The 60,948-nt window shown below is 38.8% G+C and overlaps 7 protein-coding genes across 18 annotated transcripts; 4 read left to right on the top strand and 3 right to left on the bottom strand.

The window, feature by feature from the left end:
- Positions 1-681: 681 nt before the first annotated feature.
- Positions 682-4,437, bottom strand: LOC113135806 (5-hydroxytryptamine receptor 3A-like). The gene is made up of 10 exons (XM_026316099.1): positions 4,398-4,437; positions 3,676-3,836; positions 3,397-3,441; positions 3,170-3,279; positions 2,517-2,686; positions 2,138-2,295; positions 1,521-1,731; positions 1,236-1,415; positions 1,018-1,103; positions 682-912 (listed from the first exon to the last, which is right to left on the bottom strand). The coding sequence occupies exons 1-10, from the start codon at positions 4,435-4,437 to the stop codon at positions 682-684; spliced, it is 1,392 nt and encodes a 463-aa protein (XP_026171884.1).
- A 993-nt stretch (positions 4,438-5,430) lies between these two features.
- On the bottom strand, positions 5,431-9,232 carry LOC113135829 (5-hydroxytryptamine receptor 3A-like). Its single transcript, XM_026316121.1, has 10 exons — positions 9,193-9,232; positions 8,811-8,971; positions 8,675-8,719; positions 8,386-8,495; positions 7,880-8,049; positions 7,609-7,769; positions 7,047-7,257; positions 6,773-6,937; positions 6,259-6,344; positions 5,431-5,649 (listed from the first exon to the last, which is right to left on the bottom strand). The coding sequence occupies exons 1-10, from the start codon at positions 9,230-9,232 to the stop codon at positions 5,431-5,433; spliced, it is 1,368 nt and encodes a 455-aa protein (XP_026171906.1).
- An 880-nt stretch (positions 9,233-10,112) lies between these two features.
- Positions 10,113-29,181, bottom strand: rnf157 (ring finger protein 157). Of its 6 annotated transcripts, none has more exons than XM_026314991.2 (19): positions 28,196-29,181; positions 26,016-26,134; positions 23,700-23,788; positions 23,039-23,188; positions 22,329-22,446; positions 22,133-22,199; positions 22,004-22,047; positions 21,362-21,409; positions 21,125-21,196; positions 20,816-20,975; positions 19,906-20,018; positions 19,569-19,801; positions 19,251-19,266; positions 18,956-19,025; positions 18,125-18,342; positions 17,972-18,037; positions 17,842-17,890; positions 15,034-15,144; positions 10,113-12,848 (listed from the first exon to the last, which is right to left on the bottom strand). In XM_026314991.2, exons 1-19 carry the CDS (start codon positions 28,281-28,283, stop codon positions 12,700-12,702), a joined length of 1,980 nt encoding a protein of 659 aa, XP_026170776.1. In that variant the 5' UTR covers positions 28,284-29,181; the 3' UTR covers positions 10,113-12,699. The 6 variants fall into 6 exon arrangements, 4 of the variants coding, with proteins under 4 accessions (XP_026170776.1, XP_026170775.1, XP_026170777.1 ...); XM_026314990.2 differs by having other exon boundaries at positions 10,115-12,848; positions 18,956-19,064; positions 19,164-19,266; XM_026314992.2 differs by lacking the exon at positions 15,034-15,144 and adding an exon at positions 13,663-13,697 and having other exon boundaries at positions 12,716-12,848; positions 18,956-19,064; positions 19,164-19,266.
- A 100-nt stretch (positions 29,182-29,281) lies between these two features.
- srsf2a (serine and arginine rich splicing factor 2a) lies at positions 29,282-32,635 on the top strand. Of its 5 annotated transcripts, XR_003296147.2 has the most exons (5): positions 29,282-29,829; positions 30,320-30,680; positions 31,020-31,232; positions 31,594-31,683; positions 32,182-32,635. XR_003296147.2 is itself a non-coding variant. In XM_026314994.2 (3 exons), exons 1-2 carry the CDS (start codon positions 29,474-29,476, stop codon positions 30,654-30,656), a joined length of 693 nt encoding a protein of 230 aa, XP_026170779.1. In that variant the 5' UTR covers positions 29,282-29,473; the 3' UTR covers positions 30,657-30,680; positions 31,020-32,635. The 5 variants fall into 5 exon arrangements, 1 of the variants encoding a protein (XP_026170779.1); XR_003296145.2 differs by lacking the exon at positions 31,020-31,232; XR_003296146.2 differs by having other exon boundaries at positions 31,594-32,635.
- Positions 32,636-32,957: 322 nt separating this feature from the next.
- Positions 32,958-38,522, top strand: mxra7 (matrix-remodelling associated 7). 3 transcript variants are annotated; one of them, XM_026316250.1, is made up of 5 exons: positions 32,958-33,650; positions 34,697-34,810; positions 34,910-34,943; positions 35,030-35,138; positions 38,044-38,522. In XM_026316250.1, exons 1-5 carry the CDS (start codon positions 33,375-33,377, stop codon positions 38,156-38,158), a joined length of 648 nt encoding a protein of 215 aa, XP_026172035.1. In that variant the 5' UTR covers positions 32,958-33,374; the 3' UTR covers positions 38,159-38,522. The 3 variants fall into 3 exon arrangements, with proteins under 3 accessions (XP_026172035.1, XP_026172037.1, XP_026172034.1); XM_026316252.1 differs by lacking the exon at positions 34,697-34,810; XM_026316249.1 differs by having other exon boundaries at positions 34,697-34,943.
- A 103-nt stretch (positions 38,523-38,625) lies between these two features.
- On the top strand, positions 38,626-58,479 carry LOC113135904 (alpha-N-acetylgalactosaminide alpha-2,6-sialyltransferase 1-like). Its single transcript, XM_026316248.1, has 10 exons — positions 38,626-39,069; positions 39,273-39,567; positions 40,008-40,170; positions 42,195-42,357; positions 44,010-44,148; positions 44,242-44,345; positions 45,374-45,457; positions 48,923-49,022; positions 49,376-49,617; positions 57,599-58,479. Exons 1-9 carry the CDS (start codon positions 38,921-38,923, stop codon positions 49,550-49,552), a joined length of 1,374 nt encoding a protein of 457 aa, XP_026172033.1. The 5' UTR covers positions 38,626-38,920; the 3' UTR covers positions 49,553-49,617; positions 57,599-58,479.
- LOC113135805 (alpha-N-acetylgalactosaminide alpha-2,6-sialyltransferase 1-like) lies at positions 52,310-58,479 on the top strand. The gene is made up of 9 exons (XM_026316098.1): positions 52,310-52,336; positions 53,705-53,977; positions 54,086-54,248; positions 54,624-54,786; positions 55,780-55,918; positions 56,012-56,115; positions 56,518-56,601; positions 56,908-57,007; positions 57,356-58,479. The coding sequence occupies exons 1-9, from the start codon at positions 52,310-52,312 to the stop codon at positions 57,557-57,559; spliced, it is 1,257 nt and encodes a 418-aa protein (XP_026171883.1). The 3' UTR covers positions 57,560-58,479.
- Positions 58,480-60,948: the final 2,469 nt, after the last annotated feature.

Genomic DNA, 60,948 nt, shown 5'->3' with positions numbered 1-60,948 from the left:
GACCCAGGATTTTGCACTGTTTACTATTAGCAAGGCTAATGCAGCTTATTATACACTCTCATTTCATCTTCAGGGCATGAAATACTAAACAAATTATACAGGGTTTGCAGCGTAATGAGTGAGGATTTGATGGCACCACTATGTGAACATGATGTCTCCTTTGCAACTCATCTAAGCTATAGACAGGTACAAAGTATCCTAGGCTTCAGCTTTACTTTACCTGTGTAATACGTTTTTCTCTGAACAAAATGGTGCACGATGGTGAACAGATGTCAGGAGGAGTACGCAAAACCCTGGAGCATAACAGTGAAATATCAGAGAGCTATTGTGCCTGACCATTTACAGCCAAATCGTCTGCAAAGATGGGCTAAATAATTACATGGGATTATGTGAACAGGCCATAAAGTCAGTTTGCTGTCGCCAGCAATCAATACATGCATTACTCACCAGGGAACAGCAGGATTTGTAGCTGAAATACTACAAGAACTTTAAAGTGAGCTCTACTTCAACGATTTTTAGGACACAGTTTAAGTTTTTAATACTCAGTAATACAGAATAGCTGAGATGGTGGTGGAAGTGAGTGGTGTTAAACAGGTAAAGAGAGGAAAGAAGGAAATTAAATTATAATTAGCGGTGAGTCAGGAAACTCAATCATCTTTTCATTATGTAGCACGATCATCCCTATGCCATGTGCCAATTTAAAAAGATAAAAACTAAAAACAGACTGACCACGTTGACGTACAAAATAAAGAAGACTCTGTTGAGCGTTTTTGCCACTCTGGTCCAGTAGCCTGGTTTATTCTCGTCCTTCCTGCTGTTGAGGAGCAAAGACAGTGTTTTCTCCATCTCCCTCAGCCCTTCAGAAAGCTTCTCCAGGGTGTCGTACTCCTCCATCAGGTTGGTGCTGTTGCCCTGCAAAAATATTTTAACAAACTTGTTTTTACAGTGATGGTTGTAATGTTCTCAGCTTCCATCATGTTGTCTTCATTGTATTTAAAAGTGCAGCCCAGCTCTAACCTCTTTAGGCACAGGCAGCAGTTCAGTCGGAGTTTCAACAGCAGGCACATTGTAGAAACAGGCACACTGAGCCCAGTTGTGCTCCTCTGAAAGGAGAAATAACTACTGTTCCTCTCATCACTAATATCAAACTAACATGAGATGACAAGTTAAGTTGCATTTAGCTACTTTCTCATTACATTATATGTAATTTTTGGTGCATCTGCTCCTGGTCTCACCTCTGTGACAGCTGCAGCATTTGGCTTCTCCCTGTTTCCTGCAGTCCTCGCTCAGGATTCGGTCTTCGTCTGCCATGGTGGCTTGTGATGCTGCAGAGTCTTTCTCCATCAAATACATCACAAAGATTGTCTCCAAAAGGCTGAGCATCATCAGAGCAAAATTCCCAATGCAGTAGAGCGCTGTGAGGAGAAGATATCCTTACATATATGTGGACACGTAACCGCTTGTTAAGTTAGTATGTGTTGTTCTTGCTCAAAGGAAGAAAAGACTCAGAGCTTCTTTACCTATTAGTGGGATCTTGTCTGATGAGGAAGGCAGGATTTCATTCAGAATAAGCTGCAGTACAGTGACAGCGAGCAGCACAGTGACTTTAAAGCTGAGCTTCTCGCCTCCACTGTCTGAGATCAAGAAGGAGGCCAAGTCCAGACACAGGAAGAAGAGGACAGGCAGCAAGAAGTTGACAATGTAGAGGACAGGCCTCCTCTTCATGTTGATCTGTAAAGTGATGGTTAAGGTTCAGTTGGATGACATACCTACTGCTGCACATCTGAGAAACACAACTGAGAGAAATGTAGAGCAACAAGGTTATCTACACTAATCTGCTCATGACTGCAGGTTACCATGCTACAGCGGAAAAGTCTCAGTGCTTTTACATTTTCAGGACAGGACGGGGGAAAGAAGGACAGAGAGGTTAGAAGGTAAGGAGGTAAAAGGTAAGAAAGATTGAAAGAGTAGTCAAAAAACAAGAAAATAAGGGACAAATAAGGGACAAAGGGAGCAAAAAGAAGAAATTTCAAAAATTTCAAAATAGAAGTACTCAAGCACAGCTACCTAAATCTATACTTAAGTTAAATGCTTAGTTACTTTCTACCTCTCTGCATCAGTATCTGAGTATACATACAGTGAAAATAACAATGTCTTGGCCAGAGGGATCAGTGGCGTTGTTGGTAGAGACTGTCATGTTGATGAACAGCCATTCGTACTGGGTCCGCATCACCTCACGGGACCACTCTGTGGCCTCTGAAGAGTTGTCACTTGGCTGGAGCCGAATTTCCTTGGCTGAGGTGGGAGATGAAAGAACCTTGAGGTGGTTTTCGGATGACAGGTGAAGTGGGTCTGGCTCCTGTTACTGTCTATGCTGTGGTGAATTTAATAGGTTAACTCTACTGTATGAGGGGGCAGACTGACTCTGTCCACTGATCTGAGCTCAGTTTGTGTTTGTAGATATAGTGATGTGACAGTGAAAAGCTATTTAGAAACACAGCTGGTCGTGCTCTCACCCGTGTGTATCACAGACTTGAAGGAGAGGTTGCAGCTCTGGATGTCGAAGGGGAAACTGTAAGTGTGCATCCGGCAGGAGCTGACCAACACCTGGTCGTTCTGGACTTCCACATCACCTTTGCTGTTGATGGTGAGATAAGGACTTGGAGGAGCTTTGTCCCTCTCTGTCCTGCACAAAAACACACAGAGACACACATGACGGCACCTGATTTATTTTCCCATAATTTAAAAAGTAATAATTTAAAATGTATTGTAGAAGACATTTTATGCCAAGTAACATGAGACAAACAGCTTTGGTTTGATGCTCACAGTGTGGAAGACTATTGTCAAGGTTCATTTCTTAATGAAGAATTGATTAATCAGATAAAAATGTTTTAAACACTTTTAAATAAAACAAAATTTAAATGAATTCTATACAAATATCAATAAAATGTGATATGAAATAATGGTGGTATATAACTATTGTACATATCAATTATTTCAGAACATTTCAGAAGAGGATACCATAAAAATGCATAATTAAGAGAAATGACTTGTCACATTAAAATCTGAGACACTGTCTGTGTAGATTTCAGAATAAAGTGCTTTTAATTACAGACAATAAACCAGCAAGTGTGTGAATGTGATCACTTGCAGATATATTCACACTTACATTTCTTCAATAGTGAGATCTGGTTTCCAAAATATCTCGTTGGGAAGCGAAATATTATCAATTCCACAAAAATTATCTGGATCCCAGGAAATGTATTCATTGGTCCACCTCTACAGGAGAAAACAAGAGGTAAAAAAAAAACCACACTAGCAGCAAATTAAAGAGAGTTAGAAAGAGGCATAACACTTAAAAATACTAAGACATTCAGTCTTTTATTTTCTACTGACCGTGACTGTCCAAACATAAGGAATGAACTTTTGGTCTTTCTCCACCTATTAACAAAAAAAGTGTGTAAATCTTTCAAGCCAGAAAATATGACAGCTCAAATAACACAGCTCTGAAAAGATCCATCTCAACTGAAAAATCCTAATAATGATGAACTCAAAATGTTATAAAGGCAATAACAGCTTTATGGTTATTTCAGTTTGCCTGGGCAGCTAGATGTGATTTGTTTCTGTGCTGTTATTGCCGTGGTCTTTACGACAACTAAAGCGTTAACCACTTACCACATCTAGAATGGCATACAGCAGTACTTCCAGGGTGACATGTGTGGGGTGTTTGTAGTTCTTAACAGGCCGAGTCATGTAGTACATCTCATTGTTTCTGGTCAGGTTCAGGTAGTTTAAAACATCCTGATAGCTGCAGTTATCCTGACAGTCACCCCCATCTAAAGTGAAAATCACCTGCACACATTAGCTAGGAGGCAGATTATGCTCAAAAGTAAAGAAACAAGGAAACATGCTAATTTCTGTGTTTGTTCTTTTTCTTTACTAATAGATGTTCAGATCTATTATGTTTATCTGGACATATGGCATGTGCTCCTAATAGTTGATTAATAATTTGAGAGAATATCAAGCGTCTCTGAGTATCCACACACTGGAAATCACCACCTCACAAAGGTTGTTGTCAATGAGAAATCATTAAGAGATGGGTATTGGCAGAACTGTGCAGGGTTCATCTCATTATTTACGTTTTTAAATGTGAAGATTTTTGCATTGATTTAAGCCTAAATGGGGCTTTATCTGAGATCCATGTCTAAATGCATGTGTTCAAATTAAAGCCCCCATTGCAATCTTCTCTTAATGATGTTAGTTAGATTTAGATTTTTTAGTCTGATATTTCTCCTCCCCTATTGCTAAAAGAAACTAGCTTTTAAAAAATGGCATTGCTTTAAGTATTTTTTAGATTTGTTAATTCCTTCCCTATAGACACATGAAGCCACACTTACCTGTAAGAAAGAGGAGAAAGAGGAAACCAGCGAGCATCATGGCCACAGAACTTGTGGGAACCTGAAAAGACAGTTGGTGTGTGTCCCTGTTCTTTCTTTGACTGGAAATGTCACCACTAATACTGTCTCATACTGGAAGAGGGCTGGGCAAACTGAGTGACCAAATTTTTGTTGCGTTTTTTTAAATAAATTCATTAGTCTGGCAGCCATCCGGAGAGAGTAGTCACTCCCACAGCAGTCATCACATCCCTGTGGTCTTTTGGGGGAGGACGGTGACTGCTGGAGACAAAAGTGGCCTATAATGGCTATTTAATGGTAAATCATTTACTGCAGCTCATTTTGTTCAAAAATCCTGCATTTCCAGGCAGAAAAACAATGAACAACAGAGTCAGTGACACCAGAGACTCTCTTCTCAGTATGTGTTCATTAATGCAAAAGTTAGTTTCATGCATTTTTAATATATAGTTAAAGTTAGTTATAGTTATAGTCAAAGTACCTGATCACTGGTATAAACCAGTTCGCTCCACCTTGTGGCAGCACACAGACACTGTTAGAAAGCTGCTGGGATCAAATTCAAGTTTGACACATTAAATTTAATCATTTTGCTGTAAATGCTTCGTTAGGAACAACATATTTATAATACACTTAGGAACACAATTAGGCCAGTGAGGACGACTTGGTGCAAAGTCAGAGTGACAGATGAGCTGTGAGGTGCAAGTAGACTGAGACAGGAGAATAAAGAGATAACAGGAGAAATAACAGTGTAAAAAGTGACTTAAGTGAGGCCAGTGAGTCTGTGTGCTTGTGTTGTCAAAGTGAAGGATTTTAACTGGTAACAGAACATTTTCCTCTTTAATCTTTTGCAGTCCTGACTAGCTCACATTAGATGGACTTGCCATATGTCATATTAAGTTAGCAAGTGCATGGCGTGCTTTTAACTTTAAGGTTTGTTGTGTTCATATTTTGATACATTAATGCATTAGCAAATCATAGTAGACAAACAGCACAATATTTGGGGTAATACTGTATGCTTCTAACTGATCCATTCATTGTAGAGGACAGATAGAAACAATGACACAGTGATGATGTAGAAAATGAAGAAGGCTCTGTTGATCCTTGTAACCCACTGGACAGATGCTCCTCCCTCCATTATGCAGCTGACATGCAGATGCAGAGTTTTCTGCAGCTCCTTCAGCTCCTCCAGAATCAGCAGCAACACACGAGACTCCTCAGACTGAATGCTGTTGTTGACCTGCACACACATGGAGTCAGAGCCATGTTAGAGCCGCTTATCCTCTTGCTGAGACTGGTCACAACACCCACCCACACTGTCACTGAGGTTGGTGTCATATCTTTTACGAGCTATTATAGAGAATCTTTACATTTATAAAAGAATATACAAGTCATTGCTTCCCAACAGGCTTAAATTGTTTTAAGATGCTAAATGTTCCCAACTATAGACATGGAATAGACTAATGCATTCAAAGGTTCAGCTGGTAAACACTGTACAGCACTTTGTAATAATTTGATTCTACTGTCACAGTCACAACAATTTTATCTTCCATCAAGATAAACAGCAGATGCATCCCATTTACCCTACAAAGTAATGCATTAGGAATGTGGACTTGTATGAACTAACTGGTCCAAACAGGATAACATCACACTGCAATGTGGAGCCTGATTCAGCTTTGTTGTCAGATCAGTTTGCTTCAGTGTGTGGCCATGCTTTGGACAACATTTTATTTTTGGAGGGTAGTAAAATTCTGCATTAATACCCTCCTACATTACATGTCTAGAGACAACACAACAGCATCTAAAAGCTTCATGTACATGTACAATCTTTTTTTTTTTTTTTTTTTACCTTGAGAGGAGAAGGCAGCAGCTCATGCAGCTTCTCACCATCGGACATTTTGCAGATGCATGAACAGCCAGTCCATTTTTTCGCCTCTGAAAACAATCAGCACATACAACACAAGAATGACTGCAGAGGCAATATTAGTCACAGTTTCTACATAGTACATTACAAGTGCAACAACTTGGTTTCAAATACTTATGTATAGTACATAGGTTGTCTGTCTTTGTGTGTCTATATGTGGCCCTGCGACAGACTGGTGACCTGTCCAGGGTGTACCCCTGCCTTCCACCCGAGAGAGAGCTGGGATAGGCTCCAGCAGATCCCCGTGACCCTGAACCAGGAAAAGCGGGTATAGAAGATGGATGGATGGATGGATGTATAGTACATATTATGAAAGAATCAAGACCCAGGCAGTAAGAACATTGCTAGGTCCTAATGTGTTTGGCTAAAACTACAAACAGCAATAATAACATTTCCATTCATGAGGCATCTTGAAAAAATTATGTAATGTGGGTCTGACCGGCACTACAGTCATCGATTTTGACTTTTCCCTCTTTGTCCTCCAGGTCTTCCTTCAGCCTGAGCTTCTCCTGACGAGCAGAGTCAGTTTCCATCAGATATGTAACCAAGATGGTCTCCAGCAGACTGAGCAGCATCAGAGCAAAAATCACAATACAGTAGGTAGCTGAGAGGAACAAAAAGGCCATAAATACTTTTTGTTCTGGTGTGTAGTGTTCCTATCCATATTTGTGGTAATTCTGTTAAAATAGGCCCTTTAAGCTGGAGGGTAATACCTATGAGTGGAGTCTTGTTGGACATTGAGGGCAGGATTTCGTTCAGGATGAGCAGCAGGACAGAGATGGCGAGCAGTACGGTGACCTTGAAGCCCAGTTTCTCGCCTCGATGGTCTGAGATGAAGAAGGAGGCAAGATCCAGACTGAGGAAGAACAGGATGGGCAACAGGAAGTTGATGACATGGAGGAGGGGCCTTCGCTTCATGGTGAACTGGGAAAATATGTTCAAGGTTCAGACTAGACAGAAATTAGGACATATTCAGATTTTAGCTACTTTATCTGTGCTCTTCTATTACTTCATTCATGATATAAATGATTGTTATTATGTTAATTTCCATCTCCAATTTAGTGCGAGCATGAATTAAGTCATTTAAGAGCATGGATTTGACTTATCGGTCTTTGCTGTCTGAACACAACACACTAAAATCTCCTACAGAAGTTTAAACGTGATTCACAGTTATTCTAATCAAACCATTCTGTGCTGCCTTTGACTCATTCTCTACACATTTATTCATTTTTTTCTTTAGTTTGTCACCTGTGTTTGTCTCTCTGTGCTACCTACAGTGTATATAAGCACATCCCACTGTCTGTTGCTGAAGGTGAAGTTGCTGCTGGCGACAGACAGCTGGAGGAACTCCCACTCTCCCTGAGTCTTCATCACCTCCCTGGAAAACTGCGTGGCCCGAGATGAGTTGGAGGAAGGAAAGAGGCGAATTTCATTAACTGAGGTGAGAGAAGAGAGAGATTTGAGGCAAGGAGGGAAAAACATATGACATTCACACCTACTGCAGTACAGACTGACAGAAGCGCACACACACACACTCATCTCTCACCACAATGGACTGCAGAGCCAATGGAGATGCTGCATTGCTGCGTGTCGAAGGGGAACTTGTGGACATCCATTTTACAGGTGCTGACCACATTAATGACCGCTTCAGAAAAGATTTTCCCATCATAGGACATGTAGATGTAGGGATTCTGAGGGGAGTTATCTTTCTGTACCCTGAGACAACACACACAGTCTTTTTTTGCAGAGCATTAGACCATACACACATTTCACCAGATTTTCCTGTTCTCAAAAAAACATGCATTTTTACAAAGCATTATATATTGAATTGGAATTATGTAGATTCAACAAGATATAAATGTAAATTGGTGAATTCACAGAGTCCGGCCAGCTGTTACTCCCCGTTTCCAGTGTTTATGCTAAGCTAAGCTAGCCAATTGCTTCATATTTAATTCATAAGAGCAAATAAGCATAAAAGTGTCTCCTGTATTCATTTAAAGTGACTGTATCTACTGATAAGCTAAACTTTGTGTGTCTGTGCTGCAGGCTCACATCTCGTAGATAAAAAGATCTGGTTTCCAGAGTAAGTCTCTAGGAAGTGAAATCTGAGTGATTCCACAAAATTGCACAGGGTCCCATGAGATGCGTTCATCAGTCCACATCTGCAGCGAATTAAAGGTGAATTTACAGAAAAAACAAGAAACATTGTTACAGACAAATTTGGAATAAAATACAGAACAGGCTGTCAACCAGAGCCTGAGATGAAAAGAAGTGTCCACTGAGGTTTTTACATTTAAACAAGCAGAACAAAAAGCCATAATGATTGAGTCAGTCAACTCACCATTGATGCCCAGATGAAAGGAATGAAAGTCTGTGTTTTCTCAATCTGTAAATGAACACGTATACACAAGTCAGAACTAATCACCTGCTTGACAGCTTTTAGCAGATTATTCATTCCCCAGCACAGCAGTACTTACCACAGCCAGGATGGCATATAGGATGATATCTAACTCTACTATGGTGACCTGTGTGTGGTCCAGAACCGGCCGGGTCAGTTTAAACATACTGTTACCGTAGGTCAGGTTCAGGTGGTCCAGAACGTCCTGGTAACTACATACTTTCTTACCGGATGAACCATCTGCATTAAGACAGAAGTATTCTATTTAAACTTTAACATGCTAATGGTCCTAACAGCTCAATTTGTGCATCTACAGTTCTTGTCAAAAATTATAACTTTTCCATTAAAAATATATTTTATACTAATAAACTGCATTTCACTATTATTGTCATTCCTTATTTGTTTATAGAACAGCCTCTACTTCCTCTTCCAAGGATCAAACATATAAAAAATTGTCTTACCTGTGAGGATGACCAGGACAATGAAAGCAACAGGTATCATATCTGCATCTGTGTGTGTGTGTGTGTATGTGTTAGAGCAGCTTCCAGCCAAGTGTGTGTCCAGCTGAGCAGGGCTGGGCAGTGTGAACGTCTCTGCCTGAAATAAAAAACCTCTCTCTCAGTGGAGAGCTCGACACTGTAATTGGTTTACAGAGGAGGAGGGGGACATGGAGTATATACCAAGCCTGGGTTTGACTCTCAAAGAAGGGTGAGATTAAAGTAGTAATTTTTAAGAGTAACAATAATAAAGTCAAAGGAAAGTAAGGTGGAGAAAATGTATCGGTTAGGAATGGGATGAATGTGAAAAAAACATATCTAACAGCACAGGGTGTTAAGTTTGTACATGAGTGAACAGAGGTATAAAACAGACATTTATTGTGACACATGCAGATCGGCACACAACAAAGGAGAAGGGAAATTCAATTAGTGTGGAACTTGATCACCAAAATGACGTGGTAATGACATTATGAACACTGTCCACATTTATACCCACTGTCAGCCCCTGCCAGGCTTACAGCAGGCAGCCAAGAATTAAAGCTGATTTATTATTAATGTAAAAAGTAAGTCACTTCACTGATGGAGTTTTAATTCAAAGTGTTTTTAATGGATTTGGTGCAATTATACTGCACTTTACAAACAAATAGGCTTTGGGCAGAATGTTACTAATTAATATTTGCTCATTAATAAATACTCAGACTATTTTTCACATCATTTGGTCTATAAACTGCCAGAAAAAGTTTGGAAACACCAAGGAGATTGAGATGTTGACAACTCTCTTGTTTTGACTGGTCAATGTCCAGAAACTGAAGATATTCAATGTTCAACCAATACACAATAATCGAATTTTCAGCATTTGATTAATACAATAACAAGAAATAATAACTATGCATTGAAATAGTTCTTTTCTGTCCAGTAATACTTTCCACACTAGAACCAGGCTACTCTTTAGCTTGTTGAGCCAAATCTACAATAAGCTACTATACTCTATGTACTATAGCTTATCCATCATGTTTAAAATTGCAGTATTTCCTTGTTTCCTTGTCCGGCCACATGAGGGCAGTGAAGCACCATTTAAACTGACAATATAAAGTAACATATAGTTAATGTGGTTAACATGCCAGCAAATAATTGCATATTTACAGGGATTATACATGAAGCAACATTACAAAAGAAATATTTCAATGAAAGATTATTTTTACTGTTACAAATACAAAATTAGCACTGGTGGGAAAATGCTGCATAACTTAGTTTGAACTAGAAATACCGCATTGTGGTTGTATTTTGCCACCAACCAGCCAAGTTATGCTTCACAAGCATGCTAAACTGTAGAAAATCACTGAGACCCCCAGATGTCACGTCGTGTTCACAAGAGTGGGATGAACGTAAGGTCACTGTGACCTTGACTTTTGACCTTTGACCACCAAAACTGAATCAGTTTGTCACTGAAACCAAGTGGACACAATAGGAACAACAGATGGACAACCTGAAAACATCACCAGTGCAAGGGCATAACAATGACTATAACCACTGCAGATTGTTACATTTTGCCCATTTAAGTCAAAAGAGAACCACTTGTTGAGTTGCAAAAACTTTATTGTCCGTTTGATATTTTCTTTGACATTTTTACTCATAATTCTAGAAAAGTGGGGTCTTTTAGATTTGGGACCCATGCCTTTGATATCATACTGTGACTGGTGTCAGAGAACAGCTTCATGTACACATTTGGAAAGTGATCAAGACTGTTTGCAGCTTGGATATAGTAGTGCAGTAGTTTTTACCTCAACAGTTCAGCCAAGGGAATAGGGTACCAGCAACCGATTATAACACACTACAGAAGGATATGGTACTGCTTTATACGTGTGCAGTAATCCATCATCAAGTATTCTACAGGAGGGTGCAGGCTGACCTAGACTAACATGCTTACTTTACTATTGCCTCATGCACCAAGTGTGTTGTCTAGGAAACAGCTAGTAGTGCATTAAATGTTGATATTGTCCCTTTTCAGTTATTTGTTATCTGAGCACACGTATGTGCAAGAATGTAAACCTTCACAAATTGTTCACATATTTTCATCCACATTCTAATAAACAACATAGAGTTTTGCAACAAATTAGAACACAGAAACAGAGAACATCAACAACAGGTGAGCTGCACATTAAAGTTATACAAAACCAAAACAACTAAAAGCTTTACAAATAAAGAGAAAAGGGCTCGGGATGATAATAATTGGGAATATGAGGATGAACCAGCTAACCTAAATATCATGTTTAGGCTTTCAAACTTACTGCATACTGGTATCACAATAAACCTGGCTACAGTGGCAACATTAAAATATAAATTAACGAATACACCAAAATGTCTGAATATGAATACAACAGGCCAGTGCAAACACAGTTTTGTCATGAAATAGCATCCTCCTGCAGCAGAAAAGGCGGAGATGCTGCTTTGGCATCTTTATTGCTTGGTGGTACTTGCTGAATTCCACTTGCACTATGATAATACTGACATGCTAAAATGGAGCTGCAGAAGGATGGGATGGCATACCATATGTGTGTATGTGTGTGTTTAAAGACACAGTTTACGATTCATATTTTCAGTTTAGGTAATGATTTAGAAGTCATGTACATTCTCCTTAGAGATCCACATCATACATTCTGTGTGACATCTCTTTTTGCCCCCAATCCATTGCTGTTCAGTTTAACCACCATCATCATACAAGTTGGAGCGTTTCTAGTTTCACATTCAGAAGAGCTTGTGATTTTTGGAAATCATTGTTGGAATGAGATGAAAACACCAGCGAGGGGTCAAAAGCTGCATGCGAAGCCGAGACAGGAGCTCCCTGATGCGAGGAGAGGAGTCAGCACATTTTAGTTTGGTAAGGTAAAGCTGTCCGGGTTCAGCTTACTTTTATGTAGTGCCTGGTCATTTATTCAACAAACAGTTTAAAACAGAGAAGAACTACAGTAGTAATAAATCCGATTGCCGATCACAGTAGGCCCTGACTGTTTGGCTGGTAATATAGGAGAGAAGATGAAAGGAAAGGATAGAAAGGAAAGGAGCAGCATGTATTTTTGTAAAGATATTGTCACAATACACAGCTCTCATTAGTTAGACCTACAGTTAATAAATAATGACGCAGCAGTAGGCTAATCATTCCCACAACAAATTAGGTCACAAAAAACAAAAAAAAAAACAAAAACAAAGGAAACTCCTGTGATAATAAAAAGTGCACAGACAACAGAGGAGATGCTGTTCATTCCTCTTTCGTTTGCTTTCCGCTCGAGGAGAGTTTCAGCGCCAGCAATGACAATCAATCCAGGAAATGTTTAGAAAAGTGAGGGTGGGTTTCCCTGTTCAATGAGGACAGCATCCAGCAATTCAGCACTATGGCAGGGTAAGAAGAGCTGACTCTGGATAGATAATGTGAAGATTGTGTATACTGTGTGTGTGTGTGTGTGTGTGAAGGTGTTACACAATGAGTTGTCCATGGCGGGGATGTTTAGGACTCTGGCTGTCCCTATTCTCTGCCCCCTGCTCCTCCAGGTTGATATTGCTGGTGGAGGTGTTGTGGGGGAGGGGCTCCAAAACAGGCCTATAGCCCCCAAGGTACATCAGACCTGAAGGACAGAAAACAACACAGGAGAAGACAATAGGTGTGTTGCACAACTCGCAAGGTGAGGAAACTGCTTTTTGAACACAGCTGCATCTCTCAGTGTAAATTCATATCCATGTTGTCTAATCCTGACTTTACTCTAACCCTGACACATGTGTACCCTATTGGGACATATTCACTCATGTGCTGATCTTTAGGAAAAAGAACAGATACTGCTTTTTAATTTGCACCTACTGCTACCAGATGACTCTTATTATCTTGTGTCCTGGCACCTGTCTATTGATATATGTCCAATGTTTGTCAAAAACAGACATTTTGAGTGTTTTTACATCAAAATCTGCCTCTCTCTTTGCCTTGCAAAACAATAAAATAGTTTGTAGTTTGATTTAGACCTGTGGACTAGAGACAGGCAAGAACAGGGCAGAACAATGGCCGCTACATACGCACTATCTTGATAAAAACACGATGTAATACCTTACTACATTTATAACTTGGGCTACTACTCTACTTTTTGTACAATACTTCCTTAGGATATGTACATACTCTTTTGAACTATTCAAATATTTTATATTGTTGTAATCTTGACCAAGTCAATTCTACTTTGTACATGCCTCCAATGCATATTAACTGTATACTTAACTATGCAGTACTATATTTTTAGAGGAAGACATGCAATCTAAACTGAATCATGATAAGCAGCAAAAACAAAAAGTAGTTAACAAAAGATAGATGACTGTAATGAGACAAAGTTAAAGGACGAAGCAAACTACAACTTGTGCCCCTAGTGTCTGATCTACCATCTGGACGTAACTCCATACCTAGTCCTCAATGTGTACTGGGCACGACTCCTCGACTGTCCATCCGAAAGAAGGCGAAAGAAGGAAAAGAGACAGGGGATATCAAGAGGAAAAAAAAAAAAAAAAAGAGAGAAACGGAAATAGAAGAAGGAAAACGTCCACGAAAAGACAACAGAATATGTACAGAATGACAGGAGGAAAAGTGAGAGAAACTGAGAGATAACAGAACACTTTTACGACAAAGAGAAAACATGTCACAATATCCACTATAAAATACTAAAAGGTTGATGTGAGGAATAAAAACAGGGCTTTTAGAGGGCTGAAGGCTTTGAGAAAGACAAAGAGCTAAAGGATGTCAAGCAAATTTGAATCCAAAATTATCAGCTGTAGATAAGTTACATTAACCCTCTGGAGTCTACCCATTCATCTTTAAATACATTAAAGTCTTACGCACACACAACATAAACAGTAAAGGCAATAATAATCTGAGTGACTATGAAAAAAATGAGTGAATGTTATATTTCTCTCTATGTACTATGGCTTCCTGGCTGATTGACACTTTGTTAAATTGGCAAAATAAGAAGTCAGACTTAAAGCTGAGTTTGTGCTGAAGACGAATAGCATATATGTGAGGTATGTGGAGTTTTAAAAGACGTTAAACACCAAAACAAAAGTATAGGAAGTCTACAAAAATAAACTCCAGACGATTAAATAACCTACATTTCAAAAATGCATTTATTTAAAAACAAAACTGGCATCTTTAGCTCTCACCACACTAACAGACCAAGTGTTGAAAAGCAGAGATGAGGAGTAGGATGGCTGAGGGGGGTGGGTGAAAAAAATGAGTTGCAGATGTTTGGCAAAGCGGCTCGGAGCTGGCAGACGAACATGAACTTTAACTCTGGGATGAACCAGACTTTTTCTTTCTTTCACGCTCTCACAAAACAGAAAACTGAACATGCACACAGCACTCATCAAGACACACAATAAAATGCACTCACACACAGACTCACACCAGGGCTTCAGTTAAAGGGGAGAGGAGGGAGAGAGTGCACAGTTAACTGGTACTGAGAAGCAATGAAGCACCACAACACCAAAGGGGAGGGATGAAGAGAAGAAGGAAAGCTTCAGATCTTCATGCTGGGCAAAGATGCTACAAATCCCCACTCAAGTCACTAGCTGCTACTAAATCTGCCCAAATAGAAACTGATGTTTCTTGCTTCCTACATTCACATGTTAGCATAGCAGTCTAATTTGTCAGAAATCCTTAACTCTACTGAATCTGGGTTCTGATAACCCATGCACTCCTCATCTTTTCTTCTCCTCCTGTATGTCCCCTCACCCCCCAGTCCTCAGCTCTCATTGGTCCATGTTCGAGAGGTTGCCACTCACCGGCGAATCGGCTGTTGGGAGCTTGCTCATTATCCAACCCCAAAGAGGGCGTGTCACAGAGGGCGATGCCCTGATTGTTATTGGCCAACTCTGGACACCTGCTCCGCCCACCTGCAAGCGAGGGCAAAGGTCAAACAAGAGCAGCCAGGCACAGCAGGGGGAGAGTGGAACAGGCAGGGTGAGAGGGAGGAGGGGGTATCAGAGGTGGAGGGGTGAGGTTGGCCATGCTGGAACAGCATTAACAAAATAACAAATGATCAATAATTCTGCATTTGAACAGTGTGAGTCGAAATGAATGTGAAGTATAAAGGGAGTTTGGCTCAGTGACAATAAAATCACTTTCCTTGCGAAGTGATCATTGTGTGTGGACTTTTTTGGCCTGTAGCATCAATTATGAGGAACATACAATTTCATAATCCAGTGGTCCACAAACTGGGAGGGAAATGTGGCCAAAGGGTAAATATGGAGAGCATGTAAAGTTGAGAAAACTATGTCCCATGATTCTTGCAAGGCCCACTGTGCAAGCACAATGTGAACAATATTTTGGAAACGGTTTTAACAGAGAATAAAGGAAATACAGGTAAGGGCAGGTTTCCACATAAAATCCCCAAGTTACAATGTTAAGATGATTAGACCTTTTTAATACTATATAGAATGAAATTTACAATTACACCTCTCATTGTATAAAACTATGGTGGGAAACCAATGTGGAGTAAGGCCACAATTATTTATCAAGAGTATTCATTAATTTATATCATACTATAATCAACATGATTATATTAATTAATAATAAAACTTGCTCTAGAGGTGGATGAGCAGCAGAAAGGGGATGGACAAATTGATGGATGGCTGGATGAACTATAACTTGTGTAAAGGTCCACATATGAATTTTACATTCAGTTAGTGGTCTGGAAACATAGAACTGGGGATTTTCCAGAGAGCTTTTGTTAAAAATCACATAAAACATTAATAACTAACATTACTGCCTATAGCAGGCTACAAAAGTATTTACATCCTTAGAAAATAACCTTTATACATGAAATTATCACAAAATATATGATTTGTTGTATGCTGTTAACAGAACATACACTGAGATGAAATAAATGTCAAAAATTAAAAATGCAGCCATATGTTTATATTAGTTATTACTTCAATGTCTGCTTGTGATAGGTCATTAGAAGCAACGATGAAAAAAATGTAATGTAATTATGTTTAAGTATTTTACTCAAAACCACCTTACTTGTATCATTTAAAATGAACTGCGGTTTTGTTTTAAAGCTGCCATTCATTTTAAATCAAATCAAATCAAATTCTGCTCTTATATTCTCTGTTTCTTATCTGCCACACACAGTGTTTACGGATGCCTTATTATGATGCACTGGAGAGAATGATCATGAGATTTTGGTATACATTTTCTCATTAACAAAAAAAAAAAAAAAAAAAAAAAAAAAAAAAAACAGAAACATGTATCCATGTTTGACTTTTCCAGCATCCCAAGCTAATTAATGATTAATATCTGCCTCATGCCTGCAGCAAGTGCCAATGAGGAGAGGCTGGAAAAGATGGCTGAATGATTGGCAGCTCATCACAGAGACACATACAGTGCACAAACAGAAGCTATCTGGCAGGGCCAGTGCAGATGCACATGTGCGTGCAAACGTACATTCTACAATGCATGTGCACATTCACAGTCTGTCAGGCAGCACAGGTCCGCTTGTCACCTAAAGAACTGAAAGGTCATTCAGTAACTTACAGGTACTCAGTGATTTTTGCAGTCTGGCCCAAGGTTTCAGAAAACACACATACATTCGACAGAGAAATGTACACATACAACTTTCAAGCTGCCATCCTAAGAAAGGTAACTTTGTTGTGTTTGCTTCAAGCCTGCTGGTCATTAATTCACACTTTCTGTATATACAACAAGTTTTTAGCACTCAATCTCTCTCGCTCTCTCTCTTTGTTATACACACACACGCACGCACATAAACAACATTTTATAGCAGTGCAGATGGAGCAGAAAGAAGCCACAGCTAAAAACAGCAGATGCAGCCTGCTAAGCTTTGTATGCAAAAACATGTAAATGACAGTTAATACATATACAATACATACACAAACAGAAGTGCAAATCATGCAAATGTAATCACAACCCTGGTGTGCAGCAGAACCTCATCTACAACAACACAGGAATCCTGTACGTGCTTGTTTTCTGTAAAGGCGTTCCACCACATTCACCAGGAAGTGCTGATTGTAAAACAGGATGAGCAAATAAATCAATGTCACTAAAACACAGTCTTGACTATCTGATCTCCAACTGTGTAACAATTCAGGGGCTGGATTTTCAGTGGTGAATTTAAAAAGCCTAAACAGAGCATCCCTAGTGAATACATTTTAGCCTGGAATTCATTTCAGTATTTGATTTAAGTTGATCTTAAGTGTTCAACCCTCGCTGCAAAGGAGAAAAAAGTTGTGCTGCACACATGTGATGTGAGAAGCCATTCACTCTAGTACAGATGCTGCATGTTGTGGTGTTTTTTGAGCCATTATTTAATGCATTTGAAAGGAACTGCTCCATCTTGAGGACAACATCTCACATGAGCTCCCTTTATTTTCAAAGGGGTTTTCATTATGCAGCCATGATTCAAACATTTACTTGAAATAACATTTTCGATAAACCAATAATATGTCATAGTCAACCTATTACTTTTGTATGAAGGGGTATTTCTTTTTCACATGGCTTGAGAGGGAGCAACAAATGCTAATGTGGTGAGAGGTTATGAGTAAAAGGGGAAGTATGGTCACCATAGTTACCTTTCCCATTAGATGGGGAGGAGCAGTCCTCTTCGGTGACATCATTTCCCTACAAAAAAGGTTTTAAAAAAATGAATAAAATACATAAAATGAACATTAATCACACCTTGCTCAACATTGTCACAGTCACCTCTGAGTCCTGCTCCTCTACAGCCACTGAATAGTTTTTTTGTTCCTTTGGCTCCTTGGAAAACTCCTGAAACATATGAACTGAAACTGTTCAATGTTGAGATGATACATTTATGTTAAATTACATAATTATGCAGCATCTCTACATCCTCACCCCATCCTGTTGCAATGATCCTCGGCTGTCCATGGGAGCATCCTGGTTCTCTTCACCTTCTACACCATCTCCTCCATCGTCCCCCCCAGGTTCGCCTTCAGCCCCGGCCAGGTAAGACCCTGACATGGAGGACATGGTGTCAGTGCTGATGTGGGAGTGCTGCGAGTGGGACGAGGCCATGGACATCACTGACTGGGCCAGGCTGCTGCTCACTGGGTCTGTCAGACAGACGGAGACACACATCAGTTGGGCTCTGTGATTGGAGGATTTTTTATTTATTTATTTTTTTTAGATGCAAGGTGAAACTATTATACATTTCTCACTGCAGTACCCACAGTGTGCTTCCATCGACACTAATTTTATGGTGACTGGGCATAATCTATGCTCTGATTAGACTGCTTCTTATAAGACCAAATCTGCGGACACTGGCTTTGACGTACATTAATATGACATGATGTATGTCTGAGAGGACATAAGTATCTATCATTCACATAATGAAGCATGCAAAATGAACAATAAATAGATTTTGCCTTTGTGGAAACGAAAGTGTTACAGCTCCCAGTGAAACTCTAATCTTTTGTGTTCACCATTTTTGCTTTTTGTATGTGTGTGGGCCAATATTCGCGTTATATTGAAGACATTTCTGAAATGTGAGGACTTTTCACTATAAAGCATTACAGTATGTGAAGGTGAAGATTAGAATTAGGTTAGGGTTTCAGCTGACGGTAAACATTTACTATAGCTATGGTTAAGGTGTGACTGAAAGGATAGGGAATGTAAATTGCGATTGAGGGTCAACACAAGTAGCAAAAGATGAACTTGTGTGGATACCTTCAGGGGAGGTGATAGTGGAGGATAGCGGGGTTCCTGTACAGGATGACTGATCAATGGCTCCAGAGGAGGAGAGAGTCAGGTTCTCACTGTCTGGAGTCACTCCGCACTGTAAAACAACAGGAGCAACACGTTCCCTCACACACAAATACACAATTAAACATCCTACAGGCTCCGGAGATACACTAAAATGTACTTTCTCACACACCTCCTGCTGGTCCACAGTGAGCTTGTGACGACAGGCGTCCGATTCACTGCAAGACTTCTCATCCTCCTCCTCAGGAAGCACAGAGGAATTCTGGGAAAGTGACCTGAATGAAACAACATAGTGGATTAGCTTCAAGCAAAAATAAAAGTAATGGAAATACAGAAAACTAAATCCATGAATTTACTGGTGCTTGTTTAAATTCTTAACATTGAAAACAAAACAATAACAAGTGACCGAGAAAAAAAGTGGCCTATTAAGACTTACATTAAACTAAAGTTGTATTAAATGCATCTTCAGTGACAGAACTCATAAATAATCCCCACAAAAGGGGGAAATACATGCAAGAAATCTTTTATTCTAGGCAGAAAACAACAAAGATCAACTGTCAGAAACAGACAGACTTACTTTGAACCACTCTTCTTGAGCTTAAGTCCCTGGCTGGAGTTGGAGTGGTCTAGATGGGACAGGGAGCAGTCAGGTGCAGGGTGGGACTCGTTGTTGTATGGGGGAAGCACTCCAGTGACATGGCTGGGACCAGAGTGGAGGGGAGGAGGAGCCACGGAGGAGGTGTTGAGGGGTCCGTTCAACGCCTCTAAGAGAGAGACGGTTTCGTAACCTGGAGGGATGTGTTCTGATGCCTGCAAAGAAGAAGAGGACACAAGGGATGTTAATTCCTGGGCAGTGAATTATTACTATTTCATATATATTTTGTTTGGCGTTATTTTTGTTAGTTTTTTCTTACTGAATGTTCTTCTGAGTCTGAGTTCTGTGAAGTGATGACAGGGTTAAAGTTGGTAGGTGACAGAGGGCTGAGTTTCTTCCTCATGGCTCGTATCTGCAGCAGAGCTCTGAATGCTGTAAGAAAAACAAAAACAAAATGACAAAAGATATTATGAGCTTAAATGATAAATACTAAAACAAACATAACTAAATTAATGAATGTTTAATAATGACAAGGGCAGTTACACTTCAGGAGAAATGCTGATATATTTTAAGGCCACAATTAATATACAAAAGACCAAGAGGAAGAGACATTTTCCAAAATACTATTATCTATCCATTTCAGGGAAACAATCTACCCAAACAAGCCAAATTGACTCAGAACTGCTGATATAAGTAATAAGTAAAGAATGTTGGATATGTATAAAAAGACATATCATTTGTGTGTCAGTTAAAACTATGACACATTTTTACAACCTGCTTTTGCTAGAGTTACGAACTGTACAATGAATTCCAGACCCCATTTTTGCTGATGCAGTGGCTGGTCGACTGTAATAAATCAGCTGCTATTGTTTTATATTTCTATTCCCTGTTCCTATATTTTGTGCCTCTGTACAGGGACACCTAAGATACGTATTGCATGAGACTGAGGCTGTTCGTTTTTCTTCCACTTTGCCAATGGAAAACATCAGTGTCATCATTTAGTAAACAAAGACAAATGCAATGTGATGCACAATGTAAGTAAATAAAACTTATTCATATATTGTACAAATATATATGTACATAAAAACAAAACATTAAAATGTTTGTCTACCATGGAGATGAAGACCCAATTTTCTATTGGAATAACAGAAAATTTCAGTGACAGTTAATAGTGGAAATGTCTTTGGGACTAAAAACCACATTTGCATTGGTCATTAATGGGAACTCACGCAGCCTGCAGATGGGGCAGCAGTTGGCCTGATAACGCAGCGTGTCTGCACAAGCATTGCAAAGACACAGATGTCTGCACGGCAGGATGAGTGTGTCTCGCACGTCCGACAAACACACCACACACTCCGCACTGTTGTCACTGATCTCATCGTCAGCAACCTAAAGACAAAGAGACATTTAAATGTCAGGAAGAAAGAATTTTTAAGTTATCAAGTAAAACTATGTCGACAGTTACACTGATTTATTTCTCTACTGATGCATTTAAAGAGATACAGATAGAAATACTCCCTGTGTTGTCTGATATTTACCTTTGATTCTTGGCTGTTGTATTTGTTCTCTATCCCATAGATCTCCTGCAGAAGATAACTCACTCCATCCACCTGGGAAAAGGAGCATGTTGAATAATAAGCATAGCAGGTTTATTGTGTCGGTTGAAATGCTTAACAGGTAAATAAAGTCTTGTCGACCTTTGTTTTTCTAAAGCATAAAGAAGTTACACAAAAAGAGAAAGGAAGGACAGAGAGAGGAAAAGCAGGTGTACTTACCACTTGTTTCTGCTTCAGAGGCTTGACACAGTAGCTCCCATCCATGTGCTGCCAAAAAATTTAAAATTCTACATTACAGTACATTATTAAATTCATTCTTAAATAAATTATTACAGTTTGGTTCTGTTTGTTCCCTTAAGTCATACACATAAACATCTTTGCTCATTTTTGGTGAGAATGCCAGACTGAATTAAAGCATATGATCCTACATATTCAGCATCCTTAAATGGTCCAAACCATTTATCATGGTCCAAAATGTAAAAAATTAACCACATTTCTGAGGTATTTCAAATGTATATGGAATGTTTCTTCACATATGTGGACATTATAAATATGTTCTGAAAATAAAATTAAGCTGTATTTTTCTCTACATATTATTGGACAATCAGTATGTTCTGAGGATCAGTGTTCTGGTGATTGCACAAAACATTTAATAATTCAAAATTAAGCAAGAATGCGGTTATTACAACCCTGTTTGCAAAAAATGTCCTTACACTGTTACCCAATACCAACAGATTTTACATATTTGCTACTAAAGCTGAAAAAATAACACAAACAATAAAAAAATAAATTGCAAAATAAATATCAATATATTATGAGCAAATTGCAAACAATTAGTCTTAAAAAGAATGTCTTTCTTACCTTTTCAAATGTAGCCAACAGGATGTGAGAGTGTCCCAAATGTTCTACAGAAATTAAAGAAAGTTGACAAATGTTGCTTAACATTCTTCGTCCCTACTTTCACATCTGACCAAACCCACAGAAACTCACCTTCTCCTTCATCAACCACAGCCTGCACCACCATGGGGAAAATCTCCTTGTCCATATCAAAGAGCAGCTGAGAAGAAAACACAAGGCAGTACAGACACACAGTTGATATGTATCTATCCATGTGTAAAACTGTTTTCAGACCGATGGACAGCCTCATACAGTGTTTCAAGATTCAGCTTATAGACAGATGTCCTACCTCATCATCGGCCCATTCGCTAAGGTTGACAGTGTGTGACGGCAGGCAGAACTGCTGACAAACTCCCCTCTTGAAGTGCACCGTCTCTGACTGCAGAGAGCTGTCCTGGGGCAGGTAACTGCAGGAATAAACAGATGCAGGCAGACCAAAAACTGAGCTGCACAAAATACATGATATGGATGCATGATAGTCAGTTTTTCAGGATCAGGAATTGATCACTTATATCTGCTGCAGTTTGGCAAAGATGATTCATTAACAGTGAGAGTTTTTTATTTTATTTTATGCATAATAGGCTTTTTCTGCTTAAATATGGTGCTTACTAGCAAGGAACACATTTTCTGAGCAATACACCAGACAGTCAAAGATATTTAATTCTAAGTGAAGTGGAAGACAGACATCTCCTTGCATCATTCATGCAAGCTACGCAAATATTTAAATGTAACCCACAACACAGTACATAAGAAATGAAAGACCATGGTGACATAAGTTATGTCTGCATGATTATTTCTGGAAACTCTCAAGCCTATATTTCTCCATTTATTTCTCTAAACAAAAGGCAGCCAAGTAAAACCACATACATTGTTTTTTTATTCAACATTCTTGTTCCTTGTCAAAACATAGTACCTACATTACCCAGAGTGAAAATAGCTCACTTCTATTTGAACATCATGCTTGCAATGTTTGTTTGTCAGAAAACATTTTCCACTCACACTGGAACTCCATTGTGAAACTCCTCTATGGCCTGGTAGTAGATGGTGATGGCCACCTGTGTATCAGCATCAAAGGTGAACTCTACATTATAACAGGCTCTGTTCTTCCCCGCTGCATCGTCACCTGGCAGCTTGAGGTCCTCGCTGCACCTGTGGATGTCGAACAAGAACAAAAACAGAACAAAAATTTGAGCATGATACAAAGTCCATTTACCAATGTCTGAGCTTTGTAGAAAGTTGTAAAAAAAGAAAGTGAATCTAGAAACTGCATACTTCATTAACCACATCGGAACGATCTGAAACAGACTGATTGATATATTGCTAGTAATCATGGAATGACTATTTTTAAAGTCAGTAATCACCACAGGAACCTCTTGAGATTTTTTAATATTTTTTTAGAGCATGATTTTTGTGTTTCAAAAAACTAGGACATTTTTTGTTTTCATTTTTGGATGATGAAATTAAATGCTATATGTACCATTTTATTGTGTTGCATATTTATGAGTTTGCCTGAAGAAAAAAAAAGTTTGAATTATGAGGAAAAAAAATGTATGAGTAGTAACACTACCCTTTAAATTAGCTGTTGTGAGTTATTTCTAAAAATATCTGAGTGGACGTAAAATTAGACAGTGGTGTACTGAGATGTTATGAACATGCGTACCGTACAAGCCGCAGCGTGTCCTTACGGATGTTTATAAGGCTTCGTAAGGTCTTTACTGGTTCCTGAGGTGGAGGGGCTGCATACGGGAACTAAAAGCAACAAATTATAGATGCAAAATAACAGTTATAAGACTGACGTGTAGTGATATTCAGCTTCTCTCAACATTCCTCTCTTTTCCACAGGAAATCCCGGGTTAGACAGTGACCACTACTGCTCTTGGTTTAACCTTAGCACAAACGAGTTGTCAGCACCAGCGAGATCTGTGCTGACAAGTGCTGAGCCAGAGCAAAAAAATCTGCTCAGACTGTGTCTTTCCAGGGACGAAGCTGACACTTCAGACAATGTTTGGTAAATTTCTGCTCACATAAAACAGTCCAGGGTCAAACACTGACTCTTTCTTTCTTTCAAGTTGTTTAAAAGGACCTGCTAGGTGACATTTACTAAACCATGAGCATTTTGATGACATTTAAGTGAATGATAAGAATGCAAAATACCTACTGTGATTGGCTAAACTTTGTGCTTTTTTCATTGTTTTCTCCTGTGAACAATCCTGCCTTCAGCAATGAAAACCAACAGTAAAAATTCTGTTGTAAGATCAACGTATAACATTTAAACACGACCCAATCTGTGGTTCACTTCTCAGCACTCTCCTGTTTCGTGTTCGAAGTCAAAATTTGCTGACTGAGTATAAAATGAGGGCCAAAGTGGTTTCGGGATCTCTGGAGGAGAAACATGCAGGATGTGGTCAGATACCTCCACACTACAACCTCTCATCTGTGTGTGGATAAGGGTGTTTGTGTGGCTGTGAATGGGACCATATTCACAATTATTACGCATCTGTGCTCAGTAGGAGTCACGCCTGTAAACCACACAAACACACACGGAATAACAGATGCTGAAAAGAGCAATTCACTGGAAGTTCACAGGTAACAGAGGAGGTCTTTGCTTTAGAAATCACGAAAGATCACAAATAGTCCTCACACGTAGTCGAGACTAAAATCAAAATTTTAAGACTGTTCTCTTAAAATGATTATTTCTGTAATAATTGAGACTTGTATAGTTTTTTCTGCATTGGGCATGATGATGGCACTAAATGAATAAAAACAGGGGCATCACTAAGTTACTGCACTTCATTAAACAACAGAAATTTTTGTTTCATGCTAATGCTAGAGAAAATATCAGGATTTCCAATGAGAGATCATGATTGCATAAAATTTTATAGCAGTCTATTGAATGATTGCAGAGACAGTAGACCAATATGGGGGACTGAAAAACCAACACAGTCATCCCTAAAGCCACAGAGCTAGCATGATAAAAATCCATTTTTGATATCCCTGTGCTCCAGGCAGCGGTTCTGAAAATCCTAAAATACATCCACATTTGTAATCATATTTGTAGAGCGATGCAGGAGAACACAACTGCATTTGGGTTTATGATTTCACAGCACCATCTGCTTGGACCACACCAAACATTATATAATGCTGGTAAAGCTTCAGACTGACATACAAGAAAAAAAATACATGCCATATCCATCTGAATTCTGTGCCCACAGGAGGATTATAAACACCCACATAATCAGGAGAAAAACTGCACTCCTAATTTTAGCCCCAGTCTAGACACAAACAACAGCGCAGCTGTGATTAGTACACAGAAATGGAGGTGAGCCTCTGCATATCAGCCTCGCTTAGTCAAATACTCAAAAGCCTTTTGGTCTGCATTAAACTCCCTCATCCCCTCCGGACGTGAGCTCATTTTAACGTGCAGTTCTCATTAGTTTGACCTTCAGGTTCATGATTAGGTTGAATGAACCCCCCGGAGGAGCCGTCACTTATCAACCTCTGTGTATGGGGAGTCAGCAGGCTGTCATTTTACTTTTAATTAGTTTGACATGATGAGACGCTGAACCAGTCTGAAAGCATGTTAATTGCCACTGCAGGAGTCACAATTGATGAAATGTATCCGTTCCTGTTAAATGACAAAGACAACTACATCTTTTGATGCTATAACAAGTAGGTGATTAATCATTTAGTCAATCAGCCAAAGGGCAGTAAAATCCTGTTCTCAATTGTGAGGATTTGCAAAACAAATAATCACCAAGATACTGTATTTACACTATTTTCTCACATTTTAAAGACCAACAATAGTCTCAACCTTTAGGCCAGAATTAACAGAAAGTCCATAAAATGCCTGATTTACAACTGGGCAAACCCTATGAAAGATTATATAATATAATCAAAAACTACAGGGTGGATTTTTTTTGGTGTGACTCGGTTTGGTTTTTAACATTTAATCCAGTCAGTGTGTGACAATACTTACTGGCACAGGTCTGGTCCCCAGGAAGTTAAGGTCTGTGTTTTCCCCGAACAGGTAACCCTCCGGATGGGTGGAGTCAAACTTTTCTCCCCCCATGATGAAATGACTGGCAAAATAACTCCCTGCACATATAGAGATTCACTTTTAAACACAAGGAACCTAAAATGCATCACATCCCCTGAGAAAAAAATAAATAAATTAAGAACATCATGGGGCAGTACTATAATACTTTTGAATGAATAATTTAGTGTGTTAAACCTGCTTGCAAATTCTTTTATAGAGTAGATTTTTTTACAGTCCATCTTGAATTTTTAAGTACATATCTGACTAGAAATAACAGGAAATGTACAGTTGTTTTTTTATTTCTAATTCCAAAAAGATTGCTAAAACCCAGAAAATGACTGGTGAAGGTATGCTGACTGCTTACAGCTTGTCCACCTGTTTACCAAGACATTGGGTTGATGACAAAAAGACTAAATTGATGTTGTGCCTTTAATCACAGGGTGAGCTAAGATCATAATAGTGGTTTGGAGCATAAATACATGCTGGACAGCCAAGTCATGTATGTGCTAAGAGGATACCTTCTAAGGCATCTCTGATCTAAACCTGGCTTTGTCATCTTTCACAATTAATTAACAATTAATGCTGGAGAAGGTTTGATGCTCTGACTGTAAAGACATTCCCACTGAATAAGAACCCATAAGATGACACATCAAATAAAGCTACAGATACAACGCTATCTCTCTGTCTCCAATTATTTATCGACATATTACTATTTACAGCAGGTGGGAGAGGCGAGCTAGGCTGAGGCTTTGTCACCAGATCCCACAGAAAGGAAATAGGACTAACAGATCATTTTCACCAGCAGCCATCGCCAGCATCTTCCTCCACACACACTACCTTCAGGCTGAAAACACGACGGTTATATCACAAACTCACACATTCAGCTAACTGTGGTGAGAGGGACACTAACTGCAGCTAGAAACCAACCATGTCGCTTCACTTCCATCCTCTCTTCATAATATCACTGTAAATCAAAGATATTATGATATCCATATATAGCCTAACATAAAACTCTACTTATGTTCATTGATTCTGCTTTAGATCTCATTTTGTGAGAAACTTTAACACACTTTTCCTATGATACAATTGAAAAGCAATAATATTTCATCAAAATACAATTTTTGACAATAATGGATTGTTGCTAAACCCTGTTAGGAAGCTGCACACTGTACTGCAATCAGAAACTGTCACATAGAGGAACATTAACAGGATGGATTCAAAACAAACCTAGGTCAGTCTGAGGTCCAAAGGACAGTAAAACAGGTGAAATTGATAGACCAGTGCTGGCTATTGTCTGAAATGCAATACAGCTACCATTACAGTAGCTGATTTTTAGTAACAATGTGAAAACAAAACCCTTTTTCTTTACTGAGACACAATATATTTATAGAAAAGTTATAGTTTCAGTCAGGAAATAACAGATCCAGGAATAAGTACCCGTACCAGTATTTTTTGCAAATCTTTGACAATAATACACAGAATATCTTGCATTATTTACTCACATCCTCTGAACAATTAGCCATATCCTTGAGAAAACAACAGAGATTAAATTATAATAAAAATAACTTGCAGGCCCAGTACTGATATTTTAAAAAATAATAGGATTTGATATCTGGAGAATAAATCTATTAAAATGAAATCTCTTAAGTGAAAAAAATGCCAGTCCCTCTTTACTGGGTGACTTTTTATTTTCATCCTCTTTGGATCTATCGTGGTTTATAAATTTTACAGGCAGACTGAGGCAGTCATGATGCCATCAACACAGGTGAAACTGCCCACTATGCACATGAATGCACCAACAGAGGAGCCAATCCCAGCCATGACTTGACACTCAGTAAATAAATACAAATATACTGGGAACTTGTGCATGTAGATATATGGATAATAAGTGGCAAAGTTCAATGTGAAGCTGTTAAAGAACATTTATTATATAAAAAAGAGGCTCAGAAAAACCAGGTATGGATCCTCCCTCTCCCCACAGGTAGCTCACCAGGTTAATGGCTGGAAAGCCCTGCAGGCCTAACGTTGGGACAATGATATCAATTCTACTTTTACTTGGCCCTCATGCGTCTATGGCACAAAATAAATCATCTGCGCCCGCAGCTTGACCTGTGACTTACCAGATTTTGGTGGATAACGATACACCGAATTGGACGGAATGTCCACTTCTTCCACGCCTATGTTTTGTCTGCTCGTTAAAGCTCCCATTTCCAGTCAAATACAGAGCACACGGGTGAACGGGCATAACACTTCAGGTTCGCTTTGTTCGCGGCGTCTCCTTATTCCCTGTCATTTAATCCAGTCCGTGCTGCCCAGGACATTTCTGTTGGGTCCAAGCCCCGCCGTGAATGTGGTCGTCCTGGGGATTAGTGGCTGTTCTCTGGTTGCTTATCCTTTTCTGGTCAACAGTGCGGTTCGTTTTGAGGCAGAAAACAGCGGTTTAACAGCGGTGAGAAGCTCTCATGGGGAACCGCAGTCACACAATCGGCCGAAGCGAAATCTCCGCTCCAGCCTGGCTGGTCGTTTACTTCACATGCGAGTATGCGGCAGATAACAACGAAGCGGTCGTGGACGTGACCCAGCCAGCGGGCTCACGGTCATGTATTACCGGTGCTGGTAGGTGCTGGATCATGTCAAAGCGGTTTGTGGCTCCCCATGACGTCACAAATCCGGACCGTGGTTTTTGCGCAGTCCTCCTCTCTCCAGCAACGGCAGCCACACCACCAACCACCGCTTATAACGTGACCTTCCTACGACAAACTGCAGTGCAGAGCCGAAATGTTTATACCCTATGCCTGGAAAAACTCAACAATTTGGGTTAAAAACCGGAAAGACTCACCAATACTTAAAAAATAAAGGTTAACTAAACGTTAGCTAGCTGAAGCTTTTCTGGCAACAAGTAGAGACACATAGCTAACGCTAAATCAAATTACGAGTTATTACGAGACAGGATTTTTAAAAAACACTTGTATTTTTAAAACGAAAAACACAACCGTTAACCCCCGACAAAACTACTAGGGTGTTTCTAATTAAACTAAATGAAACAGGCAGAATAACAGCCCCATATTACGGTAACAAGCGACTCCCCGCCGACAGAGGGCAGTGTGACGGAATACCCGGGCTTTGGTGACGGTTGGTGCGGCGGAAGGGGAAGAGCCACTCAGCCAATCAGAGGAGGCCAACATGGGCGCAAAGAAAAGGGAAAAGGAAGCTTCGTTGCCGCCATTTCACGTGAAAGCAGCGCGGTAGGGTCGAGGTCCAGCGAGAAACAACTAAGAAATCAGACATATTTCGAATCAAATACACGAACTGGTGGGTCATAAAGCTAAAGTAACCGTTTTATTAGTCGACTCGATCGCGTCTTAACGGGTTTGCGCTGTTGCTTTCATAAGAAGAAGATGAGTTACGGAAGGCCGCCGCCAGACGTTGAGGGGATGACCTCCCTCAAAGTGGATAACCTGACTTACCGAACTTCCCCGGAGACTCTACGCCGAGTTTTTGAGAAGTACGGCCGTGTAGGAGACGTGTACATCCCCCGGGATAGGTACACCAAAGAGAGCCGAGGGTTCGCTTTCGTGAGGTTTCTCGACAAGCGGGACGCCGAAGACGCCATGGACGCTATGGACGGCGCGCTTCTTGACGGGCGGGAGCTTCGGGTGCAGATGGCCCGCTACGGCCGACCACCGGACTCCATGTATAGCCGAAGAGGTGCTCCGCCACGGAGATATGGAGGGTACGGACGCAGAAGCAGGAGGTAATGCTTCTTTATTTAGGTTTATCCAAGAAGCCGTATACATTAGTCTTGAGAAAGACAACAGAAGCACATGGAGTAAGTTAATGCTACATTGGTTTGACGACACTTAATTCCCATTTCCTGTATAACGTTAACTACAATTCAGTACTTACTCCATTATAATATATAATAAGGTTAATGTAAACAATTTATGCTAGTTATATAATTATTACAATATATAATTTTAAATATGTTACTGTGTTGGCATAACACATAGTAGGCCTATAGTAGAGTTTTGTTTGTAGGAGTTTAGCAAATGAAAAAAAGCCCATTTGCATGTTTCCAAAATGTGACCCACCCTTCCCCCAACAGTTACATAACTATTAATGGGGTTATCAGAATAGTTTCAGTTTCTGCTGATCAACTTATTTTCATTATGTTCCTGTAAATTAACATAATTTGTCAGTTTCCTATTTTATTTAAGTTTAACTGAAGTGTTTCTCTCTTGCAGCCGTTCAGCTAGTCCCCGTCGTCGCAGGCGTAGCCGAAGCCGCTCCAGGAGCAGAAGCCGTTCCCGATCTAGGAGCCGCCACCATTACAGCCGCTCCAGGTCCCGTTCCTACTCCAGATCCAGATCAAGGTCCAGGTCGAAGTCTAAATCCAAGTCCAGAACCCCCAGACGGAGCAAGTCGAAGTCACCCTCAAGGTCTCGGTCCCGCTCCAGGTCCAAGTCAAGGAGTCGCACCCCGCCTTCCAACAGAGGGTCTAAGTCCAAGTCCAAGTCCAGGTCCAGGTCCAAATCCAAGAGTAGGCCCAAATCTCCAGAAGACAACGGAGCAGAGTCTTAACTCAAACTTGGACGCAATATGACGGTATTCAGGGGAAAGGGTGGATTCAAAATTTTATACTCAGTTTGTAATCATCACTGGGGTATTCAAAAGTTTTGATGCTGCACACAAGCAACAAAATCCTGAATGTTTAGAAGTTATTAGGATTGATACATACAGTCCTAGTGCTGTGTATGCTTTACTTTGCTTGTATGTTCAGTAAAGGTAAAGCACACGCAGGCAACAGGAGATTTGTCTCCTGGTGATCTCCCACAGCATATATTTCAAATTGGGGTGATGAGTTTGTATGGGAGGGAGGGGTGGTTGGGACGTGGGGTGCTTCACTCAAAACCTTCACCTAAATGTGGAATTCTTTCCTCCAAGCTGCGGAGTCCTGTTTGCAAAGAGAGGAGGAGGAGATGGGGGTGTGGCAGTGTGAGAGCAGTTAGTGTGTGACCCGCCCATGTGACCTGCCTGTTGCTGAGAGCGATGGCAGTTGCTAAGGAGCAGGTCACCAAGGCAACGGTGGTTGCTATGGAGCAGGTCGTCATGGCGGTGGTTCGGGCTGTCAGTTGGTGTATGAGGTGGTGTGGTGAGGTACGTTCACAGGGATCACAGTCAGATGCACTGAGCACTGTTCCCAACCATGCCTGCGGTTTCCGCCACCTCACAAAGGGAGCGGACCCCCGAGGTTTGTTTTTCAAATATGCTCGAGTGCAAGAGACTTGTTAGAGAAAGGTGTGTAAACAAATATGAAAATTAATACAAATGTTAGGTTTACTGCAAGAAGATGGATGCCCCCAAAAAAAAAAAAAAAGCCAGGCTGATAAACATCAGGGGAGAGATGATCAGACTACTACTGCATAATTAAGGTCAGCTGCAGGAGTTGATAGTCTTGTTTTTCTTTTTTATATATATATATGTACTCTTGTTAACTCTGTTTTGTCTTTCCTTCCAGATCTCAGATGATTGAGCCTTTGCTGAAGACATCAGGAAGAGTCTCAAACTGAGCAAGTGGACACTATTACCACTGAATGCAGACTGAAAGGTTATTGGAGTTTGGTCTAAAATGTTTTAAATGCTTCATTTGATTTAATTTACATAAATTCTGTAAATTTGATGTCGTCATTGTTTGCAAGGATGAGCAAATTGAAAGATTTGTAAGTTTTTTTTGTTTTTTTTTTTCCCTTTCATTTAAATTGGATTATATGCATTTTCATTGAATTTATACTTGCTAATAAATCCCTTTTTGAATTAAGAGTTTTTTTTTTTTTTTAACTGAAATCCTTTGTTTAATATTACAGATGGATAAAGAAGAGTTTTACTTGGTAGAAAAGGGTCATGTTGGTCATTCAAAACTTTTACAGCTATACCACTCTTATTGGGACAGAGCAAAATATTTAAATATTGCAGTGCCACTTAATTGTGTGGCTTGCTAACCCAGCAGCACAGAATTTTTTTTTCTGTCAAAATATTTTTTTCTGTCTGGTTAAAGTTGCCTTCCTATGACTCTAACCCTCTTTCTTGTGTATCTTTTGTGCACTAGGCGCAGTTGTGTAGCAGTTGAGTAATGCTGGTTAGCTGTTAAGATGCGGTGCAGTGCGGTGGTGACATGGTGTGGCGTGTTGCGGTGCTGAGTGCCCGGCGCTGTTCCGGGGCTCGACCCTCCGCTGCTGTTTGCCGGTTTGTAAGCTCACAGGTGTGGCAGATCATCCATCCTCTCCTGTCTTGTGGCCTGTCTTTCCCTCCATGTGCTATACAGATCCTGTCCTTCCTCTATTCTCCCTCCTATCCTTTTTCTCCATCTGTGGTTATTCACTATTAAAAAATTGGTTTTGCTCGCTTTTTGAAATTGGGTCCAGTGCGACTCCCAGTGTGAAGGGTTTAAAGGGCAGTTCTGACTGCTTAATAATTTTTGTGTATTGCATTCCTCTGTGAATTTCTCAAATGTCTTGTAATTGCTTCAGGTGAATGCTAATAAACATCTTTGTTGTAAATGAGTTTTTATTCTGTATGCTTTTTTTTTTTTTTTGCGCTTATTCTTGCTTCTAGCACAGTAACATGAATTTTGTCTGCACTGTGTGTTCTGTTCAACTTCCCTAACTAATAAGTAATGAATGTAAAATAAAACACTAAAGTCCCCACTAACTCAATTCAGTAATTTATAGATGAAATAACGAGTTAGGATTATTCATTTGGAATGAGAGAAATATCTGATTAAATTGGTTATGAATCTATAAATAGTTATTATAGCTGTTATTAATACTGAGATTCGTTTAAACCAGAGGGCTCCCAGTTGTGCTCTCTCGGCTGAAGGTAACTCCTCAGGTGAGAACACCTTTCTCCCCTGACCGAGTGTAAACCCTCGGCTGTGCTATTTCGGTCTCCCGGTTTGTGCAGTACGCTCCCCGCTGATGGGATTAATGGTAAAACTGGAGAGCCGGGATTCGGGCACGTTGCAACGTGCCGTGACAACCCACCTGACCTTTCCTGCCCAGCAGTCTGCCGGGGAGCGGGCAGGTAACGGAGGGGGTGGGACCGGACGACGTGACGTCCTGCTCGGAGAGAAGATTGTAGCATATCCCGAAGAGGCTACTCGTTAACGCTGATGCACTGGGAGGATTACTATAGGGATGGTGAGAGGGTGAATGCAGTTGACTCGGGTGAACAGGAAGCGGTACAGTGAAGACAAAAGCGCCGCACTACAGGCCTAAAAAGCGGGCACCCAGCTCCACAGCCATGGATCTAACTTTTGTATTATCAGCTGCTATTTTCACGCTTCTCGCTATTGTGGTCGCCACATCGCTATTCAACGGCTCTTCGTCTTCAGCCAACTTCGTAAACGCACGGAGTTATTTCGGACACACAGGGGACGGTGCAGACGGGAGATTGGATCAGCAAGGGCCGAGGCTGAATGGCCATGTACCCGACAAGAAGAAGAAAGCCGTGGACGACTGGTGCGAGGTCAGCGGGAGCTCCCACGACCACTGGGATGTAGTGAAATCTGTGCTTTCAGTAAGTCTGTGACCTGTCACACAGCTCACACACCCACCGTCCTGCTGGTTTGTTTGCTTAAAGCTGCGAAAAGGTGTCTCATTATGTAATTCTCTCCTGATCTGTTTTACTGCCTGTCCCACCCACTTAGATACTGTTCACATGTCTAGTCAGGAGTGAGAGAAGCAAATCCTTACTTAAGTATAAGCAATGTTATAATGTCAAATTACTCAACATTGGAAGAAATTTGACAAAAACAAGAACAAGTCCTTTATAGTGCATGCAAGTGGCGTTTTGTAGCTGATCCACAGGAACCTAGTTTTATTGCTTTATGGACTAATTGAATTGCCTCATATTTCATAAGCCGATGTTTGTCGTATCTAGAGCTGGAACATGTAGCTGATTCAAGTTGATGGACAGAAAATCATCCTGCAATCATTTCAACAATAGCTAAAGAAATTCTCAAAATGTGAATATTTTTCTAGTTGCTTTTCTAGAAGACTAAACAGTAAAAGTCTTTGGGAAACTTTTAATGACATTTCCCACTATTTGCTGTTATTTTGTAGATTTCTATAGGGTATAAAATGCCAATACTCAAGTAAAGAACAATGATGTCACAACAACAACAACTGGGGACAGAAAGGGCATCAGTGGGAGGTCTTTTAGATGCAAAGCAAAATAGATACAAGCAACACAGCTTTATTTTGAAACAGGGACATTGACACCTGACTAATATACGGTCCTTTAAAGGCCCTCCTGACCAGTTTTCAGCCTTTTAAATGTCTGTTGAGGATATCTGACAGGGACAGCGATGTCAAATCAGCACCCAAGGGAGAATGAAAGGATAACCTTGACTTTTCTTTAAGTGACACCTTTGTGAAGTGTAGTCAAGATCAGCATAAGGCTGAGGTGTGAAACACAGGTAAAACAAGGACTAAAAATTATTTGCCTGCCTACAAGGACATATGCAAAAAAAAAAAAATAAAAACATAAACAATGTGAACAAGTTTTGGGGGGCAAGGCATGTGGTGTGATGCCCCTCATCTGACCCCTTAATTCCCTAACAGGAGGAGGCACATCCCAACCCTCTCACTGAAGAACTGGCAACACCAGTTGAGCACTCCTCCTCCGCATCCAGCCTGTCTGTCCCCAGGCCTGGATCTAGGCATATGAGCTTAGAGGTAGACTCATCATCTGAGGCCTCATCAGGGAGGGGCCGTAGGTCATTCATTGGGCTCTCTGATAAGGAACTCCTAAAGTGTGCTTTCTCTTACCCCCAGACTGAAGGAGCCACAGAGAGCCCGGGGATCAATGGTGAGCACTTATGAAATAGTTAAATGTGTACACTATAGTTTTTCAAAATAAAGGTTTGGTGATGATTTCTAATTCTCTTTTATCAGATCAGGCTGAATCCAATGCAGACAATTCCTTGAGGTATGTCCCTGGAAAGTCACGGTCCCACCACTTGCAAATGATGATGTCCAAAGACGAGTTGGAGGAGGAGCAAAGGTCAGTGAAAAATCCAAATGTAGATCCAGATTTTTAATAACACGCTTTCATAAAGGGTTAATAATCTGTCGTTTATTGCATTATCTACGGTTACTACATCAAGTACAAATTATTATAAATATAGATATTATGTCATAAATAAGAACAGTGTGGATTTTCAGACTGCTTTGTCTTTAGCACTTTAATTAACCAGAAACACTTTTTATTGGACTCTTCAACCACTGGAGAGATCGTCCTAATTTATTTAAGTGCTTGAATGCAAGCTGGAAAAACATTTTCAACAACCGGGAAAACCCAGCAGTTGTTTTTATTAATGACTTATAACTGATCTGTAGATAACACTACATTATTAACTACAACTTAAAAAGGCACCTTGCTTTAAAAACTTGTAACCCATGTCATGCATGGCAATGGCATAAGATTCTTTACTGAAAATCATTTGCTGTCATTAGTTCTAACCATTTTTACATGAAGTTCCCTTATTTAAGATAATTCTTTATTGATCCCACAATGGGGAAATTCAATGGTTACCACAGCTACAGGTCAACAGTAAGGTGCAAAGAAAGAGAAATAAAAAGTGCAAAATGTGTGCCGAGATTTAACTTTTTACAAATTTACAAAATATTTACAATTAAAATGCTATATATAATATATCTAAAATAAAATAAACTTATATGAACACCTCTATGTGCACAGTTGAGTTTGTTAGACTGATTGGTTGTGTAATCTACAGTGGTGGGAATGAAAGACCTGCGGTACCGCTCCTTCCTAATCTTCAGTCTTCCACTGAAGGAGCTGCTTAGCGATTGATATATGTGTATATATCAGATATATGTTTGTTTTCCCTGCTGTCCAATGTTGACTTTTCTTTTTTTCTCCCTGCAACCCTCCTTACTCTGTCTTCACGTGTGTTTGTGTGTTGTTGGCATATCACTCAGAGCCTTCCATGTTTAGCTCCTGTACCAGGCTAGACTGAGTAAGGCGAGATTGAGTCTGTGCCAGGTGTTAGCTGAAGGATGAATGTCATGAGACTTAAAGAAACACCAAGAGTTTGGTCTGTGCTGGGACAAATGTTTTTGTTACTCTAGCCAAACTCTAAAAAACACGGGAACCAGAGGAGGAATTAAAGCCAAGTTTATTGTTTTTCCTATAATGTTTCTGCATACCCTGTTCTCATCATTGCAGGATACACTTCAACACAGACTTTTAACTGTCTGTGACCATAAAAAAGAAGAATATATATGGTAACGTATGAGTTATTCTCACTTGTTTGTCCCAGGGGAGTCCCTTTCTGGCCATTATGTAAAAACTACTCCTGTGCCATGTTTCAGGCCGATTTGAATTCACCATTTTGGCTTCAGCACTGGTCTCATCACCTCTTTATATTCAAGTGGCCATGAAGCGACTATTGTAACTGTGCAGTGCTGCTTACCTGATCCCACATGCCCATCTCCTGCTGCCCCTGCACTCCAAATTAGACGTGTGATTCTCAGGTGTTGATTGTGTCTACAGTCGTTGCCTCTGATAGAGAAACGTTAGTTAATCCTCTGAGGACTTTCCTCTGTTCTGCCACAAGGAGGAGTCAGTGTAATAGAAGTGAGACCTGCAGTGAAAAGACAGAGGTTTAAAAACTACTGAGGAGCATGTGTTAGAGAGACTGAAGACAAAGTTGAAGGTTTGTGCATGGATAAAAAAAAATATGTTGAAATGTTTCTGGAGGACTGAAACCTGAGTTGATACTTGCCTAGAAGTTTAACTCATGCAACTCATCTTTACTAATTTTTGATGGATTTGTCAAAGCTTGTTTTTGTCTTTCTCCTCCATGGACATGAGTGTTCGACTTTAACCTGCCTGGTCTCTGAGTTCATCAGAGTGTCTCTTAGCAGAAGTGAAGAAAATGACAATGAAAAATTTTTAAGTATGTAACGACGACTACAAAGCTGCTATAAAGCTGGATGTATTACAGGCTTGTGGGTCTATTATAAATGGAGCTTTATACAGCAAACTGTTAGCATACAGAGTGGAAACAGCTATCCTGTCTCTGTCCAAAGCAAACAAAATCTTGATTCTGGTTTTATTTCAGTTTTTTACTCAACAACTGCATACAGGTTGCTAAATAAGACGTTCCAAGACAATAATTACTTGGGAAAACTAGTTAAATAGAGCCCGACCAGCACAATGTTTCTTTTTGTTTTTTGACTTTATGCTAAGATTAGCTAGCCAGATGTGTGCCTTAGCTGTCATGATTCCCCTTTGGGATTTCCTGCTGGGGGACCTTTATTTTGTAAAGACTTCCTTTTTCCCCTTGCTCTGGTCCCCGGCAGCTTCACTACTTATTTCTGTTCATTGATTCCACCTGTGTTCAATCACCTTTTGTGTTTTCCCTATTTATACCTCCCTCCTTCCTTCGTTCCCTGCCAAAGCATTAGTTGCTGTAGTTGTATTTAGTTATAGTTAAAGAGTGTCTTTGTTATTTACCATTTCACCCGGTTCCCTTGTGTTTGTATCTGAGATCCCTGGAGATCCCAGGGAGAATAAATCTTTGTTGTCCTGCATTTGGGTCCAGCCTTCTCTCCTGCACCTCCACTCCGACACCAGCATATCACATTAGCATCCTCTTTACCAGTCAGATACTGCACAATTTGCTGTTTATATTCTTTCTTCTTTGGTTCATTCGTGTATACAAAGGTATCCAACTGGATGACATGTACATATGAAGTTTTTCATTCATGGATGCTGGAAGGTGTTATTTTCTTGGGGTTTGTGTCTATATATTTATAGTTCCAGTTCTGGTTCATCAGTAAAACTTTTACCTCATGAACATTGTGAATAAAGTTTGTGATTGCAGCAGTATTCAGGACTTTAGTTTCTTTCACCTTCTTTCACCTTTCTTTTCTTTTCCCAGGGTGCAACGGGAGCAGCTGGCCGCCATCTTTCAGCTGCTGAAAGACAACAAGGAGACGTTTGGGGAGGTGTCGGAGGGAGACATAGAGGAGCAGCTCAAACTCTACTCCATCTGAGACTTCTCTCTGACTGCATTCATTGACTTGAGAGCGCTCCTGTAGGACTTCACCAAATGCTTCAATAAACTTGGTCACAGTATTCAACAGAGCTATACAGACCATTCAGTAACTACTCTCATTTGTGTTGTAATATGACATACTTGTTTTGCTTTCTTGCTTTTTGGTGTTATTGTTGATTTTCCCCTGTCTGAACCAACTGTCATCCAAACTACTGTCCACAGGAAAGACTACACCAGGGCAGTTGGACCGTTTGCAGTGCAGGGTGCAGTTTTCTAGATAACAAAATATGCAAATACGGACTGAAAGGGATAAAGGACTGTTATGTTGTTAGTTTCATATTTGAATTAAACATTTATAAAAAGTGTGTTGATTTATTATAAACCCTTTTTTAATTCAATCTTATCTTAATTAAATCTGTAACAGGAATGAATCCTGCCAAGTTAATTACAGCAGGGCCAGGCTCAATTCGTGGCAGTGGCAGCGAGTAGTGGATGCTGTGGCATCTGCACTGGCACCTCTTGTTATGCTGTGGCAGCTCTTGAAATGCAGTGGCACTTCCAGCATATGCTGCCACAAATTGAGCCTCTTGTCTCTTGTTAATTATGTGTTACTTCCTTTCAATGTGTAATAAACCACTGTGAACATGTGAAGAGTGGGTATTTTCTGCACAGTAGCCCTGCCCATTCACTTTTGATGATAAGATGTCAAACACCTGAAGGGGCGGTCCCACCTGTGGCTAAACTCCAGGTGTGAAAACAAATGTTGGTCTGTATTTACCTGAAGAGCAAACTCCACATCTCAGTGATGGCAGCCCGAACATCCAGGATTTTATTTTTGGTGTTTGTGATTATTGCGGTTAATGTTGTGCTTTTCATTTTTTCATGGGATTATTTATCACAAAGCATCAGGTAAGATGTATTTGTATACTGACTACAGAAACCTTTCAGATAAAGAAAAAAATTTTTTTTTGAAAATAAAGTACTAATTTGTGCTTAAAGAAATACCTATCAGCATATTATTAAGATATAATTAATTGATTTACTTAAAGTGCCATTTTCTTTTTTATAATGTATCTAATTATTTGTTTCTTTCTTTCATGTTTCCACATTAGTTTGACTATATTTCCAGGACTAACCAAACACAACAGCACATACCAGTTTTTTCATTATAATGCTTCACATAGAGATGAAAATGGGAACTCAAGACAGCCACTTGTGTTTAACATAACACAAGAAAAAATAGCCAATTCCATCAAAACAAACCCAAACGCAACGTCTGAAATAACAAACACTACACATGGACAGACTGAGACTCCCATTCCTGTCCTCTACAAAACAGCCTTCAGTAAATATCCTCAGTGGGATTTTGAAGACATTTACAACCAGGATGCTCCACCTAGACAGAATGTAAGTATATATCTGTATACACCACTTGTCAAAAGGTTTACAACACCTCAATTTTTCCAGTTTTTATTGACGTTTGTACATTTGAGAGTATCAAATGAAAAGATACTCTGATCATAAAACAGATGAAATAAACTGTTGGACACAGAAGAAGTCATGGAATCATTTTATTCAACAAAATTTTTGACTCATTAAGTAGCCACCTTTTTGCGTGATCATTAATAGCTTCTAAAAATGGCCCTCAACAAAAATGCTGAAGAACAGCTCTATAAATTAAAAACCCATTATTATATATCCTCACATCCATGTATGGATATATACATATATATATATATCAATATATACATATATACATATACAGTATATATATATTTATGTATGTATGTGTATGTGTGTGTGTTAATGAAAATCTAATATTTTCTCATATTCTCTCATATTCTCAGATCTGTGCCCAGTCTCTGCTAAACTCTAAGAATGAGAGCTTCACAGCAGCTTTCCTTCCCAACATACGTTTGTTTCTGCACAAAGACAATATCAACATGAGCGAGTGGAACCGACTTTCACATTTTAATAATCCCTTTGGTTTTATGGACTATAAATATGAAGGTAGGTGTTTGCACATGTGTATGTGCTCTCTGTGCTAAGCGGGGGCATTTTTAGCAACTGACATTGATCAGGGATGAAGTTATGATTGCACTGGGCTTATGTTTTCTAGGCATAATAGGCATTGGTTGGTTGGGAAGGTTTCACAGGTTACATATTCATATTCATATATTCAAGGGTTAAATTGCTATCAAAAATGGCTTTGTTTACATTTTCTCTGGCACTGTCCAGTCTCTATATCATTATTGGCTATCTAGTGCTTAAAAAAAGAACATGGCAGCGATGCTCCTGACAAACAGCTATGGCAAATTTTAATATTCACTTGAATATCCATAATTGAATTTGAAATATCTATATAGCTTCCCATGCACTTCAAAAGACATATGTCAATACATACAGCATCCCTCCTTCCAAGCCGCTTAAAGTTTTAATATTTAGTGTGTCCATCCTTCTATGGCCACACAACAATTTGCCAAGGAGGCAAATGGTGTCACTGATAAGACTTGGAGCAGTGTGTTTAACTCAAGGACAACTTGACTTGGCAGAAAACTTCCACACTGGTTTGTGCTGTAACCACAAGTTATGTCTGTCATAGTTTCAACCTTTAACCTTTAACTTCGTTTTCTACACTGTTTAATGTGCTGGCTTTCTCATTTACCTTTACTTCTCTTCTTGAAATATTTCCAATGAGGCCAGAATTGATGTTCCCACCAAAAAGTTTAATGACATGCCATGTACGCGCCTTCCTTCCGCTTTGTCTTTCATGTGCGTCACTCAATTACTGCCCCTCTCTCCGCTGTAATTCGTTACGCTTCGCTCCAAAATCAATTTGTGACCCTAGGGTGAACGTAGTGTGACTTGAAATGTGACACACTGAGGGGTGTCCCCCAGTGTGGGACACCTGTACTACAACTTTGGTTTCAATTTGACCAAGCATTTCCTCAATTTGGCAAATTGTGAAATATCAACACATTTGTTAAATATTTTTATATTAACAATAAATCAAATGTGTAATGTAAATAAGGAATGACAGACATTGCATAGTTTGTGTAGTCAAGGTTTCTGCACATCAGGAGATCTCATTAGTGAACTTTAATAAGACTGTTGATCCTGTAGCAGCAGACTGAAGTTGTAGTAACAAACTGTGGCAAAGGCAGAGATGATATTGTGATGAATATGCAGTACTGATTACTTAAGTAAATACTTTCCATATGAACAGGTGAAATGCTGTTCACAGCTGAATGTAGTTCATACTATTGACATAATTCTGACTTGATGGGAGCACCCTGGTCATGTACAAATAATTATAATTAGGACAAAAATAATATTCTTTTATGGGGCAAAACTAGCATCAAGTGTGTAATGTCAACAGTGATGAACAATTCTGCAGCGCCATCTGCTTTTTAGCCTCTTCAGGCTCATTGTTTTGGTTAACTGGTCACATCAACACTGTTTCTAGATGCCAGACTAAAGATGTGCTGTACTCTACCTAGCAGGTGATCACATTAGTACATCAAGCACCTTACAACATTTAGCAGCCAAAATGAGAATTCTTGAATAAATTTATTTAATTATCTCATACAGCATTATAATATATATTTTGGGTCATTTTTTCAGAAAACACTAAGAAAACCTCCTGCTCAGCAGGTTGTGTCCAGTGCGCTGCAACATCGAAAACACCTGCAAAAGAGAAACGCAGGGTGGGAGATCTGAAGGTGCGTTTTCCAATGTTACTTTTTAAACACTTGGCCATCATCTTTTACAGTACTGTACTTTTATAATACTGTAAAACATCAAGGACAAGTGTTTAAATAGAAATAAACGGAAAACGTAGCTCTTTTATGTCAGCTCGGTAAAAGTTAGCCAAACTTTGTTCATAGCATCCCTCAGTTCGGGGTCCCCCTATCGGCCTGGCGCACTTCTGTTGTGTTTTCTCTTTTGCAGGTGTTTTCGTTGCAGCGTTTGCCCTTGTCAGCCACCGTAGGGATTGGACATCCTAAAATACTAAATGTGATCTTGGTTTGCAGATGTGATGGCTTCAGTGAAATTAATCCCAAAACCAAAAGAGCCACTGCTCCTCCCAAAGCCAGGCAGTGGTGGCTGTGTGCGCTGTGCTGTGGTGGGCACTGGAGGCATCCTCAATGGCTCTAAAATGGGGAAAGAGATTGACTCACATGATTATGTGTTTCGGTAAGAAAGAAATTAAGAATAAAAAATATCTGCCAGGTAATTTATGGAAAGTGTTTTAAAGCTCATATTAAAGCTGTGTCATTTATGACGGCTTTGCCTCAGATATGTTGGGTCTGAGTTGTCAGGTGAACTTGTCATTCCTGTATTTGATAAGGAAATATTTGGCAATGGTGTAGAGATCCATTGTCGGAATCATTTGTGTGCACTAATGCATGACACACCAATTGTAAGCTCTAGGTGTTTCCATCATGGGTGTCTTGTTTGTGCTACTAGTCATAAAAGTCTTTGAAACCAAAACATCAGGCTCAAACACAGTCTTTAAAACACTGAAGTTTAAAAAGTACTCTACACTGTTTGTTTTATTAGTCCTTGATTGTTGTGCGAGGGTGTTGAACAATCACACACAGCTCTAATCCTCAGTCATTTTTATTTGGCTAAAACTAACTCTCAAACAGTCATGTGTAACGACGTAATGCATGGGTAATGGCTTTTGAAGACAGTGAATACAGAGTTGAGTTTGTTTGGTCAATAAGCGATAAGCTCCCGGCTATTCCAGTTACTTTTTGTTGAAGTTAACTGAACTGCTGCATTAATATGAAAACAAAACTAGTTAGTAATATTTACAACTGTCTATATATTTTTCTTTTTGCTAATCTTGTTTTTCTGAGACTCTAACGCTCGCTGGGAGTTGCCCTGGATGTTACAACTTGTCAAAAGATTATCTAAACTCAGCTCTTCTCTCTGTATCACTAAAGATAAAAAAATAACCTTAAACTAAAACAAACAGAGACGAGTAGTTTCTTCCCACATTCCTCTACACTCAATGTCTTTTACCTTAGGAGATCTCAAAAACTGTGCTGATATCACAACGTGACTTTTGTGCATGCCTAAATGTCATTTACACTTAACAACTTAACATCTGTATAGTTTTAGTTGGTTTTTATGCTGCCATTCACTTTATCTTTATCTAAAAATAGACACATTTTTCTCTGACAATAACAGGGTAATAGCCAGAATTTTAGAAATAAGATTATGAGTTCAAATCTTAAAGGTTTAGAAATTATTTGGATTTTCTACAGCCTTTTTTGTAGTCAGTCAATCGTTTAACTATATGTTCTGTAATCATAATTTATAGAAACTTCTAAATGTTATTTCAAAACCCTATCCACACAGCCACATATATAGCTAAAGCTGATGGTAATTGGGCAAAAACTTTTTTACTGGATGGTGGTGCTGAATGAAAAGTCCAGGGATCACCAAAGTCATCTGGGCACAGTGATTGTCTGGACAAGAATTCCTGACTGTCCCTGTAATAGCTGTGGAGATATTTACTTAAATGCAGTTAGAAAAACATTGCATAGTTCAACTATCCATTAAATAAAGCTATGTACAGTATATACTAAGCTATTCTATTTGTATGCATATTTACAATAAGTAACCTGACCTCAATATAATACACCTGTATTCCTGTTACTTTGTGTGGCTTTCATATTTTCACTGTTGGTTGGTTCTTCACTAACAACCACAGAGTCTGTTCATACAATAAGCTTGACTCATGTTCTTTGTTTTATTTATATTACTGTACATAAATTAACTCAGAGCAACCACATATCAATTAACAAAGGCCAATCTGATGTTTGTTTGTGTGGCAGTATGAACGGTGCAGTCGTCAAGGGTTACGAGGAGGATGTAGGAAACAAAACATCTGTGTATGTTCACACAGCCCTCTCCATCACTTCATCATTGGACTTGTTTAAGAGGCATGGAAGCACGTCTGCTCCTAATGATGAGGTACTGAAACCCAAATCACAATGATCTCATATTGTGATGGTGTAAACTCACTGACACATACACGCTGATCTGTTCTGCTCTTCCTTTGGTCAGGGTATAAAATACGTGCTGATTCCTGAGGGGATGAAGGATTTTAACTGGCTCGAGGGTCTTCTCAAAGGAGAAAGGGTCTCTGCTGGCCCATACAAGAACCAACGGTAAATTTCAACTCTGTTTGGAGTTATGTTTTTGTGTTTGGAGACACATAAACTAAAATATATATATTATACATATAGTACAGGAACAAAACTGTTTCTGCAAACAGTCAAAAATGTATGTAGTTTTTCTTATGATTTACAAAACAATAAGGCCCCAACTAGCAGATTTTCTGGTAGTTACTAGTCATATTAAATATTCACAGCATATCCTTCCTTTGTGGTAAAGGCAGAAAAACTCTTCACAAATCTGTAATTTAATTAAAATCAAAAATGTGCAACACCACTATGTACAGTGTATTGTTATATATTTGGCATTAAAACCTATTTACAAGTGCTTGTTCTAGTTCCGTGTGGCCTGGATGTGAATAGAAAAGCAGTGAATGTAATTTTATATCAAAAGATGTTTTCAGAAAAACTGAAAATCAGTTTCATCCACGTCAAGGATTTAACTCTAATATCTAAGAGAATTTCACAATAACTGAGCAATTTAAACTTGAGCTTCCCTTAACTTTCCCCTAAATGTTTCTAACTTTCCCTCCCTCTTGTCACTGTCAGAGATTAATAATTTGTGCAGGTTCTAGATTTCAGTGTTCACGTGTGTTTAAAATGTAAATATCATTATTGCATATCAATATGATTTAGTAGTGTAACTATAAAAATCACTAATACAGTCTATACCACCACTAAGGCTACAATACCACAGTATAATATTAACATCCCTCTGATATAGTCCTGACAAAACTGGACATTATAAATATATGAATTTTTGCTGCTGTTATGGATTTATCTTGAATTTGTAAAGGTTGCTGTATTTAATGCACATACACTTTGTTACTGTTTTAACTGGGGAGTTGGTTCTCATGAAGCAGTGTAGGCAGCGTGCCAAAGACAACAGGAGTTGTTACTGGAAAGTAACTGAGTTGTGATATTAAATATGAAACGGATTAACGAACAGTCCATGATTTAACCATGTCAGGTCATGTCATTGTTTCATTTTGACCTTTCACCTCTGTATTTTAACCCTTCAGGCCATGGACATACTATGGTGGGCAGTTCAATGAGAGCCGCGTCTATGTGCTGCACCAGGACTTCCTCAGATATGTGCGAAACAGGTCAAACTTTTTTTTTTTTTTGTTTATAATAATCATGTTAATGGTGCAGTGACTGGAACGAAGCTTGACTCACTGGAGGATGTGGTGGAGAGACACAGAAAAGATAGAGGCCATCCTGGAATACACTGATCATCCCTTTCACAATAGTGGTAATAGAATGGTTTGTTTGCCTGATAAGACCATAATTAAATATTAAATTAATTATAAAACTGGGCGTGGTCAAAATAATGGTTTGCTTTTTTTAAAAAAGTAGGTCAGGGCGTGGTTAAGGGTGTTTCCTTTGATGCAATAGCAGAATGGTTTGTTTGCCTGATAAAATCCATCCATCCATACATCTTCTATACCCGCTTTTTCCTGAAAGCCAGGGTCACGGGGATCTGCTGGAGCCTATTCCAGCTCTCTCTCGGGTGAAAGGCAGGGGTACACCCTGGACAGGTCACCAGTCCATCACAGGGCCCCTGATAAAATCATAATTAAATATTACATTAATTTTAAAAGGGGGTGTGGTCAAAATAATGGTTTGTTTTTTAAAAAAAGTAGTTCAGGGCGCGGTTAAGGGTGTTTCCTTTGATGCAATAGCAGAATGGTTTGTTTGCCTGATAAAATCATAATTAAATATTAAATTAATTATAAAATAATGGTTTGTTTTCTTTTCTCAATATTTAATTATAAAGGTGGGTGTTATCAAAATAATGTTTGTTGTTTTTTTTCTAAAGTAGGTAATAGTTAGTAGTAATGGTTTGTTTCCTAAGATAGCAGAATGGTTCGTTTTTAGATAAGAAGTGACGTGTGGGTCAAAAGGGATGTTTCCTTGCAGATGATATTATAAACTGTTAAAATAATTTCTCCTACTCCTTTTTTAGGAGTTGTTATATGTAATTGAATGAGGTTTACTGTTGGGTGTTTCAAATGTGTGAATGACAACATTTAACTGAAGCTTTTTAGGGTGTTAATAATTCTCAACGGCTGTTTACAGTTGTGGGGTCTTCATTTGCATACGGTCCTATTGTAATTGTGGATTGAAGTGTGGGTTTTTGGACTGTATGAGATTCTTCATTTTTTCAGTGAAATTATCTCTGCTTCTCTTCTGTTAGTGCTGCTGTATAAAGAATCACATAGTAAACTTCACAAGAGTAAACCACAGCAGTAATACTAGATATGAAACACATTACATTCCCATAAACTAAAAGCCTGATGTTTGTGTGAATCAATTAAGATTAGAAGAGGGTTAGAAGTTTTTTTTAAGTCTTCAGTGGAAAATGTTATCATGGCTAGATCTCTTATTCTTATATAAACCTAGTTCTGGCTCAGAGGTACCAGCCACAGTGATCATACAGGGCAACATGTCATTAACTATAATGTAAGATAAATCAGTGAATTCCCATAAAATGTTTTTACTTTTTATAAAAATCAATAATAGGTTATCTAAATAGCTCTAAACCTTTAAATATACCTCAGTGCATATATATATATTTATATGTCAAAGTATTTTTATAGTGTTGCTATAGGAGCTGTATACAGTTGCAAGAAAGTCACACCAAATTCACAAGTAAGGCAACAAGGCAGAGCAGGAAGGAAGTGAAGACCTGATTTTTGGGGAAATAAAAATGTTTTACATGCTGAGGAAGAGCTTTACAGTGTGTTTTCACATATGCATAGTTACTGGACACACAACACACCCATAACTGACCACACATACACAACCTTGACTGACCATCACTTATGTACATATGCACCTCTCTCAGGGTTCCATCATAGTTTGGCCTTTGTGTTCAACCAATTCAGCAGCAATGTTGTAGTTTGATTATGCATGCATTATCATTCATTTCAGCACTGTAGTAATGTGGTACTTGAACATCATATGTATTAGTGCTTGCAGCAGCATGATGTCTCAATGGTGAGCAATGTCAGCTCAGACCAAGAAGAACCTGAGTTCTTCTTTAACCAAATTTTATCAAATTGGTTTAATTTGTCCATAATGTTTAAAGCCTGTGTTGTGTTAGCTCTGTGATGGACTAACGCTGCTTTTCCCCAGTACATGCTGGGATATGTACAAGTCATTTTATCACCATGTGTTGCATTTTTCAGTTGTCTGCAGGCCCAGATCTGTCAGTTTTAGAGTATGGTCACTATAACTTTTCATTAATACACAGCTGTTAAGGAGTTAAAGCTAAAATTAATGCAGTAAGCGATAATAGCATTGCATGAGGACACAACATATAACCAACAATTAGGAATTAAATTAGCACTGAGCACTTATTCTTAAATCTGTACACCTATTGTATGACTGGTAAACATTGTGATTTATGAAAAAACATTGTGTTTTAATGGTAAAATGATAAGATAAAGTGCATGAATAGGTTAAGAGTAATCAAAATTAATTAATTAAGTAAAATGTCTTTTCAGTTCTTTTGACCATTCAATTTCTATGTAGAACAAATTCTGATCTGATTATATAATTGCCAACACATACTGTAAGTTTGCTATATCTGACTGAATGTGGTTTGGTATGTGGATATGGTATTTGTGGACAATTAGATTTCATTAGGATCTCTGTGTTTCTCAATTTGGTTTACTAGGCTATCTAAATAAGGTGACTTGACTAACAGATTCAAGCAAAAACTCAGAAAGCATAAATAACATTTTTACATCCATGTCCAGAATCTGGAAATCATATTGGTTTTCAAACATTTTTAATTTGCTTAACACCACATAAGGTTATTTTCCACCTGTCAGCATACTCAAGTACATGCCCACCTCGCCACCACCCGCGCTCCCCTTGTTTACCTGTGTTTCGGTTATCATGGAGTTGAGGCGAACTTGTCGTCAACATGGCAACTGCTGTAAGCCATCTCATGAAATGCAAAATTATATAGATACACAAATACAAAATAAAAAAATATTGTGTCGTAATTGTTAGATTATTATGGACATAAACCCTTATAATGTGCCACATAGTCAATTATGGTTTAAATGTAAAATTACCCATAAATGTGAAACTGAATGAGATTTACCTTAAAATTACAGAGAAAAACTTTAGATGTTTACTATGGATATAAACCTTTATATAACTTTATTAAATCATTTCAGTCTTTTATAATGCTGCAGTTTGTATTTGTTTGTCTGTTTGTTTGTACCCTAACCGTTTGTGGCAGATTGCCGCCCAAACTGAGCCTGGTTCTGCTGGAGGTTTTTTCTTCTGTTAAAGAGAGTTTTTCCTCTCCATGTGCTTGCTCATAAGGGATTTGTTGAGTTTTTGTTTGTTTGTTTGTTTTTTGTAAAGTGCCTTGAGATGATTGCATTGTGATTTGGCACTATACAAATAAATTGAATTGTATTGAGTTGAATTCAATCGAATTGAATCGAATTGAATTGAAATTGAATTGAATAATTATCATTACATTAATATAAAAACAGTTTTTAATGGCTGCAAATGTTCATTTGTTGATTTTTCACTGACCACAGGTTTTTAAAGTCTAAATCTCTGGATGAAACATACTGGGCCCTCTTCAGACCAACTAATGGGGCTTTCACTGTCTTCCTGGCTATACACACCTGTGACACAGTAAGTTCATATTTAAACCTTCCCACGTGCCATAATTAGACATCTACACGTCTATAAGCAAAAACTATACAGTACACAACACAGACATTAACCTTAGATCTGTTTTATTCATTCTGAAAGGAACACTTGGACATTTTGAGAAATACAATTATTTGCTTCCTTGGTGACAGTTTGATGAGAAGGTCTGAGTGTCATGGAGCCAGCTGCTGGTAGCTTATCTAAGCATGAAGACTGCAAACAAAATTACACAGCTAGTCTGGCTGTGTCCGAAGATAAACTTTGCATATCTGTTACATTATTTTATTGGGTGTGATCTAACCTCTTCCTGTTCTCTCTCTCTCTGCCTTTCTTAGGTGAATGTATATGGATTCATGACTGAGGAATACAAGAAATACTCAAACTACTACTTTGAGAGAGGTCCTAAAAGCGGAGTTATTTTTTACATCAACCACGACTACATCCTGGAGCTGCAAACATGGAAAAAACTACACGACAGCAACATAATTAAACTATATCAAAGAACAGACTAAAAACAGAAAAGTCAAATCCACTGTGAGAATGACAACAATGCTGTTGAGGACTAAGGACATTTTAGGTTGTTTTTTCTTAGTGCAACATTTCTAAATATAATATTTATTCTAACATTATTAAAATAAGTGTATAAAATATTAAACACTTGCATTTGATCACCTCAGGTGAAAGAGTTTCAGCAAAGTTTTTTTATTTATTGCAACATTTCTGGATATAATCATTGATATAAATAATATGAATATCAAAATTCAGGACACATGAAATAACAAAAACCTGCATTATAACCTTCAGGAGGGCCAATTTATAGGAGGGCTGTTATATTTCACTGCCTTTGTTTTGGCTGTTTATTTCAACTAAAATTAACTGCAGCTCCATTTCAGATACTTACAAATTTCATAAGTACTTGAATATTTTTTATACTCCTCCAAAGGAAGTTTTGGTGTACTATAGATGTACTTTGGCCAAAAAGATATGCCTGTTTATTAGTAGCAAATAATATTGATCTGGACTTCTTTTAGTACATTTTCTGACATTATTTGTGTAGGCTACTTTATTGGCCCAAAGAACAAATATACAGGTCAAGGCTTGGAACCAAAATACAAGCGTGAAAAATGAGAGTTGAAGACAAATGGTGGATGTGAAGCCTTTAAAATAACAAATAGGCGTAAGGACTCAGGACAATCATCCCATTTAAACTAAAAGCATCTGAACATGACATCTTAAAGGTTTAGTAACTTACTGCATGCTCATGTGATTCTTGAGAAGTTCATACATATTGACCATCAAAAGCAATGATCAGCTGGATTCCCATTACCACAATGTCAAAAGAGGGAGCATATTTTTTCACAGCAGCAGAACAAGAGCTGCTGCTGGGGGCTATGTACAATTTAATTCATATGCAAGGCAACTCTGCAAAAACTGTGAAAATGCAGAAAATGGATGGGGAAAAGTGGCTGATGAATTAGATGCTAAACTATTAATTTTAATCCTTTCAGTTGCCACAACTGCATATCCTCTGTGTTGTTGCTGAGCTACTGGGACTAACAGCTACTGCTGTTAAATGGATTTAGTTTGAACAGAGCCAGGCCAGCAGTTAACCCCTGTACATGGTCTTTCTGCCATAAATAGACTAATAAGGTATTTGGGTCATCTCCATAATTAACAAAGAGATGTGAGTGTGCTAGATAATCTTCTCATCTATCTCTAAGCATGAATGCAAACAAGACCATTTCCAAACATGTCAGACTAATCCTGGCACAGTCATCACATGTACTTGGACCTGTCAGGTTTTCTGCATGTCATGAAGAAGATATGATCAGTGAACTTTAGCCACATTCACCCCTAAAGAAAAGAAAGAACTGTGGAACTGTGAAGGAACAGATTGAAGATATAGTAAAACAAATGTATGTAGAGATCATATTACAGTGTATATGTAGTACTGAATACACAAATAAATACTTTCCAAATGAACAGGTGAAATGCTGTTCACAGCCTCAATACTGAGTATACCTCAATACCTCAGTACTGTCACATGAAAGTTGGTGAATATTAAAGAACATTTATTTATTTAAACATCCATCCATCATGACAGCTGCATTTACATCTTTGTTTGCACTTTCCTCTCTCCTAATCCTGTATGTCTGAGGCTGTCACAGAAGGTAAAAGATAGCCATAAACTAAAAATACACAAGTTGTTTCTTCCCACATGCCTCCATACCCAGTAACCTTTATCTGTGGATGTCTCATAAATGTCTGTGCTGGTATCAGATTGTGCTGTTAGTGCAAACAGAAATGTCATTGACATGACTTATGACTGACAATGAAACACTACATATAAATATCTGATTCAGTCCTAATACACAGTGGCTGAGAGTGATCAAGTGATCCTCCAACAGCATCCAGAGGATTCCTGGACCAATGGCGCCATCTAGTGGTAGGACTTTTTTAAAAAATCAACCTTTATTGGCACAAAGAACAAATATACAGGTTAAGGCTTGGAACCAAAATACAAGCGTGAAAAATGAGAGTTGATAAGAAAAATGGACGATGTGAAGCCTTTAAAATGACAAATAGGTGTAAGGACTCAAAATCTGAAAGAAAACAAAAAATATATTTTCATAGGAAAAATGCACATTCGTGACTATCAGATCAAAACAAATGAGTGTATGTACAACTTAAAAAAGATGCTCAATTGTTTCTACCTCAGTAAAACAAAAGATGCAAAGATTTACATCAAAATTTAAATCTGTTGTTAGAAAATCACTAACAAGGTAAACTGTTGAAGTTATTTTGAAATTACTTTCTTTGACTTTAAGAGCAATGAGATGTTAGAGAAAAGGAAAAAAAATCTCCTGGAAGAGATATGATTGATATATGATCTCTTGTGACAAATGACTTGCAATCTCCAAAGGTTTTTTTTTTTTAATTAAATAAAAGAGTAGTGCACACTGCTTTGTATTATTGGGAGTATTTCTTTCACCTCACAGTGGTGTGATAGTTCTACTTTTCACTGTGTGATGAACCATCGTGAACAAGTGAAGGGGTGGCTAATTTCTGCACAGTAGTCCTGCCCATTCGCTTTTGGTTACAAGGTGTTAAACCCTGACAGGACTGTACTCCTGTGGGTAAATTCCAAGTCTGAAAACAAAGCATTTGTGTAGCAAAGCCTCCAAAGTCTCAGTGATGGCAATCAAAGAATCCAGTATTTTTTCTTTGGTGTTTTTAATCTCATTTAATGTTGTGTTTTTGATTTTTACATGGGAATATTTATCAAAACGCGTCAGGTAGGTTGTATTTGTATACTAACTACAATAACATTAATTATAAACAAGAGAATATTTTCTGTTAATGGCTAATTTGTCTTTAAAGAAATGTTTCTAAGCATATTTTTAAGATATACCACATTTTATTAAAGTTGCGTGAAGTGTATTTTTCTCATTTTTTTTCTTGTGTCAAATTTCCACATCAGTTTGACTGACTCAGGACTAAACAATCACAGACACACATATAATTTGTCTAAGCCTGATGCTTCATATAGAGATGAAAATGGAAACTCAACACAGCCAACTGTGTTTAACATAACACATGAAGAAAAAATGACTAATTTAACAACACCAAACCCAAACACAACAGCAAACTCAAAGACAACACCAAACTCAAAGACAACACCAAACTCAAAGACAACACCAAACTCAAAGACAACACCAAAGACAACACCAAACTCAAAGACAACACCAAACTCAAAGACAACACCAAAGACAACACCAAACTCAAAGACAACACCAAAGACAACACCAAACTCAAACACAACACCAAACTCAAACACAACACCAAACTCAAAGACAACACCAAACTCAAAGACAACACCAAACTCAAAGACAACACCAAACTCAAAGACAACACCAAACTCAAAGACAACACCAAACTCAAAGACAACACCAAACTCAAAGACAACACCAAACTCAAAGACAACACCAAACTCAAACACAACACCAAAGACAACACCAAACTCAAACACAACACCAAACTCAAACACAACACCAAACTCAAAGACAACACCAAACTCAAAGACAACACCAAAGACAACACCAAACTCAAAGACAACACCAAACTCAAAGACAACACCAAAGACAACACCAAACTCAAAGACAACACCAAACTCAAAGACAACACCAAACTCAAAGACAACACCAAACTCAAAGACAACACCAAACTCAAAGACAACACCAAAGACAACACTAAAGACAATACCAAACTCAAAGACAACACCAAACTCAAAGACAACACCAAAGACAACACCAAACTCAAAGACAACACCAAAGACAACACTAAAGACAATACCAAACTCAAAGACAACACCAAACTCAAAGACAACACCAAAGACAACACCAAACTCAAAGACAACACCAAAGACAACACCAAACTCAAAGACAACACCAAACTCAAAGACAACACCAAAGACAGCAGCAAACTCAAAGACAACACCAAAGACAACACTAAAGACAATACCAAACTCAAAGACAACACCAAACTCAAAGACAACACCAAAGACAGCAGCAAACTCAAAGACAACACCAAAGACAACACCAAACTCAAAGACAACACCAAACTCAAAGACAACACCAAACTCAAAGACAACACCAAACTCAAAGACAACACCAAACTCAAAGACAACACCAAACTCAAAGACAACACCAAAGACAACACCAAACTCAAAGACAACACCAAAGACAACACCAAAGACAACAGCAAACTCAAACACAACAGCAAACCTTAAAATTGCTCAAATAACAAACACTACAAACACTACACATGGAGATGAGGCTGAGACTCCCATTCCTGTCCTCTACAAAAAATCCTTCAGAAAATATCCTCAGTGGGATTTTGAAGAAATTTATAACCAGGATGTTCCACCTAGACAGAATGTAAGTATATTATGGCAAGATAGCACATAAATGACATACATGTTTTAACCATGTACATATATAATGCACATATATAACATTAAGATGTATTTGATCTCATATTCTCAGACCTGTGCCCAGTCTCTGCTAAACTCTAAGAATGAGAGCTTCACAGCAGCTTTTCTTCCCAACATACGTTTGTTTCTGCACAAAGACAATATCAACATGAGCGAGTGGAACCGACTTTCACATTTTAATAATCCCTTTGGTTTTATGGAGTATAAATATGAAGGTAGGTGTTTGCACATGTCTATGTGATCTCTGCGCTAAGACAGTATTTTCTGTGTGTTATGTGTGGTTGCTGGGTAATAGACAGGCACTTATTGTTACATTTCGTCAATTTGAAAAATTGTGAAACATCAACACATTTGTTAAATATTTTTACATTAATAATAAATCAAGTGTGTAATGTGAAAGAGATTGTTCATATCAATATCGCTCTCTAAGCTCCACAGAGTTTGTTGGAACATTTAGCAGCCAAGCCATTGTCAGTATGTTAGTGATTATTAGCTTATACAGTGACAACATATACATACATTTGTTTCAGAAAATGTTCTGGTAAACTGATTGGACATCCTAAAACACTAAATGTGATCTTGGTTTGCAGATGTGATGGCTTCAGTGAAATTAATCCCAAAACCAAAAGAGCCACTGCTCCTCCCAAAGCCAGGCAGTGGTGGCTGTGTGCGCTGTGCTGTGGTGGGCACTGGAGGCATCCTCAATGGCTCTAAAATGGGAAAAGAGATTGACTCACATGATTATGTGTTTCGGTAAGAAAGAAATTAAGAATAAAAAAAATATCTACCAATTAATTTATGGAAATTGTTTTAAATCTCATACAATTGTCTGTCAGGTATGATGGCTTTGCCTCAGAGATGTTAGATCTCAGTTGTCAGGTGAACTTGTCATTCCTGTCCTTATTGCTGATACAACAATCTACATCAATGCTGGGGAACTATGTGATTATCAGTTATGTGCACTAATGCATGAACTACACGCACCAATTGTAAGATATATGATTGTGCTTCTAATGTGGGTCTCTTGTCTGTGCTACTAGTCACAGAGTCTGTTCATACAATAAGCTTGACTCATATTCTTTGTTTTATTTGTATTACTGTACATAAATTAACTCAGAGCAACCACCTTCCTTCCTTTTTGACAAAGCATATAGTTAGGGCTGGCTTCAGGTAACCCTGGACCATCCATTAGTTATGTTGCTATAGGCCTAGACTGCCCGAGGACCATTGGTGCACTGAGCTCCCCTCCCCTCCCTTCCCCTCTCCTTCCCTCTCATATGTATATTCCCCCATTGAATGTCACTAACCTTGTGCTCTCTCTCCCCTAGTTTGTGCTCTCTCTCCCTCCCTCTCTCTCTCTGTACCTTCTGCCCGCGTCCCTGGTCCTGGAGCTGTATATCCCTGATGTGCAGTTACTGGCCCCACCAACCTGCAGTGTCTATTTCTTGTTTATTCTTGCTGTTCTTTTCAATCTCCTCTATCCACTCACCCCAATCGGTCGAGGCAGATGGCCGCCCAAGCTGAGCCTGGTTCTGCTGGAGGTTTTTTCTTCCGTTAAAGGGAGTTTTGACTCTCCACTGTCACCAAGTGCTTGCTCATAAGGGATTTGTTGGGTTTTTTGTTTTTGTAAAGTGCCTTGAGATGATTTGTATTGTAATTTGGCGCTACACAAATAAAATTGAATTGAATTGAATTGAACCACATATCAATTAACAAAGGCCAATCTGATGTTTGTTTGTGTGGCAGCATGAACGGTGCAGTCGTCAAGGGTTACGAGGAGGATGTAGGAAACAAAACATCTGTGTATGTTCACACAGCTCACTCCATCACTTCATCAATGAACTTGTTTAAGAGGCATGGAAGCACGTCTGCTCCTAATGATGAGGTACTGAAACCCAAATCACAATGATCTCATATTGTGATGGTGTAAACTCACTGACACTTACACGCTGATCTGTTCTCTTCTTCCTTTGGTCAGGGTATAAAATACGTGCTGATTCCTGAGGGGATGAGGGATTTTAACTGGCTCGAGGGTCTTCTCAAAGGAGAAAAGGTCTCTTCTGGCCCATACAAGAACCGACGGTAAATTTGACTCTCAGGTGTTAGAAGCTAGGAGGAGGGTCAACTTGGAAACACATAAACTAAAATATATATACTGTACATGCAGTGCAGGAACAAATCTGTTTGTGCAAACAGTCAAAAATGTATGTAGTTTTTCTTATGATTTAGTCGTGTACCTATTAAAATGACAGTTATACAGTTATATTTAAAAACATCAGACCAGAACCTCCAATGTAATTAGCCCATTATCTAATATGACACTGTTGTTAAGAGTGTAAAAGTTGAGTCAAAAATAACAGCAGGTTTATATCTGAATCAGCCTCAGAGAATTAACAGCCTGGTAAAGACAAGAACCAACAAAATCCATTTTTCATCATGTCATGTCTCATTTTGACCTTTCACCTCTGTATTTTAACCCTTCAGGCCAAGGACATACTATGGTGGGCAGTTCAATGAGAGCCACTTCTATGTGCTGCACCCGGACTTCCTCAGATATGTGCGAAACAGGTCAAACTTTTTCATACTAATTATCACAATAACTTTGTAAATTTGTAAAGGACATTGTATATGAAGATACAGCCTAAAATGCTCCATAGAACAGGATTAAAAACAACCAGATCTTTTGTATTCTGAATTAACTCATTAATTACTAAATAATTCACATTACTGAAATAGAAATTCTCAGGCCATTTGATAACTTTATTAAATCATTTCAGTTTTCATAATGCTGCAGTTTCTATTATCATAACATTAATATAAAAACAGTTTTTAATGGCTGCAAATGTTCATTTGTTGAATTTTCACTGACCACAGGTTTTTAAAGTCTAAATCTCTGGATAAAACATACTGGGCCATCTTCAGACCAACTAATGGGGCTTTCACTCTCTTCCTGGCTATACACACCTGTGACACAGTAAGTTCATATTTAAACCTGCCCATGTGCCATAATTCGACATCTACACATCTATAATCAAAAACTATACAGTACACAACACAGACATTAACCTTAGATCTGTTTTATTCATTCTGAAAGGAACACTTGGACATTTTGAGAAATACGATTATTTGCTTCCTTGTTGACAGTTTGATGAGAAGGTCTGAGTATCATGGAGCCAGCTGCTGGTAGCTTATCTAAGCATGAAGACTGCAAACAAAATTACACAGCTAGTCTGGCTGTGTCCGAAGATAAACATATCTGTTACATTATTTTATTGGGTGTGATCTAACGTTTTCCTGTTCTCTCTCTCTCTGCCTTTCTTAGGTGAATGTATATGGATTCATGACTGAGGAATACAAGAAATACTCAAACTACTACTTTGAGAGAGGTCCTAAAAGCAGAGTTATTTTTTACACCAACCATGACTACAAACTGGAGCTGCAAACATGGAAAAAACTACACGACATCAACATAATTAAACTATATCAAAGAACAGACTCAAAAACAGAAAAGTCAAATCCACTGTGAGAATGACAACAATGCTGTTGAGGACTAAGGACATTTTAGTTTGTTTTTCTTAGTGCAACATTTCTAGATATAATTATGGATAAGACTTATAGAAATAGACAACACAGGTGAAAGAGTTTCCAAAAAACCTAAACATTACATTATTTATGGGGGTAGATTTATAGAAAGGTTGTTAAATTTCACTGCCTTTGTTTTAACTGTCTTCTTTAACTAAGGAAGTGTTGATCTTTATACTTTCTGGTCTACTGTAACTCTACCTTGACCACAAAGTTTTGCTGTTAGAAACACATAATAATGATCCAGTCACGTGTTTCCAATAACTAACAATAATCACTGCACAATAGGACCACTTGATTAACTCATTAACTAGCTAATTAATACATTTTCTGATAATATTTCTGTAGGCTTCTTAGAAGTACATTTTCAAATGAAGGATTTCCCCATTTAATGTGATATTTATATTTAAATAATCATCATGTATACTTCTAACACTGCAATACACAGAAACAAAAATAGTGGGTATCAATTGTTGCTGGAAACTTTTACTGCCTTCTTTAGCAAAGTGTTCTGCCTTTTTCTTTGTCTTTGTTTCATACCAGTACGTATAAAATAGAAATCAAGGACAATACATTTTTGTTTAACAGCAAATAGTGTATTTTTGGTAAATATTTTAGAGCAGGTTGTGTCCAGTGCGTCTTTTTAGATCATTTCACTGAAAACAGCTGCCTGTCACTATGAGAGCAGTCAGTCAGTCACAAAAGAGCAGAACAAGCCATTGTCAGCATATTGGTAATTTCTGCTTATACAGTGACAACATATACATACATTTGTTTCGGAAAATGTTCTGGTAAACTGATTGGACATCCTAAAATACTAAATGTGATCTTGGTTTGCAGATGTGATGGCTTTAGTGAAATTAATCCCAAAACCAAAAGAGCCACTGCTCCTCCCAAAGCCAGGCAGTGGTGTCTGTGTGCGCTGTGCTGTGGTGGGCACTGGAGGCATCCTCAATGGCTCTAAAATGGGAAAAGAAATTGACTCACATGATTATGTGTTTCGGTAAGAAAGAAATTAAGAATAAAAAAAATATCTACCAGGTAATTTATGGAAATTGTTTTAAATCTCATACAATTGTCTGTCAGGTATGATGGCTTTGCCTCAGAGATGTTAGATCTCAGTTGTCAGGTGAACTTGTCATTCCTGTCCTTATTGCTGACAGAACAATCTACATCAATGCTGGGGAACTATGTGATTATCAGTTATGTGCACTAATGCATGAACTACACGCACCAATTGTAAGATATATGATTGTGCTTCTAATGTGGGTCTCTTGTCTGTGCTACTAGTCACAGAGTCTGTTCATACAATAAGCTTGACTCATATTCTTTGTTTTATTTGTATTACTGTACATAAATTAACTCAGAGCAACCACCTTCCTTCACATGATTATGTGTTTTGGTAAGAAAGAAATTAAGAATAAAAAATATCTACCAGGTAATTTATGAAAAGTGTTTTAAAGCTCATACATTACTGTGTCATTTATGAAGACTTTGCCTCAGAGATGTTGGGTCTGAGTTGTCAGCTGAACTTGTCATTCCTGTATTTGATAAGGAAATATTTGGTAATGGTGTAGAGATCCATGTCAGTATCATTTGTGTGCACTAATGTGTGACCTGCACACACCAATTGTAAGATATACAGTGTTTACGGAAAGTATTCAGACCCCTTTAAATTTTTCACTCTTTGTGTCATTGCAGCCATTTGCCACAATCAAAAAAGTTCATTTTATTTCTCATTAATGTACACTCAGCACCCCATCTTGACAAAAAAAACCAGAAATGTAGAAAATTTTGCAAATTTATTAAAAAAGAAAAACTGAAATATCACATGGTCATAAGTATTCAGACCCTGTGCTCAGTATTGAGTAGAAGCACCCTATTGAGCTAGTACAGCCATGAGTCTTCTTGGGAATGATGCAACAAGTTTTTCACACCTGGATTTGGGGATCCTCTCCAGTTCTGTCAGGTTGGATGGTGAACGTTGGTGGACAGCCATTTTCAGGTCTCTCCAGAGATGCTCAATTGGGTTTAGGTCAGGGCTCTGGCTGGGCCAGTCAAGAACGGTCACAGAGTTGTTCCGAAGCCACTCCTTTGTTATTTTAGCTGTGTGCTTAGGGTCATTGTCCTGTTGAAAGGTGAAACTTCGGCCCAGTCTGAGGTCCTGAGCACTCTGGAAGAGGTTTTCTTCCAGGATATCTCTGTACTTGGCCGCATTCATCTTTCCTTCAGTTGCAACCAGTCGTCCTGTCCCTGCAGCTGAAAAACACCCCCACAACATGATGCTCCCACCACCATGTTTCACTGTAGGGATTGTATTGGGCAGATGATGAGCAGTGCCCGGTTTTCTCCACACATACCGCTTAGAATTAACACCAAAAAGTTCAATCTTGGTCTCATCAGACCAGAGAATCTTATTTCTCATAGTCTGGGAGTCCTTTATGTGTTTTTTGGCAAACTCTATGCAGGCTTTCATGTGTCTTGCACTGAGGAGAGGCTTCCGTCGGGCCACTCTGCCATAAAGCCCCGATTGGTGGAGGGCTGCAGTGATAGTTGACTTTATGGAACTTTCTCCCATCTCTCTACTGCATCTCTGGAGCTCAGCCACAGTGATCTTTGGGTTCTTCTTTACCTCTCTCACCAAGGCTCTTCTCCCACAATTGCTCAGTTTGGCTGGACGGCCAGGTCTAGGAAGAGTTCTGGTCGTCCCAAACTTTTTCCATTTGAGGATTATGGAGGCCACTGTGCTCTTAGGAACCTTGAGTGCTGCAGAAATTCTTTTGTAACCTTGGCCAGATCTGTGCCTTTCCACAATTCTGTCTCTGAGCTCCTTGGGCAGTTCCTTCGACCTCATGATTCTCATTTGCTCTAACATGCACTGTGAGCTGTAAGGTCTTATATAGACAGGTGTGTGCCTTTCCTAATCAAGTCCAATCAGTTTAATTAAACACAGCTGGACTCCAATGAAGGAGCAGAACCATCTCAAGGAGGATCAGAAGAAATGGACAGCATGTGAGTTAAATATGAGTGTCACTGCAAAGGGTCTGAATACTTATGACCATGTGATATTTCAGTTTTTCTTTTTTAATAAATTTGCAAAAATTTCTACATTTCTGTTTTTTTCTGTCAAGATGGGGTGCTGAGTGTACATTAATGAGAAATAACATGAACTTTTTTGATTTTGGCAAATGGCTGCAATGACACAAAGAGTGAAAAATTTAAAGGGGTCTGAATACTTTCCGTACCCACTGTAGGTGTTTCCATCATGGGTCTCTTGTTTGTGCTACTAGTGACACAAGCTAATGTTTTCTGTTTTCTTCTTCTAAAACTGTT

Source organism: Mastacembelus armatus, chromosome 19 (assembly GCF_900324485.2).
Source record: "Mastacembelus armatus chromosome 19, fMasArm1.2, whole genome shotgun sequence".
Classification (NCBI taxonomy): domain Eukaryota; kingdom Metazoa; phylum Chordata; class Actinopteri; order Synbranchiformes; family Mastacembelidae; genus Mastacembelus; species Mastacembelus armatus.
This window is presented reverse-complemented; position numbering and strand designations above follow the sequence as displayed.

Bases quoted from the DNA above. Each gene is read 5' to 3' on its own strand.
- LOC113135806 (XM_026316099.1), bottom strand. From the start codon at position 4,437: ATGATGCTCGCTGGTTTCCTCTTTCTCCTCTTTCTTACAG. The intron at 3,442-3,675 runs GTAAGTGGTTAA...TTTTGTTAATAG, and splicing joins TGTATGCCATTCTAGATGTG to GTGGAGAAAGACCAAAAGTT. The intron at 1,104-1,235 runs GTGAGACCAGGA...TTCTCCTTTCAG, and splicing joins ATGCTGCAGCTGTCACAGAG to AGGAGCACAACTGGGCTCAG.
- LOC113135829 (XM_026316121.1), bottom strand. From the start codon at position 9,232: ATGATACCTGTTGCTTTCATTGTCCTGGTCATCCTCACAG. The intron at 7,258-7,608 runs GTAGGTAGCACA...ATATTTTCCCAG, and splicing joins GGGATGTGCTTATATACACT to TTCACCATGAAGCGAAGGCC. The intron at 5,650-6,258 runs GTAAAAAAAAAA...ATGTGTGTGCAG, and splicing joins TGCTGCCTTCTCCTCTCAAG to GTCAACAACAGCATTCAGTC.
- rnf157 (XM_026314990.2), bottom strand. From the start codon at position 28,283: ATGGGAGCTTTAACGAGCAGACAAAACATAGGCGTGGAAGAAGTGGAC. The intron at 20,019-20,815 runs GTGAGTTCCCAT...TTTTTCTTACAG, and splicing joins CTGCCCCATCTGCAGGCTGC to CATTCAGAGCTCTGCTGCAG. The intron at 19,267-19,568 runs GTAAGTCTGTCT...TGTTTCATTCAG, and splicing joins CTCAAGAAGAGTGGTTCAAA to GTCACTTTCCCAGAATTCCT.
- srsf2a (XM_026314994.2), top strand. From the start codon at position 29,474: ATGAGTTACGGAAGGCCGCCGCCAGACGTTGAGGGGATGACCTCCCTC. The intron at 29,830-30,319 runs GTAATGCTTCTT...TCTCTCTTGCAG, and splicing joins TACGGACGCAGAAGCAGGAG to CCGTTCAGCTAGTCCCCGTC.
- mxra7 (XM_026316249.1), top strand. From the start codon at position 33,375: ATGGATCTAACTTTTGTATTATCAGCTGCTATTTTCACGCTTCTCGCT. The intron at 33,651-34,696 runs GTAAGTCTGTGA...ATTCCCTAACAG, and splicing joins TAGTGAAATCTGTGCTTTCA to GAGGAGGCACATCCCAACCC. The intron at 35,139-38,043 runs GTCAGTGAAAAA...TTCTTTTCCCAG, and splicing joins GAGTTGGAGGAGGAGCAAAG to GGTGCAACGGGAGCAGCTGG.
- LOC113135904 (XM_026316248.1), top strand. From the start codon at position 38,921: ATGTTGGTCTGTATTTACCTGAAGAGCAAACTCCACATCTCAGTGATG. The intron at 39,568-40,007 runs GTAAGTATATAT...TCATATTCTCAG, and splicing joins ATGCTCCACCTAGACAGAAT to ATCTGTGCCCAGTCTCTGCT. The intron at 49,023-49,375 runs GTAAGTTCATAT...TGCCTTTCTTAG, and splicing joins CTATACACACCTGTGACACA to GTGAATGTATATGGATTCAT.
- LOC113135805 (XM_026316098.1), top strand. From the start codon at position 52,310: ATGGGAATATTTATCAAAACGCGTCAG. The intron at 54,249-54,623 runs GTAGGTGTTTGC...CTTGGTTTGCAG, and splicing joins TATGGAGTATAAATATGAAG to ATGTGATGGCTTCAGTGAAA. The intron at 54,787-55,779 runs GTAAGAAAGAAA...TTTGTGTGGCAG, and splicing joins TCACATGATTATGTGTTTCG to CATGAACGGTGCAGTCGTCA.